The sequence below is a fragment of the Mixophyes fleayi genome, chromosome 6, assembly GCF_038048845.1.
Source record: "Mixophyes fleayi isolate aMixFle1 chromosome 6, aMixFle1.hap1, whole genome shotgun sequence".
In the NCBI taxonomy this organism is placed as follows: domain Eukaryota; kingdom Metazoa; phylum Chordata; class Amphibia; order Anura; family Limnodynastidae; genus Mixophyes; species Mixophyes fleayi.
The window spans coordinates 168723467-168795555 of record NC_134407.1 but is presented as its reverse complement, the minus strand read 5'-3'; the positions used below and the strand labels follow the sequence as shown (position 1 = coordinate 168795555).

At 39.2% G+C, this 72089-nt stretch overlaps 2 protein-coding genes and 1 pseudogene across 2 annotated transcripts in view; all 3 read left to right on the top strand.

Annotated features, from left to right (window-relative positions):
- The window catches only part of LOC142095380 (keratin, type I cytoskeletal 14-like), a 5478-nt gene extending 1606 nt beyond the window's left edge, over positions 1-3872 (top strand). Inside the window, exons 4-7 of the mRNA XM_075178330.1 lie at positions 643-804; positions 1491-1616; positions 1802-2022; positions 3761-3872. Coding sequence (XP_075034431.1) covers positions 643-804; positions 1491-1616; positions 1802-2022; positions 3761-3872 — 621 coding nt within the window. The remainder of the gene's footprint in view (positions 1-642; positions 805-1490; positions 1617-1801; positions 2023-3760) is intronic.
- An 18051-nt stretch (positions 3873-21923) lies between these two features.
- LOC142095379 (keratin, type I cytoskeletal 14-like) lies at positions 21924-45173 on the top strand (annotated as a pseudogene).
- Positions 45174-57276: 12103 nt separating this feature from the next.
- Positions 57277-62929, top strand: LOC142095378 (keratin, type I cytoskeletal 14-like). The gene is made up of 7 exons (XM_075178329.1): positions 57277-57447; positions 57565-57647; positions 57764-57920; positions 59301-59462; positions 60513-60638; positions 61101-61321; positions 62806-62929. Exons 1-7 carry the CDS (start codon positions 57277-57279, stop codon positions 62927-62929), a joined length of 1044 nt encoding a protein of 347 aa, XP_075034430.1.
- Positions 62930-72089: the final 9160 nt, after the last annotated feature.

The window sequence follows — 72089 nt, the reverse complement described above, 5'->3', positions numbered from 1 at the left end:
TATTTTCATTTATACATCAATGTGTGAGACTAGGTTGATCATTAGATGGCAGGAGAGAGTGGGTGTGAGTTTCTCTTAAATGGAATATTGCGGTTCTTCTAATTTGATGTAGATGATTTATTTATCCACTTAACAAGGTTCTCTATTAAAAATGACATGTATGATTGCAGAACATAACACATTATTTTATATAAATTATGTTGTTGAATGTACCAACTACAAGCTGTAGGTAAGGATAGTAAGGGAAGACAAGGACACTTTTATAACAGTATTATGTATGTGGTGTCCAGTTGGATCAAATTATATGATCCTGATTTAGATTATGATTCACTTTCATCATCTGCTATATTTTCCATGCACATTATTCCTGCCTTTAAAATTTTAACAAACCAGTTGTTGGTGTCTGATTTTATAACAACTGCCCTGTTAGACATTTAAAGACAGGCATGCTGTAAGTATCTGAGTTTATATATTTTTCCACTTGTGATATTAAATAAATCTGCAAATTAAAAACTCTTCATTCAGAAATCTAACATTAATTAGAAATTGTGCAATAATTCTCCTTTAATTTTCTTGAATTTTCATATGCCACTTCAAAAGAAGCATAATTAAGCATCTTCTTTACAATTTTTTAATTCTCAGGAAGTAAACTCTCTGCGAGCTCAGCTGGGCGCCAGAATCAATGTAGAAGTAGATGTTGCTCCATCTGTAGATCTGAATAGAACATTGGCTGAGATCCGAGAGCAATATGAGAGCATGATGGAGAGGAACCTAAGAGAGGTGGAGACAATGTTCCGCCAAAGGGTAAGTTGTTTACTCTGTGAGTGAAACTGAATAAGCTTCGTATTTATGTATGGAAGAAACAATGCAACAGTAAGTAATTAACAAATACTGCCCACTAACTATTGTCATTATTTTATTCATTGCAAAACAATTAACAAACATTAGGAAAATTGTAATAAATTTACATAGCTCAAACTCTCAATGTCTGACTTCCATAAAAAGGCAATAAGTTATGTGCTACTTATCAAATTATCTCTTTTATTCCAAGAGCTTAATAAATATTTATCACAAAGTCTCCTTTCATCATCAATAGTAAAACACAAACATGACATAAAGTCCCACATAACATACATTGTACATTCACTCAAATCAGTGTAGTACGATTCCCTGCTTAGTAACCATCTCAACAATTAGACATTTGCGATAAACTGGGAAAATAAATTCAAATATTATAATGTTGGGCACGAAAACAGTTGAGTCACACAACAACCACTAGAAGATACAAAATATGTGACGATCTCTAACCTCAAATATTAGTTTTTTTGCGGCTTATGCTTACTATATAGTGGTCCTTACATGATATCACATGTTGGAAGGTGACAAGTACTTGATTGCAGTTTTCGTCTTAAAAAAATATACTCCATCCTTAATATGCATAAAAGTTGTCCTGATTCCAGATCACTATATGGTCATTTTTATCCTTGTAGACTGAAGAACTGAACCGTGAGGTCGCATCTGGCTCTGAACAACTGCAGTCTGTGCAAACAGAAGTCATTGATCTGAGACGCAGCATCCAAACATTGGAGATTGAGCTACAGAGCCAGATGAGCATGGCAAGTCTTTATTCTATATAATCATGAGATGCACAAGTAAAAGATGAATATGCTGCCAGTTCTATGATTTATAATGTAATAGTGATATTTCTGTAACTCATGCTAGAACAAACAGTTCAAATTTTTTTTTTTTAGCTTTTATAAAAAAAAAAATTCTCAGTAAAATTTGTTTGGTCTTGATCTAGAAATCTGCTCTAGAGGGCACCTTAGAAGAGACAGAAGCTACATTTGGGTCCCAACTTGCCCAGTTACAAAATGTAATCAACAACATGGAGTCTCAGCTGGCACAGATCCGATCTGATCTAGAACGCCAAAATCATGCGTACAAAATCCTCATGGACCAGAAGAACCACCTAGAGATGGAGATCGCCACTTACAAACGACTCCTGGATGGTCATGACATACAGTATGTATTATATAGGAAACCAATAGATGTGGTTGAAAATAAATAAATGTTAAATTTTTCTACTGATTACCAGTGATAATTCTACAATAGAAAAAAATAGAAAATACACAGACATTAAATAATATTAATATAGCCAAATCATAATTTTTTTTGTCAGTTTGGGCAAATTATGAACCACCTCTTGGGTAAACAATGTAATATTTTGACAACTGTACTGACAACAATATTGACTTTTTTTGTGTTTTTGCTAATAGATATTTTGTTTCTTGTATATATATATTTTCTATTTTAATAAAACATGTTTATTTTATATATATTTTATTACACTTTTCAGTGCATCTGGACACCATTTCTCAGTAGGTAAGGATGGTAAGTAAAACAATTTTGATAAGTATAATATTTTACCATCAGGTACTAATTTACTAACCACAGAATAAGCTAATAATAAACTTATAAATAGATTTTACATTTTCTTCTAAAAGACAGCTTTTATTCAAGATTAATTGATTTCTTATATAAGTTATATGAGTAAGGGGACTTATTTATAAACATCTAAACTTTAAAATGTATTTTCACACATAAAATGCAACAGGTTGATACAAAAATACAAATTTTAAGCTCCACCTCTTCCGAGGATGTTGAAAATCAAATCCTGTTGTGAGAACTCTCAGAATAAAATGTTTATTTAATATTATAATTCATGTTTTAACTATAATTTACTCATATGGATAAAATCTCCCCCTAATACCCAGTACCCCGACATCCTCTAGCATGACACTGGCTTTTCCTTATTTCACCACTAGACTTACACATTTTATGTTACCAATTCTAGGATCTCATCATGCACTGAAGACTCATCATGTCACAAGCCATGTACATCACAGCAAATGCTAATGGTTAATTGTCACTCCTGGAGAAACTCTGTGGAAGACAGAACTCTTCATCTGTGATGTATTTCTGCTGCTTTCTCCTATGCAGTCTTCCTGAAGCTTTGTCATGTTTGCAAAATGTCTTAATGACTTGGCACATTATAGGTAGACTGTGTGCCATTCTCAGTAGAAGCCAATAATATTAAGCATAGTTCTATCTAGTCGGTTATAGTAAATATGTGTCCAAGATGAACTAAGTAGTTTTTTTCATAATTCTCTACTTGTGTTAAAAAGTGATTATTTTATCTATATATGCTGTATTAAATCTTTTTAGAGTTGTTAGAAATTGTGGGTCTTGTGCATGAATTGTTGAAGGATCTTATATGAATGTAAACATTTTGGGCCTGAGTCATTAAGGAGAGCAAAGCATGGAAAATGAGTAACTTTGAATCTGGGCAAAACCATGTTGCATTGGAGGGGGAGGTAAATTTAAAATGTAGGCACATATTTATAGTTGGGGTAGGATATGTCCTAGTTCAACTTTAAAAGTATTTGTGTGCTAGATGAAAAAACAGCCAGTAAGTATCTTATGTGAAAAATAATAAATTAATTTGCACCCCTACCATTGTAACATGGTTTGTCCCGGAGAACATTTACTACTTTTTCTTGCCTTACTTTCCTTAATGACTCAGGCCCTTTAAATTTAACTACCAGTTTAATTTTACCAGTGGATTAAAATTTGCTGTCATCAACATACAGTATGGTTAGCAATAGATTTGCTTTTCTCGAGAAGCAAACCTTAAACCATGCTTTGTACTATGCTGAAAACCTGTAGCCACGTGGTCTGCTCCACACATTCATTATTCCAGGGGCTTTGTGAAACAGTCTGGCCAAGAACCAGGGCGATGTAATGCTCAGGAAGTGTGTGGACAGAAGGCCCAACCAGAAGCTGCAGTTAGGGAGATTGTGGCTTCATATTAGCCCTCCTGCTCACACACCCCTTCCACAGTATAAAGTGACAAAACATTCTCCACAGTTAGGTGGTAATGCAAGTATAACAATCTAGCAATAAATAAAACAATTATGTATACTCATATCTATCTATCTATCTATCTATCTATCTATCTATGAGAGCTAGCTTACACACCGATCAGCTACAACATTAAAATCACTGACAAGTTAAGTGAATAACATTGACTATATTGTTGCAATGTCACCAGCCAAGGGGTGGGATATATTAGACAGCAAGTCAGTTCTTGTTGATGTGTTGGAAGCAGCGAAACTGGTCAAGCATAAGGAACTGAGTGACTTTGACAAGGACGAAATTGTGATGGCTAGACGACTGAGTCAGAGCATTTCCAAAATAGCAGGTCTTATGGAGTGTTCCCAGTATGCAGTGGTTAATACCTACAAAAAGTGGTCCAAGGAAGGACAACCGGTGAACTGGGTTATTGGCACCCAAGGCCCACTGATGCGCATCTGGAGTAAAGGCTATCCCATCTGGTCCAATCCTACAGAAGAGCTACAGTACCACAAATTGCTGAAAAAGTTAATGCGTCTAAGATAGTAAGGTGTCAGAACACACAGTGCATCTCATCTTGCTGCTTATCGGGCTGCGTAGACGCACACCAGTCAAAGTGCCTATGCTGATCACTGTCAACTGCTAAAGGTGCCTACAAAGAGCACGTGAGCACCAGAACTGGACTATGAAGCAATGGAAGAAAGTTGTCTGGTGTGAAGATTCACGTAGATGGCCAGGTATGTATGCATCATTTACTTAGGGAAGAGATGGCACTAAGATGCACTATGGGAAGAAGGCCAGATGGTGGAGGAAATGTGATGCTCTGGGCAATATTCTGCTATTACTTGGACACATACCATCTAAATAAACATTGGTGCAGACCAAGTACACCCCTTCATGGCAACAGTAGTCCCTGAAGCAGGCTTCCCTTTCAGTAGGATAATGCACATTGCCATACTGTAAAAGATGTTCAGGAGTGGTTTGAGGAACATGACAAAGAGTTCAAGGTGTTGACCTAGCCTCCAAATTCCGCAGATTTCAACCCCAGCGGACATCTTTGAAATGTGCTGGAAAAAAAAGTCAGAGCCGCGGAGGCACAACCTCGAAACTTACAAGAGGATCTGTTGCTAACGTCTTGGTGCCAGATACCACATGACACATCCAGAGGTCTTGTAGAGTCAATGCCTCTATGGGGCAGAGCTGTTTTGGCAGCACAAGGGGTTTTAGTGTTGTGGCTGATCGGTGTATATGATAGATTGATAGACACATATGAGATATTAATTAGCATATACTGTTTTGTTACATACTGTTCTAACTCATATTTAGTATGCTGGTATTGCAAATAATGTGTTATACCTTTGCTGTTTTACATGTTTTGTTTTTAATGTTACAACATATGGTCTATTGCAGTGAGTTTGTAAGTGTATTTGAGATTTCTCCCATGTCACCTATTGTATTTTCATTAAAGTCTTGCCCTCTTTCATGCAAAATAGTTATTGTGTGGAATTAATAGCCAAGGAACATTTCAGTATATTTATAAATGAATTTGATATATTTAAAATAATTATATCATAGGAAATAGAATTTAGAGGTATAGGTTTGCTATAAATAAAGTCCTACAACAAATTAATTAATTTAAAAAGAACATCCGTGAACTGGCTACAAGTTTTGAAGTTATGGTTGAAATGGAGAAGATACCCTTTAAGAAAGTTATTCATGCTAAAATAAACTGATCAATGAGACCTAGCGCCTGTGAGCACAGAGAATGCCAATCCTGAAGAAATGTGCAGTCATTGAATTGGCATAGTACATCCTGCTGTTCCCATGGAACATGCTCATCTGGCTTGACGAGATGCAAGAAGTATGAAGCAGGTGATAGTATCTAATGCTAAGTTGATATCTTGCTTGGAATGGATTGGGGCACCTTGTTATTTCGAAATAAAGCATTTAAGCCTGTATCCCAGCATCAAGGGCACCTCATTGTATGCAGGACCTACACTGATCTATGTGTTTTAAACACCAATAAAATGCAGTTAAAATCAGATGCACTCACTTTCCAGGTACAGGAGCTTGCATCTAACTAGGGCTGGATTGTGAGCCACAACGAAAAGAACCTTAAATAGCACAGATAGACAGCTGCTTAGACAACAGGCAATATTTGAAACAAAATTAGAGAAGAAATACACTCACACTCTGTGTTTCCAATATTATATATGGTACTATCTACAAGGCAATATAAATGCACAATTCTTGATTGCATTTGCTTTCCAAGAACATATTTTTAAGGAATTTTTATTTTTTTATTAATGCAGGTAAGGTCAGTACAGTTTCTCCTGACCCTCCTAAACTGTCCTTTAGACGACTGGAAATATTTCTTAATGAAGTACTATGATGATTACTTAATGACGATATTTGTATATATGTGTCATATCACTATATACAGTGATTAATAACACATACTCACCACCCAATCTAATTTACCTATGACCCAGATAGAGTTTATACTAGAAACCATTAAGTTTGTGCTTGAACACAACTATTTCTGGTATAATGGACAATTCTACAAGCAGATCTGTGGAACTGCAAGTAAATTTGGTCATGGCCTACTGGGAGGAAAATAAGGTCTGGAACAACAATCCTTATGCAAAATGCATCCCAATTTGGTGCAGATACATAGATGATGTGCTGTGTACTTGGAAAGGATCCCAAAATGACTTTACTGCTTTCATTGAGTATATTAAAATAACAAACTTTATCTGGTATTCATGGCCCATGCTAGCAAACAAGCTGTCGAGTTTTTAGATTTAGAGATCTATACCGAAGAGAACACTGTTAAAACAAAGACTTTTATCAAAAAAGTAGACTATAATAAATGTATACCGGCATCAAGTAATCATCATATTACTTGGTTAAGAAGTATTCCCAAAAGACAGTTTTGGAGGGTCAGGAGAAACTGTAATATTAAGACCTAACAAAAAGAGAAAGATTAAAGTGAATAACCAACCTAGACTCCCTCTCATTATACAGTTTAGTAGTAATGTTAAGACATTTACAAATATTATTTTCAAACACTGGTCCTTTCTTCTTAAAGTTAATAAATTATGTGAAATTCTCCCAGCTAAACTACCCATTGTTTATAGAAAAGTGAACAATCTCAGGAATTACCTTGATCCCAGCTTCTTAATCTCCACCAGAATACAGACACCTGAAACTTGGCTAGGAGAAAAAAAAGCAGGTTTCTTCCAATGCAATTGGTGTCTTGCTTGTACAACCACTAAACAGAAAAGCGCCAAACCCACTACTTGTTTCAAATTAAACACACCACAGGAAGGGACTTTAAAATCAAAGAGAGAATCACCAGCGATACACTGGGAGTAGTTTATCTGCTCACATGCCCTTGTGGCCTCCAATATGTGGGGCACATGATCAGGAATTTACACACTAGGGTGGCAGAGCACATTAGGAATACTAGGATTGAATATGAAAAACATAGCGTATACTCCCATTTCGCAAAATATCACGATCCTGCTCTGCTAAAATTCACAGGAATAAAGAAGGATCCAAAACACTGGAAGGGGGGAGACTATATTAAGGGCATCTCACGAAGAGAAGCGAGAGATGGATATATGACCTGGGCACACTGTCACCTATAGAATTAAACTTGAACTTTGACCTGGGAACATTTCTGGAAAATTTTAAAAAAAAGTAAACTCCCACCGTTGAGTACATGCAGGGTCTTCAATGGGTTTCTATCCACTTTATATGATTAGCGCACCTATTTATTGTATTCCGGAATCTTCTATGATATTCAAAGTTGTCCTTCATTACAATTATTTAATTTGTTTCTATTCTTTACTTGTGTACGGTACACATTTGTTATTGCATTCAGGTACTTGATTTATGTACCTCTTTCATTGTAATTCTGAACACACCATCTGCAGCTTCCTCTGTGCAGCTGTATTTGTTTATAATCATATTTAGCTGATGGTAATGTAAGCTAGACGATTTCAGTCTTTATTGGTACAATTACAAAAATGACTGTTGAACACTTGCAAAAACCTTATTTAAGTAAGGTATACCAATATCTGCTAATATCGTGGGTATTTCTTTCCTTACATCTCTCTTAAGTAACATATTAACCACAGCTGTTGGCCGAATGTTCTACCAATCAGTGCCCGTGGGAAACACAAATTAAATAGATATTGTACCTTATCAACTTATCCCTGAGGAAGCTCTTCATTGAGTGAAATGTATTGGTTGTTAAAAAGACTGCCGCATTTCTTATTGGCTTACAATGCTACCGCCATTCAGAAAGAGCCAACCTCTACCAGGAGCGGATCGCTAAAATCTAAACACACAGACTGCATATGTAAGCCTGTATTTTTTAATAATCTCATCAGCATGGAGCATGTGTAGATTCCATACTAACGAAACACAGAGTTAAAGGTCTAATACTGCACTGCTCTGGCTCCTGCAGGGGAGGTAAAGACCGCTGTATTGGAAGGGGGACATTTCAGAACTTTGCGCTTAGAGAGCAGACTAAGACTCTTCAACACCATAACGTAACTTATTACTTGAAGGTAGACGCAGCGCCACGACATGGAAAAACATTGGGAAGAATACTCTGCACCAGTCCCTCAACTTTATATGAGTTTTAAGTGTCTTACTATGAACGTCACCATACATTTGAGTTTTAACTCTGGATCATCTAGGGTACTTCATTGACTTTTTGTACAATTTACCTTACCAAGTCTCAGTATCACTTACACTGCTCATCACATTTCTACAGAGCAGTTTGTAATTTTTAGTATCAATTGCTTATATTGTATTGTTGTATTATTCATTGCTGATTTATTGTTGCTCTTATTACTTCTGGCTGGAAGCTATTTACAGAATGTCAATAACAATGTATGTATATTCTTTGCAGTATGTTCTTAAACTATTACGATTTAGATTACCTAGCAGCTTGAAGATTTCATTTTTTATCAATTTATGCTTTATAGGATTTAAAGTTTTCCTATAACCCCTCCTATTGGCTGCTACCACTTCACTTACCTTAGGGAAGCACAGATAAGGCCCATACCTTTTGTGTTCCTACTGCCATGCAGCTGGTACCGTATATAATATGGGATATACCGATCGCGGACATACTTTTTTTCTGGTTTTGTTATTTTGGAATAAGCCTGCAGTCAATCCCTGTGATCTGAGCATATTACAGCCGTACTTCACCTCAGTTACTTTGCAAAAATGAAAAACCAGTAATTTGGAAGTATGTGAGAGAGATAATAAGCAAAACTCTGTCAACATCTGTAGAGCACTCAACATTTGGAATTAAAGGAGAAGGGATAATGAAACTTATTTTATGAAATGTCTGAATTCTTAGGGGATACTTAAATAAAAAAAATTCTGTGTATGTGTTCAATACCTAGGTATTACCAGATTTGGTTTCACTTGGATGTGATAAAGCACCATATAAAATAATTATCAGGCAGAACTGCTTGTATTCTATCTTCAGGGGTCCTGCTATTCCTTAGACAGTCAACCCTGTTAGCTCTGATAATAGTTACTTCCTCAAGAGCTGTTACTAGAGAAGTTTAATGAATACACTGTTCAATGAAACTTCTTCAGTGTGTCAGCTTTGAAGAAATAACTGTTATCTGGGCAGCAGAATTGAAGAAAGTTTTAAAAACTGCTCAGAATGTTTCATTGGCAGAAATTTGCCTTAAATTTTCCCAGATCTACCCCACCGACACTGAAAAAATAAATTGACTTTCGTCGCCCCAGCTTTTTTCCACATAGAAAAATATGTAAATTCGAATTTGCAAACACTGAACACCATGAAAGAGGAAGCCAAAGCTGAACTTGAACACTGCATCACTGGAACTTCTCACCCCTGGGAAACAGCCTGTACTGTTTAGCCTATCAATATTGTACATGGATAGTATCATTTCAACTAGTTGTTTAGTCTGAATAGAGATAGCAGAAGATGGTGACTGCCTTCTATACATTGATCTCTGATATATCACTGGTATCTTGAATTTTGTTCCACTTACACATAGATGTACAAATAGAAGTACAAGACTGAATATTAATTAAGATTAATTAAGCTGCAGTGTTGAACATTATGGACTCACAGAGGCTTCAAATGTACCATGATTTAAATAACATTTTAGTTAGATGGGGATAATACTTCACTGAAGGCGCATAAAGAAGGATTCAATTTATGATAAGCTTTAAGTAAGACGTGAAAGCAACTAATTATATCAGATTTGATTGTAAACTTTTGTTTGTTAAAACACATTTCTTTCTACTCTTTTATTTCTTATAATCCACATTCCCGTTCCTTATGTTTGAAAGAAAATATTATGTCTATAAGACAATTCTATATGAATAAAAATGAGCACAAAATATATAAGATAATAACACATTTAAATTGTTGTGTTATGTTACTTTTTTCAGCTGCCAGAGCCTGTGCAGTCTGGAGCTACCAGAGAGCCAGATAGACTTGGGGTTTCCTATATTCATCTGCATAGTGTACCACTTCTTTAATAAACTCACATTAATATCGGTTTCTCTACAGAGCCTAAACATTCTGTCGATGACCTTCTCCTCATCACCAGTCACCACCTCACACTCCTGCCTTCAGGTCATGATCCACACTGTTTCCCACATTTTGAAATCCATGCTCCGCTCAACCAGATTTGCCCCCAAACTCAAATCTTTCAAACGCTCCAACAAAACTAACCATATCACATCTTTTTACTCTGCACTATCCTAAGATAATTGACATCTCAAACTCCATCCACCCCTGTTATCTCCATTTGCTACCTCGCCCAGTCTTAAACAACTCCTTTGTCTCTACACCTACCTCTCCCTCTCGCTTTCCTCCAGTCTATTGTCTCTGTTTACTTCCCTAACTCTCTAGAATGTTACCACTGACACGTTTGGCCCTCTCTACCTCCTATCTACTCATCCTCGTTGTAATGTTTCCTTTCATCTTGTTGTATCTTCCTATGGTGCTGCTTTTTCTAATGTCTCTTGTTGATTTTTTCTGATCCTAATGTTTCTCTTGTCCCTTTCTTATCTATATTTTGTTCTGTTTATTTTCTGTTGATTGTATGACACTGTGAATGCTGTGGCACCACAGAAATAAAAGATGATTATTGATGTTGATGGTGAAGATAGTAAATAATTATCTTGTTCAATTCAGTGTGAGAATTATTACAGCTACAGTGCATAGGGAAAGTATTCACAGCGCTTCACTTTTTCCACATTTTGTTATGTTACAGCCTTATTCCAAAATGGAATAAATTTATTTTTTCCCTCAAAATTCTACACACAATAACCCATAATGGCAATGTGAAAAAAGTTTTTGGGAGATTTTTGCAAAGTTATTAAAAATAAAATACTAAGAAATCACATGTACATAAGTATTCACAGCCTTTGCCATGAAGCTCAAAACTGAGCTCAGGTGCATCCTGTTTCTACTGATCATCCTTGAGATGTTCCTACAGCTCAATCGGAGTCCAACTGTGGTAAATTCAGTTGAATGGACATGATTTGCAAAGGCACACAACTATATATATATATATAAGGTCCCACACTTGACAGTGCATGTCAGAGCAAAAACCAAGCATGAAGTCAAAGTAATTGTCTGTAGACCTCCGAGACAGGATTGTCTCAAGGCCCAAATCAAAATTAACTAGGGATGAGCGCACTCGGATTTCTGAAATCCGAGCCCACCCGAACGTTGCGGATCCGAGTCGGATCCGAGACAGATCCGGGTATTGGCGCCAAATTCAAAAGTGAAACTGAGGCTCTGACTCATAATCCCGTTGTCGGATCTCGCGATACTCGGATCCTATAAATTCCCCGCTAGTCGCCGCCATCTTCACTCGGGCATTGATCAGGGTAGAGGGAGGGTGTGTTAGGTGGTCCTCTGTGCTGTTTAGTTCTGTGCTGTTTAGTTCTGTGCTGTTTAGTTCTGTGCTGTTTAGTGCTGTGCTGTGTTCTGCAGTATCAGTCCAGTGGTGCTGTGTGCTGTGCTCTGTCCTTCTGAGGTCAGTGGTGCTGCTGGGTCCTGTGCTGTGTTCTGTTCAGTCCAGTGGTGCTGTGTCCTGTGCTCTGTGCTTCTAAGGGCATAGTTATTTCCCCAATATTCCCCTGTGTTTAAAAAAATAAAAAAAAGTTTTTTTAAAAAATACCAAAAACTACTTTAATATTTTTTAATTACCACAAAATTTGCACAACCAATCCTGCAGTATAAGCCCATTGGTACTGCAATATTACCAAGTTCACACATTCAGCAGTAAAAGTCCAGTGGTACTGCAATATTACAAAGTTTACACATTCTGCAGTATCAGTCCAGTGGTGCTGTGTCCTGTGCTCTGTCCTGCTGAGTTCCGTAGTGCTGCTGGGTCCTGTGCCGTGTCCTGTTCAGTCCAGTGGTGCTGTGTCCTGTGCTCTGTGCTTCTAAGGGCATAGTTATTTCCCCATTATTCCCAAGTTTTTAAAAAATAAAAAAAAAGTAAAAAAAAAAAAAAAATTTAAAAAAAAAAAAAAAATATAATAATTATAACCAAATTTGCAAAACCAATCCAGCAGTATAAGTCCATTGGTACTGCAATATTACCAAGTTCACACATTCTGCAGTATCAGTCCAGTGGTGCTGTGTCCTGTGCTCTGTCCTGCTGAGTTCCGTAGTGCTGCTGGGTCCTGTGCCGTGTCCTGTTCAGTCCAGTGGTGCTGTGTCCTGTGCTCTGTGCTTCTAAGGGCATAGTTATTTCCCCACTATTCCCAAGTTTTTTAAAAATAAAAAAAAAGTAAAAAAAAATTAAAAAAAAAAAAAATATATAATAATTATAACCAAATTTGCAAAACCAATCCAGCATTATAAGTCCATTGGTACTGCAATATTACCAAGTTCACACATTCTGCAGTATCAGTCCAGTGGTGCTGTGTCCTGTGCTCTGTCCTGCTGAGTTCCGTAGTGCTGCTGTGTCCTGTGCCGTGTCCTGTTCAGTCCAGTGGTGCTGTGTCCTGTGCTCTGTGCTTCTAAGGGCATAGTTATTTCCCCACTATTCCCAAGTTTTTTAAAAATAAGAAAAAAGTAAAAAAAAATAAAAAATTTAAAAAAATAAATAAATATAATAATTATAACCAAATTTGCAAAACCAATCCAGCAGTATAAGTCCATTGGTACTGCAATATTACCAAGTTCACACATTCTGCAGTATCTTGTGCTACATATAATGGAGACCAAAAATTTGGAGGATAAAGTAGGGAAAGATCAAGACCCACTTCCTCCTAATGCTGAAGCTGCTGCCACTAGTCATGACATAGACGATGAAATGCCATCAACGTCGTCTTCCAAGCCCGATGCCCAATCTCGTAGTACCGGGCATGTTAAATCCAAAAAGCCCAAGTTAAGAAAAAGTAGCAAAAAGAGAAACTTAAAATCATCTGAGGAGAAACGTAAAGTTGCCAATATGCCATTTACGACACGGAGTGGCAAGGAACGGCTTAGGCCCTGGCCCGTGTTCATGACTAGTGGTTCAGCTTCACCCACGGATCTTAGCCCTCCTCCTCCTCCCCCCCCCTACAAAAAATTGAAGAGAGTTATGCTGTCAGCAACAAAACAGCAAACAACTCTGCCTTCTAAAGAGAAATTATCACAAATCCCCAAGGCGAGTCCAAGGGTGTTGGTGGTTGTCAAGCCTGACCTTCCCATCACTGTACGGGAAGAGGTGGCTCGGAAGGAGGCTATTGATATGTAGCTGGCGCTGTGGAGGAACTTGATGATGAGGATGGTGATGTGGTTATTGTAAATGAGGCACCAGGGGGGGAAACAGCTGATGTCCATGGGATGAAAAAGCCCATCGTCATGCCTGGTCAGAAGACCAAAAAATGCACCTCTTCGGTCTGGAGTTATTTTTATCCAAATCCAGACAACCAATGTATGGCAATATGTAGCTTATGTAAAGCTCAAATAAGCAGGGGTAAGGATCTTGCCCACCTAGGAACATCCTCCCTTATACGTCACCTGAATAACCTTCATAGTTCAGTGGTTAGTTCAGGAACTGGGGCTAGGACCCTCATCGGTACAGGGACACCTAAATCCCGTGGTCCAGTTGGATACACACCAGCAACACCCTCCTCGTCAACTTCCTCCACAATCTCCATCAGATTCAGTCCTGCAGCCCAAGTCAGCAGCCAGACTGAGTCCTCCTCAATACGGGATTCATCCGAGGAATCCTGCAGCGGTACGCCTACTACTGCCACTGCTGCTGTTGCTGCTGTTAGTCGGTCATCTTCCCAGAGGGGAAGTCGTAAGACCGCTAAGTCTTTCACCAAACAATTGACCGTCCAACAGTCGTTTGCCATGACCACCAAATACGATAGTAGTCACCCTATTGCAAAGCGTATAACTGCGGCTGTAACTGCAATGTTGGTGTTAGACGTGCGCCCGGTGTCCGCCATCAGTGGAGTGGGATTTAGAGGGTTGATGGAGGTATTGTGTCCCCGGTACCAAATCCCCTCGAGATTCCACTTCACTAGGCAGGCGATACCAAAAATGTACAGAGAAGTACGATCAAGTGTCCTCAGTGCTCTTAAAAATGCGGTTGTACCCACTGTCCACTTAACCACGGACATGTGGACAAGTGGTTCTGGGCAAACGAAGGACTATATGACTGTGACAGCCCACTGGGTAGATGCATCCCCTTCCGCAGCAACAGCAACAGCTGCATCAGTAGCAGCATCTACAAAATGGCTGCTCATGCAAAGGCAGGCAACATTGTGCATTACAGGCTTTAATAAGAGGCACAACGCTGACAACATATTAGAGAAAATGAGGGAAATTATCTCCCAGTGGCTTACCCCACTTAGACTCTCATGGGGATTTGTGGTGTCAGACAATGCCAGTAACATTGTGCGGGCATTAAATATGGGCAATTTCCAGCACGTCCCATGTTTTGCCCACACCATTAATTTGGTGGTGCAGCATTACCTCAAGAGTGACAGGGGTGTGCAGGAGATGCTTGCGGTGGCCCGCAAAATTGCTGGACACTTTCGGCATTCAGCCAGTGCCTACCGCAGACTAGAGGCACATCAAAAAAGCTTGAACCTGCCCTGCCATCACCTCAAACAAGAGGTTGTGACGCGCTGGAACTCCACCCTCTATATGCTGCAGAGGATGGAGGAGCAGCAAAAGGCCATTCAGGCCTACACAGCCACCTACGACATAGGCAAAGGAGTGGGGATGCGCCTCAGTCAAGCGCAGTGGAGACTGATTTCCGTGTTGTGCAAGGTTCTGCAGCCATTTGAACTTGCCACACGAGAAGTCAGTTCCGACACTGCCAGCTTGAGTCAGGTCATTCCCCTGATCAGGCTGTTGCAGAAGCAGCTGGAGAAAGTGAGGGAGGAGCTGGTAAGCCATTGCGATTACAGCAAGCATGTAGCTCTTGTGGATGTAGCCCTTCGTACGCTTTGCCAGGATCCGAGGGTGGTCACTCTTTTAAAGTCAGAGGAATACATTCTGGCCACCGTGCTCGATCCTCGGTTTAAAGCGTATGTTGTGTCTCTGTTTCCGGCGGACACAAGTCTACAGCGGTGCAAAGACCTGCTGGTCAGGAGATTGTCCTCTGAAGAGGACCGTGACATGCCAACAGCTCCACCCTCATTTTCTTCCACATCTATGGCTGCGAGGAAAAAGCTCAGTTTTCCCAAAAGAGGCACTGGCGGGGATGCTGATAACATCTGGTCCGGACTGAAGGACCTGCCAACCATTGCAGACATGTCTACTCTCGCTGCATTGGATGCTGTGACAATAGAAAAAATTGTGGATGATTACTTTGCTGACACCATCCAAGTAGACATGTCAGACAGTCCATATTGTTACTGGCAGGAAAAAAAGGCAGTTTGGAAGCCCCTGTACAAACTGGCTCTATTTTACCTGAGTTGTCCCCCCTCCAGTGTGTACTCGGAAAGAGTTTTTAGTGCAGCGGGGAACCTGGTCAGTGAGCGGCGAAGGAGGTTGCTTCCTCACAACGTTGAAAAAATGATGTTTATAAAAATGAATAATCAATTCCTCAATGAAGTACAGCACTGCCCTCCAGATACTACAGAGGGACCTGTGGTTGTGGAGTCCAGCGGGGACGAATTGATAATGTGTTATGAGGAGGAAGTACACACTGTAGGGGGAGAGGAATCAGAGGTTGAGGATGAGGACGACATCTTGCCTCAGTAGAGCCTGTTTAGTCTGTACAGGGAGAGATGAATAGCTTTTTTGGTGTGGGGGCCCAAACAAACCAATCATTTCAGTCAAAGTTGTTTGGTAGGCCCTGTCGCTGAAATGATTGGTTTGTTAAAGTGTGCATGTCCTATTTCAACAACATACCTCTCAACTGCAGCTCATCCCTCCTCTGCGGGGATAATGTCTCCTGTGCTCTGACACGTCACTCTGTGTACTCTCAGCCTCAGGATCTGACACTACAGCTACCATGCCTCTTGTAGCAGCCCTCACTCCAGGGCCTCTTCCATGTGCAGTGTCCCCCTCTCTCTTGGGTTCACTATAGTGGCATGGAGTTCTCCCCCTCATCCAGGGCACACATTCCTTGCCCTGGCTCAGTCACCACGCTCAGACTTCCAGGCAATGCTGGGGGAGCCTGGGAGCTTCCACCCCAGGTCCCCAGCTACAACTCTCCTCTCCTGTGTCTTCTCTCTCTTTCTGACACTTTAAAGATCGTGCCTTTAAATGAAAAAGTCAGTCTTCATTGCACGACTATGTGCAAGTGCAACAGGGACATTTTTTTGGGTTTACAAAGTCAAACAATAACACTTCGACCCTGTCTGTCTGGGGTCTCTCAATGACGAATTGTCTGTAGCATGTTTGGAGGAGGTATTGTGGCCCCGGTACCAAATTGTGTACCGGGGCCACCACACTACGCAGTCAAGATACTTGTTTGGTGGAATTCAGACCAGTTGAGGGTTTTATTATTATATTGTGTGGACCACTCTATCTATACCACACTACAACTCTATACCACTCTATTTCCTACTTTAATTCTATTTAATTCTATTTCCTACTTTAATTCTATTACTAATTAATTACCATAAAGAGGAACAAAATAAACCAATTTTACCAAAAGTATAATATGACTTAGACTTACAAACACTACACTTTAAAGATCGTGCCTTTAAATGAAAAAGTCAGTCTTCATTGCACGACTATGTGCAACAGGGACATTTTTTTGGGTTTACAAAGTCAAACAATAACACTTCGACCCTGTCTGTCTGGGGTCTCTCAATGACGAATTGTCTGTAGCATGTTTGGAGGAGGTATTGTGGCCCCGGTACCAAATTGTGTACCGGGGCCACCACACTACGCAGTCAAGATACTTGTTTGGTGGAGTTCAGACCAGTTGAGGGTTTTATTATTATATTGTGTGGACCACTCTATCTATACCACACTACAACTCTATACCACTCTATTTCCTACTTTAATTCTATTTAATTCTATTTCCTACTTTAATTCTATTACTAATTAATTACCATAAAGAGGAACAAAATAAACCAATTTTACCAAAAGTATAATATGACTTAGACTTACAAACACTACACTTTAAAGATCGTGCCTTTAAATGAAAAAGTCAGTCTTCATTGCACGACTATGTGCAACAGGGACTTTTTTTGGGTTTACAAAGTCAAACAATAACACTTCGACCCTGTCTGTCTGGGGTCTCTCAATGACGAATTGTCTGTAGCATGTTTGGAGGAGGTATTGTGGCCCCGGTATCAAATTGGGTACCGGGGCCACCCCACTACGCAGTCCAGATACTTGTTTGGTGGAATTCAGACACGTGGAGGGTTTTTTAATTATATTGTGGCCTCGGTACCAAATTGTGTACCGGGGCCACCACACTACGCAGTCAAGATAGATAGATGCGTATTGCGTATCATAGATAAAGTACATTCAGTGGTGTGGGGCAAATTGAAAAATATTCCAAATGCACTGACATTATCAAAAACAAGAGGTTGTCACACGCTAAAACTCCAACATGTATATGATGGAGAGGATGGAGGAGCAGCCGTATGTGTAGTGTAATGCAGATCTGTTGAAGGTTTTTTATATATTTTATTGTGGTGCCCAGTGCCCACTCCTCTAGGCAGTCCAGGTACAATTATTGGTGCGAATCATAAAAGTTCAGGGTTTTTAATATATTGTGGTGACCCACTCCTCTACGCAGTCCAGGTACAATTATTGGTGCGAATCATAAAAGTTCAGGGTTTTTAAGATATTGTGGTGACCCACTCCTCTACGCAGTCCAGGTACAATTATTGGTGCGAATCATAAAAGTTCAGGGTTTTTAAGATATTGTGGTGACCCACTCCTCTACGCAGTCCAGGTACAATTATTGGTGCGAATCATAAAAGTTCAGGGTTTTTAATATATTGTGGTGACCCACTCCTCTACGCAGTCCAGGTACAATTATTGGTGCGAATCATAAAAGTTCAGGGTTTTTAAGATATTGTGGTGACCCACTCCTCTACGCAGTCCAGGTACAATTATTGGTGCGAATCATAAAAGTTCAGGGTTTTTAATATATTGTGGTGACCCACTCCTCTACGCAGTCCAGGTACAATTATTGGTGCGAATCATAAAAGTTCAGGGTTTTTAATATATTGTGGTGACCCACTCCTCTACGCAGTCCAGGTACAATTATTGGTGCGAATCATAAAAGTTCAGGGTTTTTAAGATATTGTGGTGACCCACTCCTCTACGCAGTCCAGGTACAATTATTGGTGCGAATCATAAAAGTTCAGGGTTTTTAAGATATTGTGGTGACCCACTCCTCTACGCAGTCCAGGTACAATTATTGGTGCGAATCATAAAAGTTCAGGGTTTTTAATATATTGTGGTGACCCACTCCTCTACGCAGTCCAGGTACAATTATTGGTGCGAATCATAAAAGTTCAGGGTTTTTAAGATATTGTGGTGACCCACTCCTCTACGCAGTCCAGGTACAATTATTGGTGCGAATCATAAAAGTTCAGGGTTTTTAAGATATTGTGGTGACCCACTCCTCTACGCAGTCCAGGTACAATTATTGGTGCGAATCATAAAAGTTCAGGGTTTTTAAGATATTGTGGTGACCCACTCCTCTACGCAGTCCAGGTACAATTATTGGTGCGAATCATAAAAGTTCAGGGTTTTTAATATATATTGTGGTGACCCACTCCTCTACGCAGTCCAGAAAGATACCTTGTTGCAACGTTTTGGACTAATAACTATATTGTGAGGTGTTCACAATACACTGTAAATTAGTGGAAATGCTTGTTATTGAATGTTATTGAGGTTAATAATAGCCTAGGAGTGAAAATAAGCCCAAAAACTTGATTTTTAAACTTTTTATGTTTTTTTCCCAAAAAATCCGAATCCAATACCTTAAATCCGAACCGAGACCTTTCGTCAAGTGTTTTGCGAGACAAATCCGAACCTCAAAAATAACGAAAATCCGGATCCAAAACACAAAACACGAGACCTCAAAAGTCGCCGGTGCACATCCCTAAAATTAACATATATATGTGAATGTATATATATATATATATATGTGTGTGTGTGTGTATATACATACAAGGCACAAATCAAAATTAATATATATATATATATATATACACACACATATATACACACACACACATTTTTTGGAAAAGCCAAAGTGACAGTGGAGGGGCACTGAAGAAAGGATCAAGTCCAGGAAGTTAAAAAAACATCTTATTATATGTGTGCTTTCATTTAAAATTAAAATAATTAGAAAAGAAGAAACGCAACACATTTGGAAAGTAACAAAATTGTTCACCCCATCCCAAGTAATAAACCATATAGCGGCCATTAAGAACCATGGTCTCCCCAAAGTCACCACCCCATATGACCTAGAGGTCCAATGCTCCCATGTGGACATTGGCATAACTCAGAGTGAATCTGGTTCTGTGGCTGTTTCCATCACATGTAAATAATAAGTAGTATGTAAAAGTAAATATTTGTGAGTTAAGGTCTCCAACTTGTACTAGACAATTGTCTGATTTCATCTATCATGTACAATATGAGTATACAAGGATTGCACACCAAGGGTGAGAAAACCATAGTGTTCCTACCAAACAACACCCTTAACAACACTGAGGAGATGGTTAGAATCACGTATAAAAGATTTCAAAGAGGCCAACCAAAATCGTAGAAAATAATCAACATATAAGGGAAAGTTGGAAGTGAAGAAACCAACCCCCATAATAATAAGATGCACAGGAGGTACAGACAAACTTTTATGCAATTTTGGTAGGTGATAAAATATAGGAATGATTGGAAAGTAAACAATTAAGTACCTCCCTAGAGATTAACCCATTAGTCAGGGCACCATCACGATCGTTGAGCTGTTGTTGAAAGGACAAGATAAGACTATTAGTAATTTTTTTGCAAAAATAGATACCACTTAATAGTCTAATGACCTACAATTTCTAATAAGCTACATTGTGAATCACTTCCACCTCCTATGTCAGCTTTGATGATAATGGATTCGTATAATTTTAGATCTCTTAGTGGTAAATGTATCAAGCTGTGAGTTTTCCGGGCTATAGTAGCTAATCAGATTCTAGTTATCATTTTGTAGAATGTACTAAATAAATGATAACTAGAATCTGAATGGTTGCTATAGGCAACATCTTCACTATTCAAACCCCCAGGAAACTCACAGCTCGATACATTTACCTCTTAGTGTCTGTTTTTCCATTTTGAATAGATTAGTATAAATCTTAGGTGTTTTCTGATATACATTTGCAAATTCATCTAATGTCAGCTTATAAATACAATCAATATACGAACTTCTGACTGCATCGGAAAAAAAAAGCTGAATTGCCTCTAAAAATAGTTTAATTTTTAGGTTTAGGTTTATATATGTACCAGTGATAAACATTTGCTACATTTTTTATTCTGAGTAGTCCCTTATTCTATTTAACTTGTATGGACAGTTTAAAATTATATGTGCAGTTATTATTGAAACATGAAATAAATTGTAATGGTTTATTAGTTACAGTGATTCATGGATACTTCTCTTTCAGATTGTTCAGACTATACTGTTTATATACTGTATATCTTTATTAAATTTTTATTCATTTAATATATCTATAAGCATCAAGCACTGTGTTTTTTGTGTTGTCGTCTTTTCTAATCTAGAATGCAGAGACTTTTAGCTTTCAGTGAGCATCACACAGTAGGACTAGCATTTATATTATATTACTTGCATCATATAGTATTAATTAGATCAAGCTCTTGAATACTTTTTTGGAAGCATACACTCTATTACTTTTACTACCGGTGTTATATTGTCAGCGTGGGGAGAGTCCAATTCTCAATGTGTTGAGTAGCAATAAATTATTTATTATCACTTTTTTATCTGATGCTTTCCAAGCAGCTCACAAATATTTAATGGTTAATCCTAAAACAAAGCATGTCAACTACAGATAATCAACAGTCTAGACACCTGTGAACACCAGCAATAACAATTAATTTTCTGCAACACTCCCAGCCTTCCCTATATAAGGAAAGGAATGGATGGAGAACAAAGTGAAAAACATATGTTAAGAGAAACACAATTTGTATCTTCATCTTCTGTAACTCCTAATATTCAGTCATCATGAGCCACAGCATTCGTTCTTACACTGGATCAAACCATCCAAGCTGTCATGTTGGTGGACATTTGTCTAGGATCTCAAGTCACGCCTATGGTATCCATCATAGAGGGTCCCACAAGGTCCATCATGGTGGTTCCAATATTTCTCAACGTGGAGGTACCCATATCTCTAAACATGGAGGATGTCATATTTCTCCCCATAGAGGGTCTCATATTTTCCACCAAACAGGCTCCCATATTTCTCATCGTGGTGGTTCCAACAAAGTCCATTATGGAGGTTCCCATATATCCCACGATGGAGGGTCCCATATGTCACATCATGGAAAAACCCATAAAGTCCATCATGGAAGCCACTGCAGAGCTCCAAGTGTGCATGGAGGGTCAGGAGGCAAAGGAATCTCCATCTCTAATCATTCATCTTTCAGTCATGCAACAACTTATGGTGATCACCATAGTCATGGATACAGTCTCCGCACTCATGGTCTGTTCAGTGGTAATGAGAAGGAAACCATGCAGCATCTGAATGATCGCTTATCATCTTACTTAGATAAGGTTCACTCTCTAGAGCAAGAAAATAGCCAGCTGGAGAGGAATATCCGTGAGTGGTATGAGAGGAATCAACCCAGCGCTACACCAGATTTCAGCTGCTATTTCAGAACCATTCAGGAGCTTCAAAGTCAAGTAAAAAGATTGTATTTTTTGCAATAGTCTACAGAAGTGACATATTGATTAATGGGCAGTGATTTAATATGGTGTATGTGTTTATTGTGAACTGAGTAGCAGTTGTCTATCTTCCACAGATCTCTGCAACCACTGTGGAAAATGCCCGGATTGAATTACAGATTGACAATGCTCTCCTGGCATCAGATGACTTCAGAAATAAGTATGTAGACTATTTAATACCATGAAGTCACCAACAGAAGTCTATTGAAGCCATAATAAATGTTATTTGATTGTTCTGTTTACCTGTAAGGTATAATATGGAACGCCAGCTAGGCAACATTGTTGAGGGCGAAGTGAATGGCTTACATATACTCCTGGAAGAACTGAATCGGGAAAGATGTTACCTGGAGATTCAGGTTCAAAACCTCCAGACAGAACTGCAGCAAATGAAGAGGAACCATGAGGAGGTAAAACTGTAACTATTATTTAATAAATTATAAAAAAAAGTATTTTATTGTAAAAAGTCTCTTTCAAACACAGATAGCAAAAACAACAGAGGTAAAGAAAACAACAAATGTGTTATTATGCAGAGGTCAATGGGACAGTCCTGAAATAGTTTGCAGACCAAAAATTAAATTACACCATTGTAAACACACATCAAGTGTTGTTTTGTGCCCTCATATGCATGACAGGAACAATTTAAAAATTATGTTAACATAGCAAAAAAGTATTTGTCTAATGAACCCTCACTCCCATGCAGGGCCGGATTAACCATAGGGCTAACTGGGCTACAGCCCAGGGGCCTCGGGCATCCAGGGGGCCGTTGAAAGTGCTCAGCAGCATTATTGATTGGTCGGGGGCCCGATCAATGCTGCTGAGCACTTTCACTGCGGTCTTTCCCCGGCGCACTGTAGTCTCCTTACTGAGGAGATCTCGTGAGTCTCACTCTCACGAGATCTCCTCAGTATAGAGCGTACAGCGCACCGGGGAAGGACTGCAATGCCAGGAGAAGGAGGTAAGTGCCTTGGGGGCAGCTCGGATCATGGGGGGGCCCTCACAGGGGGAATGGAGGGCCCCTTAGCCCAGGGGCCTCCATTCCATTAATCCGGCCCTATATGGTCCTAGTTTAGATTCTGATTCACATTCATCATCTGCTATATTTTGCACACACATTATTGTTGTGTTTAACTAACCAGCTGTTGGTGTCTATTTTATAATAACTGGCATTTTATACATTTAAAGACAGGTATTCTGTAAGTATCTTCATTATCATTATCATCAACATTTATTTACATAGTGGCAGCAAATTCCATAGCGCTTTACAATTGAAAATACACAGTAATAAAACAATATTGGGTAGTACATAGTAAGTATCTGAGTTCCACTTGTGACATTAAATAAATATGCAAATTAAAAACTCTGCATTCGGAAATTTAACATTAGTTAGAAATTGTGCAATAGTTCTAATTTAATCTTCTCCAAAATTTCCATATGCCACTTCAAAAGTAGCATAATTAGAGCATCTACTTTACAATTTCTTCATTCCCAGGAAGTAAACTCTCTGCGAGCTCAGCTGGGCGCCAGAATCAATGTAGAAGTAGATGCTGCTCCATCTGTAGATCTGAATAGAACATTGTCTGAGATCTGAGCGCAATATGAGGGCATGATGGAGAGGAACCTACGAGAGGTGGAGACAATGTTCTACCAAAGGGTACGTTATTTATTCTGTGAGTAAAACTGAAAAAGCTTAGTAAACTTTCCACTGTTATAGTCAATGGCATCTATCTGTTTATGTATGGCAGGCATAATGTAAGTGATTAATGAATACTGCCCAATCATTGATGTCATTATTTTTTTCTTTGCAAAACAATTATTAAACATTAGGAGAATCGGAATATATTTACAAAGCTTGAACGCTCAATGCCTGACTTCCATAAAAGGGCAATTCACTACAAAACGTTCTGAGCTACCTATCAAAATATCACTTTTATTCCAAGAGTTTAATACACATTTATCACTAAGTCCCAAAAGTAGAATCTGAATTATGATTAAAATAGGTAGTGACACACAATGCCCTTTCATCATCTATAGAAAAACACAATCCTAACATAAAGAAAGTTCCACATAACATACTGTATACTCACTCAACTCAACGTAGTTCAGTTTCATTCTTCATAACAATTTTAACAATTAGATATGGTGATAAACTAGGAAAATTAATTCTAATATTGAAAATTTGGCCACAAAACCAGTTGTGTCACACCACAGCCACTGGAAGATCCAAAATACGTACATATCTTTAACCTCACTTATTAGTTTTTTGTGGCTTATGTTGGAAGGTAATTAAGTAATTTTACTGTTTATTCTTCTCTAGTGGATGAGGGTCATTATAAAAAATGAGGTGTCTATTAAATATAAATACCTCACCATGAATTTCTCTTTTCAAAAAATACTTCTCCTCGGTTTCTGCCATTTCTTAACAGTTCCTACAGTGCAGTCATGGGTAAAATGGAGCAAGTTTATTTTAGAGTTGTGTTGCCCTCCAAACCACAGTGTATATGTGTGATTTGCTTACACATCTTTCTAATAGTGCAATTAGTGCAACCAATGCATACAGTGACAAGTACTTGATTGCCGTTTTCATCTTATGTAAATATACTCCATCCGTAATATGCATAAAAGTTGTCCTGATTGCAGATCACTATATTTTTTATTCTATCCTTGTAGACTGAAGAACTGAATCGCGAGGTCACATCTGGCTCTGAGCAACTGCAGTCTGTACAAACAGAAGTCAATGATCTGAGACGCATCATTCAAACATTGGAGATTGAACTACAGAGTCAGATGAGCATGGCAAGTCTTAGCACTAGCTGTCAATTAGATCTATAATCATGAGATGCACAAGTGGAAAAAAGAGTATGCTGCAAGTTCTATGATTTATAATGTAACAGTGATATTTCTGTAAGACATGCTAGAACAAACAGTTCAAATTAAGTTTATTTTTACTTTTCTCAAAAATAATTTTCTCGGAAATATTTGTTTGGTCTTGATCTAGAAATCTTCTCTGGAGGGCACTTTAGCAGAGACAAAAGCTACATTTGGGTCCCAACTTGCCCAGTTACAAAATGTAATCAACAATGTGGAGTCTCAGCTGACACAGATCCGATGTGATCTAGAACGTCAAAATCATGCGTACAAAATCCTCATGGACCAGAAGAACCACCTAGAGATGGAGATCGCCACTTACAAACGACTTCTGGATGGTCATGATATACAGTATGTATTACATAGAAAACCAATAGATGTGGTTGAAAATAAATACATTTTCTTATATTTTTCTTCTTATACAGTGATAATTCTACAATAGAAAAAATAGAAAATACACTAAATGATATTAATAAAGCCAGTTTGGGCAAATGGGCAAATGATGAGACTTAATAATATTACCATAAGCCACTTCTTGGGAAAGCAATATAATATTTTCTCAACTGAAGTGACAACAATATTAACTTTTTGTGTTTTTGTTAAAAGATGTTTTGTTTCTTAAATATGTATTTTCTATTTCGATAAAACATGTTTATTATATATTTTATTACCCTTTTTCAGTGCATCTGGTCAGCATTTTTCAGTAGGAAAACATGGTAAGTAGAACGATTTTGATAAGTAAAATATTTTACCATCAGGACTAATTTACTAACCACAGAATAAGTAGTACATTCAATTTTCCCCAAATGCAGCCTACTACCCAGTCTACCCAGCGATCGCCCCCCCCCCCCTAGCAGACACTTGCTGCCGACGGCTGCACATTATGTGCAGGTCCGTCCAGCCGTGACAGGCAGGGACAGTGTGCTGCCGGGTGCTCTGATTGTGTTTTAAAACACAATCAGAGCAGCCGGGCAGCACACTGTCCCTGCCTGTCACGGCTGGACGGACCTGCACATAGTATGCAGCCGTCGGCAGCCTAAGATGTTAGAAAGGGGCAGGGCCTAAATCGCCCCGGGTACACCAGTTTTCTAGATCCGCCCCTGCTTCCAAGGATGTGGAAAACCAAATCCTATTGAGTGTTCTTACAGTATAAAATATTTATTAAATATTATCATTATGTTTTAACTATAATCTTAGTCATATTATCCACATACCCATATCTTACCCACATACCCAGTACCCCTGTATCTTCTAGCATTACATTGTTTATTTCTCTTTCCCCACTAGACTTACACATTTTATCTTACCATTTCTAGGATCTCATCATGTACTGAAAGCTCATCATGTTACAAGCCATGTACATCATAGCAAATGCTAATGGCTTATTGTCTCTTCTGAATAAACTCTGTGGAAGACAGAGCTCTTCATCCTTGATGTATTTCTGCTGCTATCTCCTGTGCAGTCTTCCTGGAGCTCTGTCATGCTTGCAAAACTTCTTAACAACTTGGCACATTATAGGTAGACTGTGTGCTATTCTCAGTAGAAGCCAATAATATTAAGCATAGTTCTATCTAGTCGATTATAGTAAATATGTGTCCAAGATGAACTAAAGGTTTTTTTCATAATTCTCTATTTGTGTTAAAAAAGGGATTATTTCATCTACATATGTTGTATTAAAACTTATCAGAATTCTTAGGAACTGTGGGTCTTGTGCATGAATTGTATGAAGGCTGTTATTTGAATAGAATCATTTTAATTTAACTACCAATTTAATTTTACCATTGGATTCAAATTTGCTATCATCAACATACAGAATAATTAACAATTGATTTGCTTTTCTCGAGAAGCAAACCTTGAACAGTGCTTTGTACTATGCTGACAAATTGGTATATCTATGCAATATTTAGAAAATCAATTATGAATATGTTGCAAGGTATTCCTCACTACTGTTTCTTGAGATGCACAAGAGTGACTAATATATATGAATTGATTGTATGCTTAAAGCCACATTAATGCACATATTTAATTGTTACTAACCTATTCTTTCCAATACCTGTAGCCAGCATGGTCTGCTCCACACCGTCATTTTTCCAGGGGCTCGATGATTTGTGAAATGGTCTGGCCAAGAACCCCAACTGTATAATACAGAGGAAGTGTGTGGACAGGAGGCCCATTCAGAAGCTGAAGTCAAGGAGATTATGGCGTCAGATTGGTCTTCCTGCTCACACACTCCCTCCACAAGTGGCAAACTGAAATATTTTCCATGGTTAGGTGGTAATGCAGCTTTAAGTAGAACAATCTAGCAATAAATTAAATAATTATGCAGACTATTATATATATGAATATCGCTTACACACCGATCAGCCAAACCATAAAACCACTGACAAGTGAAGTGAATAATATTGACTATATCATTACAATGTCATCAGTCAAGGGGTAGAATATATTAGAAAGCAAATGAACAGTAAGTTCTTGAAGTTGATGTGCTGGAAGCAGGGAAAATGGGCATCTGAGTGAGTTTGCCATGGGCCAAATTGTGATGGCTAGCCAACTGGGTCAAAGCATCTCCAAAACGGTAGATCTTATGGGGTGTTCCCAGTATGCAGTGTTTAATACCTGCCAAAGGTGGTCCAAGGAAGGACAACCAGTGAATTGGCAACAGGTTCAGGGGGGCCCAAGGCTCATTGATGCACATGGGAAAACAAAAGTTTGCCCATCTGGTCCAATCCCACAGAAGAGCTACTATAGCACAAATTCCTGAAAAAGTTTATGGTGGCTATGATAGAAAGGTGACAGAACACAGTGCATTGTAGCTTGCTGGTTATGGGGCTGTGTAGCCGCAGACCTGTTACAGTACCCATGCCGACCCCTGTCCACCGCTGAAAGTGCCTACAAAAGGCACGTGAGCACCAGTACTGGACTATGAAGCAATGACAATGAAGGTGGCCTGGTCTGATGAATCACATAAACTGCCAAGTAGGTGTGCGTTGTTTACTTGTGGAAGTGATGGCACCAGTTTTCACTATGGGAAGACGGCAAGCTGGTGGAGGCTCTGGGTAATGTTTGTTGAGAAATCATTGGCCCTGGCATTCATGTGATTGTTACTTTGACACATATCACCTACCTAAACATTGATGCAGACCAAGTACACCCCCCTTCATGTCAACAGTATTCCCTGATGGCAGTGGCCTCTTTCAGCAGGATAATGCACCATGCCACACTGAAAAAAATGTTTAGGTGTGGTTTGAGGAACATGACAAAGTTTTCAAGGTGTTGACTTGGCCTCCAAATTCCCCAGATCTCAATCCGAACAGGAATCTGTGAGATGTGTTGGAAAAACAAGTCTGAGACATTGAGGACCCACTTCACAACTTAAAGGACTTAAACAGGACTTAAAGGATCTGCTGATACCGTCTTGGTTCCATATAACACAGGACATGTTCAGAGGTCCATGCATCTACGGGTCAGAGCTGTTGTGGTGGTGCGTGGGGGATCTACACAATATTAGGCAGGTTGTTTTAATGTTGTGGCTGATCGGTGTATATGATAGATAAATAGATATGAGATATTACGTAGCATATACTGTTTTGTCCAATACTGTTATAATTCAGATTAGTACGCTGGTATTGAAAATAATGTCTTATACCATTGCTGTTTCACATGTTTTGCTTTTAATGTTACAACATATAATCTATTGCAGTAAGTTTGTAAGTGTAATTGAGATTTTTCCCATGTCATCTATTGTATTTTCATTAAAGTCTTGGTCTCTTTCATGCAAATAGTTATCATGTGAAATTAATAACCAAGGAACATTTCAGAATATTTATACATTAATTTATTGTATAAAACATTCATATAATAGGAAATAGGGTATAGGTGTGCTATAAAAAAGTGCCTAAAACAAATTAATTAATTAAAAAAGTGTTGAAGTTGTGGCTGAAATAGATAAGATACCTTAAAGAAAGTTATTCATGCTAAAAAAACTGATCAATGAGACCCAGTGCCTGTGAGCCCAGAGAATACCAATCCCAAAGAAATGTGCACTCATTGAATTGGCATAGTACATCCTGTTGTTCCCATGGAACATGCTCATCTGGCTTGGTGGGAAGTAAGAAGTATGAAGCAGGTGGTAGTATTTGATGCTAAGTTGATATCTTGCTGGGAAAGGATTGGAGTAGCTTGTTATTTTGGAATAAGACAGCTGTCAATCCCTGTGATCTGAACATATTACAGATGAGCAATACTTCACCTCAGTTACTTTACAAACCTGAAAAATCTGTAACTTGGAAGTGTGTGAGAGAGATAATAAACTCACCTCTGTCAATATCCGTAGAGACCTCAACATAAAGAACTAAAGGAGAGGGGTTTATTAAACTTATTATATTATGAAATGTCTCAATTGTAGGGGAATACTTAAAATTATTTTTTCATTTGTGTGTGTTCAATAGCTATGTATTACCAGATTTAGTTTCGCTTGGATGTGATAAAGCACCATACGAAATAATTATCGACAGAGATGTTATATTTGACAGGTGAACCCAGCGCCTCTATCAGGTAGAACTGCCTGCATCCTATCATCAGGGGCCCTGCAATTCCTTAGAACGAAAACCCTACTAGGACTGGTAATAGTTATTTCTTCAAGAGCTGTTAAAAGAGAAATTTTATGGATACACTGTTCAGTGCAACGTTTCAATAATAAAGCTAGATGAGGCATGATAGCTGGTCAATCAGAACCGTTAACACACTACATGGTGTATTAATTCAAACATCTCCAGTGTGTTAGCCTAGAAGAAATGACTGTTATCTGAGTAGCAGAATTGAAGAAAGTTTTATATACTGCCCAGAATGTTTCATTGGCAGAAATAAGCCTTAAACTTTCCCAGTTGTACCTCACCAACAATTAAAAATTAAATGGACCTACGTTGTCCCAGATTTTTTTTCACATAGAAAAATATATAAATTCAAATTTGCAAACACTGCACACCATGAAATGGGAAGCCAAAGCTGAAATCGAACACTGCATCACTGGAACTTCTCATCCTTGGGAAACAGCTTGTTCTGATAGTAAATTCATAGTTGCCATGCTTGATGTGGCCTTGGGCAATCTATATGCAATATATGCAGTTGCAACATTTAAAGACACACCATTCGTGCAGGGCTCCCAGGTAGCCTAAAGTAGTCTATAGTACCAATATTGTTTTGGTGGCTGACGCAGACACAAACACTGTCCAGGCAGCTGGATGCCTGCATGTCGCTTATTGGCCTTAGAATTAGTGAGTCTTTATTTCAACAAAAAGAAGAAGAAGTAGAAAAAGAAGTCACAGACATTTTCATAGGAGTATGATAACATGGACAATGAAACAAAGTCTCCCTTTGGAGTTAAATAGGCAGAAAATAAACCTCGGCATAACTTTACCATCCATAAGATTTAAAGACATGGAAGAAAGCTAGAGGAGAAGCTCTGCTTCCTGGTGGTACCAAACTAAGTTGCAACACATATTTCTAAAAGTGGTTTAAATGCAAATAAATACATCCCACCAAAACAACACTGTCGCTCTAGAGAATATAATCTCTTCATGTATGCTGATTCCATCAAAATCTATGAAAGACCCAGAACTCTTAAAAAGAAGTGAACATGAAGCCTTAGTTCCAGCTGACCAGTATCAAACTGGTCATAAGAAACAAAATTGTCTTTGCTGCCACACGACAGCCTATCCTGAATTGGGTAGTCAGTACCAGTGGTGTTTGAGGAGAAGGTGACGATAGGTTTTGTCCCTCTTATCTGGCTATTCTTACATGCATAACATCTGTTACAGTAGAAAAAGCCTTTTTTGCTCTCTCCTAACCAGCTGATAATACCACTGGTACTGACTAAACAATTCAGGATAGGCTGTGTGTGATAGCAAAGGGGTCATTTACTTATTGGAATGCCCGTGTGGAAAACAAAACATGGGCAGAACAGCTAGAAATCTACATGTGCGCATTTGTGAACACCAACGAAATAAAAAAGAAAGGATTCGATGCGCACAGTGTCTCTGACCATTTTGCCAAACACCATAATAGTGACCCCTCATCTTTAAAATTTACAGGGATCTGCAAAGTTGACAGGGAATGGAGAGGGGGGATTTTATCCATCAGATGTCACGTGAAGAAAGCAGGTGGATTTATATTTTGAAAACACTTACGCCACTCGGCTTAAATATAGATGTTGAACTCAACAGCTTTCTATAAGGACCAGTTCTAGTTTTCTATATACCTGTTATATCCTTGCAGTCGATCTCTCCCCTTTTAAGTATATTTCTTTTGGCTATCTTCTTAGTGGCTACATGCACACCATATAAATATTAGGTATCTGTTTTTATTTTGATGTTTCGTATTGTTACTATTTATGTCATTAAAATGGAGGGCTTCCTATCCTCCCCAGCATAATAATTTTTTCTATTCATTATATATAAGGGCTGTCACCCTTGAATACATTGAGAAGTATTATCTCTGCTTATCTACAGCTAGTATACAGGTGATTCAGTGTTGGCAATTAAGTGGAGGATTCCCATCAACTCATCACATCTGTAGCCACTAGTGTGCAATGAATCAGCTGATGACTCTATCCCCATTGGGAACACATATAAGGCTTTACGGTAACCTAAGCATTCAATTATCACTGATGAAGCCCGCGGTCGGGTGAAACGCATTGGTTATGACTACACGCTGCTATACTGCTATACTCAACGGATTGTCTACAGAGACATCATCTCCGTTCACATCTATACTGATACTGACGCAGGGGCGGATCTAGAAATTTTTTCTACCCCGGGCGATATAGGGGGGGTGATTTAAGCCCCGCCCCCTTTCTAACTTCTAAGGCTGTTTAAAACACAATCAGAGCAGCCGGGCAGCACATTATCACTGCCTAACGGACCTGCACAGTGTGCAGCCGCCGGCAGCAAGCCCCTGCTAGGGGGGGGCGATCGCCCTGATCGCCCCCCCCCCTGGATCCGCCACTGTACTGACGGCTTGGAGAAGCTACCGTCACCTATACCATCATTGAAGGAGTCTCTAGGCATGCACATGCGCGACTCAATAAGAAGAATGCGCCCACACATCTGGAGGCTGGAGAAAGTGCGGCCGTGAAAGGAGGAGATGGAAGAGACTAGCGCACACAGCAACAACCCCACGGAAGGGGTAAGTGTCCTGACCCTCTCCCAGCAGCCTGCCACTGTCTCCGTTTTACTGACTGAAAACAGCTTGACAAATCAGCGGGCGTTTGCCTCATATGTTAGACCTATACTGCTTCTGAGAGCTTCTGTGCCTCAGGACCTGTCCTTTGCATATGTGACAGAACTTTTCCCTGGAAACACGTTGTTATTACAGAGGAATTATTGTTACTGAGACTAGTTCCCAATTACACGTGACTTTTTGCACCCTACATCTTGTCATACGTGTTATCATGTTTGGAATTTCTCTTTTTATCCATAAAGACTGGTTAAGCTCAACATCATACGTGGACTGTATGGTCATTTTTTAGATGTGCAATTCACAGTTTAAATCTTGTTTGACATTCTGTTTGAGTCATATACTATCTTCTGACATATTTATGTCTTTTACCTCAGTGAACTGAAGGCTTTTGTATGTTGCATTTGCTTTTCACAACAAAGATGTTCTTATTATTACTCCATTGAGTGTTTCATTTTTATCACATTGTCATTTACAAAGGTGCCTTGGGAGTCTGGAGGTATACCTCTGGCCACTGCAGTTCATATATCCATTTTGGAGGGTTGGGACCACCTCCACCCACCATTCCCATCCTATTGGCAAGCGCTACGGAATTTGCTGGCACTATATAAATAAATGATGATGATGATGATGATGATGATGATATTGACAGCCATTATACATTTTCTGGGAGAAGCGCAGATACTCCCAACCCTTTAGTGGGTGTTGTATACCTTCAGTCCTCAGGCGTGACACTACCAACTTGACCTCAAGTAGCTGTTTCTGTGTTCGGTAGTCCGTCAGGCTGCACTACTAAAGGCAATGAAAATGGTCAACTTCAAAACAAAAGGCCAGTTGATTTCTTCATGGACTGATAGAGGACAAGATGAAGGTAGTCAGTACATGCTTCAAGAAACAAACCAAAAGCTCAAAGCTCCTGAAAGGGCAAAGAATAGTTTGAGAGAAAATGACAATGACGAACCATCATCTCTTATAAACAATTCTGTGGATAAAAGTACTGTGGTGACTAGCGAAAGTTTTAAAATCTGTCCAGAGCTCCGCTACCCATTGTCACGGGCACTAGGAGTCTTTACCCAGGGATCACCAGGTGATAGGCTTACCAGAGCAGTATAGGTGGTAATATGGTACTCTGGTAGCAGGGTGATCACGGAACAGGAAATAGCAGATGATGAGATGCTCAGGAAAGTCTATGACTAGCAGCACTGGCAATATGGAGGTAGTAATACACGAGGAACTGTATGGACAAAGGACATGTGAAGGTAGTCAGTGGTCTGCGGTAGCAAGTTGTACCACTGCTATAGTGAGGAGGAATGTCCAACAGAAACGAGGAGGTGATGAGAGTCAGCGGTCTGCGGATAGCAAGTTGTACCGCTGTCAGAGTGAAGGAATGGAATCCAAGTGGAGGTATCCGGGGAGTCAGTGGTCTGCGTTAGCAAGTTGTACCACTGCTATGTGAGAGGATACTGGAACAGGTGAAACTGTAAACAGGAGTCAGTGGTCTGCCACTAGCAAGTTGTACTACTGAATATATATGTGAGGAGGTGCACGGGGAGAGACTGCAACACAATATATACACGGGCACCTTGACTTTGATCCACAGTAATATGCACAATATAAATGTATAAATGACTGAACAACACTGCCAATATAGAAAGTCTCTTGAAGTAATCCGGCATAAGATAACACAGTCAATGATGGCAATAGACTCAGCGGATAGTACACTCCAGAGGAGAACCAACACAGTCCAGCAAGGTATGCAATACACAGCACAGTCAATGGGAAGTATGCATACCGTGGTTCAGGAGAAGGCAGTCAGACAGGAGTGCAGAGATACCTGAAGGGCAGGAGGCCAGCAGGATACAAGTCCCTGGATGGGTGAAGCAGGGGTCTAGCAGGTGCAGCGCACAGGTAGGTAGACCAGCAGGGAACACAGGAAGGCGTGGAGAGCGGATCAGCAGTAGATGGATGAGTAGCGCTGAGAAGTAACAGCAGCGGGTCTCTGCGGGAACACGGAGGTAACCAATAGCAACCAGCAGGTGCAGTAACGATGGGACACCGGAGCAGAGTTGAACTGGAACAGATGATCACGGAGAGTAGCGGGTAGCAATAGTGGCAGCAGACTCAAGGAAACACGGTAGAGTAGACAAGGACTGAAGACTGAAGCGCACAGAGGCAGCGGATAGGAATCAGCTAAACAGTCACGATGAAACACAGACGAGTTGCAGGTTGAAGACTGTAGTGCACGGAGGCAGCGGATAGGAATCAGCCAAACAGTCACGATGATGAAACACAGACGAGTAGCAGGTTGAAGCCTGTAGTGCACGGAGGCAGCGGATAGGAATCAGCTGGCAGTCACAATCATGAACAGGTGAGTGGATGTGGTTGAAGCCTGTAATGCACGGAGGCAGCGGATAGGCATCAGCTAACAGTCCCAATGATACCTGGTAGAGTTGAAGTGATTAGAAGACTGTAGTGCACGGAGGCAGCGGATAGGAATCAGCTCACAGTCACGATGATACAGTAGATGGTAGAAGTGGTATGGGAACCACAGTAGCAGAAGTGGTTTGGAAACCACAGAGGTAGAAGTGGTTTGGAAACCACAGAATCAGCAGGGCTGAATAAACAGGAAACACAGGAACACCTTCAGAGACTCATGGGGAATGAGACTCCAAGATCAGGCAACGTGGTGTTGACCACAGGTGCTTAATATAGGGAGGTTGCCTGATCTGCCAATTAAGTTAAAGGAACATACACTGGAGGTATAGAAAGGGCTGCGCATGCGCAGTCCCTCAGGATGGAGGACGGCCACGGTTCCTAAATGTCCGGGAAGAAGCACTCACAGTCCGGTGAGTGACAGTACCCCCCCTTTTAAAGGTGGGCACAGAACGCCTGGAACCGGGCTTGTCCGGATTTTTGGAATAAAACTTCTTCAGAAGGGCAGGAGCATTAAGATCTTCAGCTTTGATCCATGAACGCTCTTCAGGACCAAAGCCCTTCCAATGAACGAGGAAACGGAGGACTCCTCGCGAAATTTTTGCATCCAATACCTCAGTAATCTCGAAATCCTCCTCCTGATGAACTTGAACTGGCTGCGGTGCTGAGGAAGGAGTCGAGAAACGGTTGATGATGAGAGGTTTGAGCAAGGACACATGGAAGGCATTGGAGATCCGAAGATTCTTAGGAAGAAGAAGTTTAACACATACTGGATTGATAACTTGAATGATCCTATATGGACCAATAAAACGAGGGGCGAATTTCATAGATGGAACCTTCAAACGAATATTTTTGGTAGATAACCAGACACGATCTCCAATTTTTAGTGGTGGAATAGCCCGCCTCTTCTTATCTGCGAAAGACTTATATTTGTTAGATGTCTTCTTTAAACAGGTTTTGACCTGAGACCAGATATTTTTGAAGGTCTGACAAGCAGTCTCCACAGCAGGAACTTGGGTGGGCGGGAGGGCAGGAAATTCCGGAAAAGACGGATGGTGACCGTAGACCACAAAGAATGGAGTTTTGGATGATGACTCATGGTACATGTTGTTATGGGCGAATTCAGCCCAAGGGAGCAATTCTACCCAGTTGTCTTGGTTGGCTGAAGAGAACATCCTAATAAAAGTCTCAAGATCTTGATTGACTCGTTCCGTTTGTCCGTTAGATTGCGGATGGTAAGACGATGAGAGTGCTAATCGTATGCCCAAGGTTTTACAAAGGGCCCGCCAGAATCTGGAAACGAATTGTACTCCTCTATCTGACACAATCTCAGACGGACATCCATGGATGCGGAAGATTTCTTTAATGAAATGTTCAGCCAGAGTAGACGAGGAAGGTAAACCGGACAGAGGGACGAAATGAGCCATCTTCGAAAATCTGTCTACCACTACCCAAATAGTATTGTGATTCTTACTTGGTGGCAAATCAGTAACGAAATCCATACTAATATGGGTCCAAGGCTTGGACGGAATGGGTAGTGGTCGCAGCAACCCTGCTGGAGTTCTGCGGGAGGATTTGAACTGAGAACATAAATCACAGGAAGCAATAAACTCTTTGACGTCTCTCCTCATTGAAGGCCACCAGTAACTACGAGAGAGAATCTCAAAGGTCTTATGTTCACCGGCGTGTCCAGAAAAACGAGAGGCATGAAACCACGAAAGGATTTTCCTCCTCAGAGTAGGAGGCACGAGGGTCTTCCCAAATGGTAGCATTTTGGTGGATGAAGCAGCCAGAGAAATACATTTGGGGTCTAGAATAGCATGGTTGGGAACCTCTTCTACATCAGAGGACGTCACAAAAGCTCGAGATAGAGCGTCAGCTTTCTTGTTCTTAGCAGCTGGTTTGAAGGTTATAATTAATTCAAAACGGGAAAAGAAAAGAGACCATCTTGCTTGACGAGGGTTCAAGCATTGAGCAGATTGCAAATATGACAAGTTCTTATGATCCGTGAAGATCGTCACCGGATGGCGAGCTCCTTCCAACAAGTATCTCCATTCCTCTAATGCAGCTTTGATGGCCAGCAACTCCTTGTCCCCGATAGTATAGTTTTTCTCTGCGGGCAGAAGACCCCGAGAGTAGAAGGCACAAGGATGTAATTTTTGTTGCTCCGAGCGTTGGGAGAGAATAGCTCCTAAGCCCACATTAGAGGCATCTACTTCTAGGAAGAAGGGGAGTGTCACATCAGGTTGTCGCAGAATGGGAGCAGACGAGAAGGACTCTTTGAGGATTTGAAAGGCTTGGAGAGCCTCAGATGACCATTGCTTAGTATTAGCCCCTTTCCGAGTTAAGGCCACAATGGGAGATGCAATGGATGAGAAGTCTTGAATGAAGCGTCTATAGTAATTGGCAAAACCTAAAAAACGCTGGATGGCACGAAGAGTAGTTGGCTGAGGCCAATGTAGTACAGCATTTACTTTGTCTGGATCCATCTTCAGGCCAACTCCGGAAACTATATACCCCAAGAATGGAATCTGGGGTAACTCGAATGAACATTTTTCCAATTTACAGAACAACGAGTTTTTCCGTAGTCTGGAGAGGACCTCTGCCACATGTTGGTGATGAGAAGGCAGGTCCTGTGAGAAGATCAATATGTCGTCCAGGTAGACAACGACACATACATATAATAAGTCCCGAAAGATCTCATTGATGAAACCCTGGAAAACCGCGGGGGCATTACACAGCCCGAAGGGCATTACTAAATATTCGTAATGCCCATCTCTGGTGTTAAACGCGGTCTTCCATTCGTCACCGGAACGGATTCTAATTAAATTGTAGGCACCACGAAGATCCAACTTAGTAAATATCCGAGCTCCCTTGATGCGATCAAATAGCTCAGTGATCAGCGGAATGGGATACCGATTCTTGATAGTAATGGCGTTGAGTCCACGAAAATCTATACAAGGGCGTAATGATCCATCCTTCTTTTTGACGAAGAAGAACCCAGCTCCAGCGGGAGAGGTGGAAGGTCGAATGAACCCACGCTGGAGATTCTCCTGTATGTACTCAGATGTGGCTTGAGTTTCAGGTAACGAGAGAGGATAGACCCGACCCCTGGGAGGAGTCTTGCCAGGTAGAAGGTCGATCGGACAATCCCAAGAACGATGAGGAGGAAGACGTTCAGACTGAGCTTTATCAAACACATCGGCAAATGAAGCATACTGAGGAGGGAGTCCCGGGGAGGAAGATGAGATGGAAGATTGCTGTACTTTAAGAGGAATAACTTGAGAGAGACAACGATGGTGACATTCAGGCCCCCAAGACGTAACTTGAGGGGTGCGCCAGTCAATCTGGGGAGAGTGACATTGAAGCCATGGAAGGCCTAAGACAATCGGACTTGTCGTAACAGGAAGAATTAAAAACGAAATTTCTTCATGGTGTAGTACACCAATCTGAAGGGTTACTGGAGACGTACTCTGGGTGATGAGACCATTGATGAGACGTGATCCATCTATAGCCGTCACAGTAATGGGTGTTTTTAAAGTGATCACTGGTAGGGACCATTGATTCACTAGTGATTTAGAAATGAAATTTCCTGCTGCTCCGGAATCAATCAATGCCTGTGACTCAAAGGATTTGGTAGCAAAGGAAATCGTAACATCGAAAGCGCAGACTTTAGATTTCATAGACAATGGAGAGGACTCCAGGGACCCTAACTTCACCTCTCCAGAACTAGTTAGGGCCTGGCATTTCCCGATTTCTTAGGGCAAGAACTGAGCATATGTGTGGAATCAGCACAATAGATACAGAGTCTATTCTTTACTCTTCGTTTCCTCTCTTCTAAAGATAATTTGGAACGTCCTATCTCCATGGGAATCACAGAAGGTGAAACTGGACGAAATTGAGGGTTTAAACGAAGAGGTGCTTTAGCAGAAGTTGTTTTCTCAGATTCTCTTTCACGAAATCTCATGTCTACACGATGGCAAAGAGAGATCAAATCTTCTAGTGACGAAGGAAGCTCTTGGGTAGTCAGTGCATCTTTAATTTTATCGGAGAGCCCCTGCCAGAAGGCGGCAACTAATGCTTCAGTGTTCCACTGAAGTTCAGAGGCTAAGATCCTAAATTGAATGACATACTGTCCTACTGTATGGGAGCCTTGTCGCAAACGAAGAATGCTGGAAGCAGCGGAGGTCACACGACCTGGTTCATCGAACACACTTCGGAACGTGGAAATGAATTTGGCACTATCTTGTAGAATTGGATCGTTTCTTTCCCACAGAGGGGAGGCCCAAGCCAGGGCTTGTCCAGAAAACAATGAGATAAGATAGGCCACTCTGGAACGATGGGTAGAAAAATTTTGAGGTTGGAGTTCAAAATGGACTGAACATTGGTTAAGGAAACCTCTACAAGTTTTGGGGTCCCCGTCATATTTTGACGGAGTAGGCAGGTGAAGCGTAGGAGCTGTAGACACCTGGGATGGCACTGGGGAAATGGAGGAAAGCACAGGAGCTTCAATACTAGCTGTAACAGTCTGTCCAGATGTTCCTTGGGAGGTTAACGATTGGTAACATTGAAGTAACAGCTGTTGGCGAGCATCCTGTTGCTCCACACGGCTGACCAGATGCTGCAGCATCTCTTTAGCAGTAGGTTCCGTATCTGGGTCTGTCATGGCCTGATCTTACTGTCACGGGCACTAGGAGTCTTTACCCAGGGATCACCAGGTGATAGGCTTACCAGAGCAGTATAGGTGGTAATATGGTACTCTGGTAGCAGGGTGATCACGGAACAGGAAATAGCAGATGATGAGATGCTCAGGAAAGTCTATGACTAGCAGCACTGGCAATATGGAGGTAGTAATACACGAGGAACTGTATGGACAAAGGACATGTGAAGGTAGTCAGTGGTCTGCGGTAGCAAGTTGTACCACTGCTATAGTGAGGAGGAATGTCCAACAGAAACGAGGAGGTGATGAGAGTCAGCGGTCTGCGGATAGCAAGTTGTACCGCTGTCAGAGTGAAGGAATGGAATCCAAGTGGAGGTATCCGGGGAGTCAGTGGTCTGCGTTAGCAAGTTGTACCACTGCTATGTGAGAGGATACTGGAACAGGTGAAACTGTAAACAGGAGTCAGTGGTCTGCCACTAGCAAGTTGTACTACTGAATATATATGTGAGGAGGTGCACGGGGAGAGACTGCAACACAATATATACACGGGCACCTTGACTTTGATCCACAGTAATATGCACAATATAAATGTATAAATGACTGAACAACACTGCCAATATAGAAAGTCTCTTGAAGTAATCCGGCATAAGATAACACAGTCAATGATGGCAATAGACTCAGCGGATAGTACACTCCAGAGGAGAACCAACACAGTCCAGCAAGGTATGCAATACACAGCACAGTCAATGGGAAGTATGCATACCGTGGTTCAGGAGAAGGCAGTCAGACAGGAGTGCAGAGATACCTGAAGGGCAGGAGGCCAGCAGGATACAAGTCCCTGGATGGGTGAAGCAGGGGTCTAGCAGGTGCAGCGCACAGGTAGGTAGACCAGCAGGGAACACAGGAAGGCGTGGAGAGCGGATCAGCAGTAGATGGATGAGTAGCGCTGAGAAGTAACAGCAGCGGGTCTCTGCGGGAACACGGAGGTAACCAATAGCAACCAGCAGGTGCAGTAACGATGGGACACCGGAGCAGAGTTGAACTGGAACAGATGATCACGGAGAGTAGCGGGTAGCAATAGTGGCAGCAGACTCAAGGAAACACGGTAGAGTAGACAAGGACTGAAGACTGAAGCGCACAGAGGCAGCGGATAGGAATCAGCTAAACAGTCACGATGAAACACAGACGAGTTGCAGGTTGAAGACTGTAGTGCACGGAGGCAGCGGATAGGAATCAGCCAAACAGTCACGATGATGAAACACAGACGAGTAGCAGGTTGAAGCCTGTAGTGCACGGAGGCAGCGGATAGGAATCAGCTGGCAGTCACAATCATGAACAGGTGAGTGGATGTGGTTGAAGCCTGTAATGCACGGAGGCAGCGGATAGGCATCAGCTAACAGTCCCAATGATACCTGGTAGAGTTGAAGTGATTAGAAGACTGTAGTGCACGGAGGCAGCGGATAGGAATCAGCTCACAGTCACGATGATACAGTAGATGGTAGAAGTGGTATGGGAACCACAGTAGCAGAAGTGGTTTGGAAACCACAGAGGTAGAAGTGGTTTGGAAACCACAGAATCAGCAGGGCTGAATAAACAGGAAACACAGGAACACCTTCAGAGACTCATGGGGAATGAGACTCCAAGATCAGGCAACGTGGTGTTGACCACAGGTGCTTAATATAGGGAGGTTGCCTGATCTGCCAATTAAGTTAAAGGAACATACACTGGAGGTATAGAAAGGGCTGCGCATGCGCAGTCCCTCAGGATGGAGGACGGCCACGGTTCCTAAATGTCCGGGAAGAAGCACTCACAGTCCGGTGAGTGACACCCATGTTAATTGCAACAGAGATTCTCCTCACATTTGTAAAGGTAAGGAATGTAATGCTGAAGTATACCATATCAGTAGAAATTGACATAAAGATATGATGAGTCAGATGACCCCATTTAAAGTTGAAAACGATGCCCCAGCTGAAATAAATGCTGGAAGCAGTCAAACAAAATCAGAAAAAAGGATTGCAGATTCTCCATTGTCCCTTAAGAAGGTAAATTGTAAGAAAGCTGAAGAGAAATCCATATTGAAGAAATCACTTGAAAAGAAAATACTGAAAGAGATCCTGGACAATCTAATCTGACCATCAGAACTGGTAGCATCTTAACTTGCAATGGATTAGTTGCAGCAATAGGCCCAAATTTAACTGATCTGTCAAATCTCTAAAGGCATTGTAACCTTATCAGGAAATGTATGAATATTCAATTGGTAATAATTATATACGCTAACTTGAACTTTGAAACTGAGTCAATAGGAACGGTCAACAAGAAGGTTGGTATGTAAGTTTAGTATGTCCATGTCACGATCTTCCTGATTCCCATTCCAACAATGTCGGGCACCGCCACTTTTGGATCTCGGCTGAGATCACATGAGCATGACTGGGGGTAGTTAATTAAAATATATCCCAATATATATATCCCAATATAAAAGCTGCAGCAGTGTCAGACCAACAAGTGTACTCATTTGTCTGACTTCCTTTACATGTGCATTCTGCTTGGATCATTTTCCCTGTGATCTCTCCATCTGGCTTTAACCATTCAAGCTGACAATCCGTGTACAAGTTTCTGGCTCAGTTTGACTCTCCTCTCTGCCTCCTGATTTCTACTACACTGACAGTCTGTGTACCAGTTCCTGGCTCCATTTGATTTCCCTATCTGCCACCTGATTGTGTACTGCACTGACCACCTATGTACCAGTTCCCAGCTCACCTGACTTCATTACCATCTCCTGTGTCAGAATGCCTGTTCATCTGTCCTTGTCTAGGCTCCACCTTTCTCCTCATATCCCCATTACCGCCGTGTTACATCTAGTGGCAGGCCAGGGGACTGTGTTCTGAAAACTTAGCTGAGACTAAGTCCATCTCCGCACCCTTGGTCGACCAATCTAGATTAGCACTTGGAACTCCTGTGGTCCGTTACAGACCGTGGCAACTAGAAATCTGAGGAAGAGTTAGAAAATAATTTTTACATCAAAGGGGAGGGATGTGATGGACTTAGACACTGCCAATGTAAATTGTCTGTGTCAGAGCATTTTCTGATGTCTTTTTTGTCCTACTTATTAAAGGACACTCTTACAGAAAGTGTTTTTGGACTTGCAAATTTTGTTTCTCCTTCTCTGGTTCTATTACTGTGTGGTAAATATACCTCGGACATTACCGATGTGTGCAGGTTCCAAGTTCTCTGAGGATATTGGCTCTCTTTAAGGAATTATGTTAGGAAAAAATAAAAATATATGTTTAGGGGCTAGACTGCAGATACTTTCACTTCTCCTGCCGCTATTCCGAATGAGAATTCATGAGAATGATCGCTGATTCTGACTTAGGTTAGACAGGAACACCTGAGTTGTAGCTCTTCTATGAGCACCATTGAAGGTAACAGACATTGTCTGCAAAAACCAGCACAGTGTACTGAAAGTGTTATCTTCCTTCTCTATTTATGGATTTGCCCAGACTACACTGTCTCATTTGAGCAGGGTCAGAATGATTCCCACCATTAGAGGATCCATGGAATAGATTCACAGCTTGAACTGGAAAATCAGATGACACTGAACAATACATTGCTTATATTGTTGTTTATTGCACCAAAATTTCACGGGCAATGTATCTTCACACTGAAGCTCTGATTGTGGATACATAAACATGGGTGGTACTGAATGTTGAGGAAATGCTGTAGGTCTGGAAACAGATGTTTGCAGGGAATGAAGGCAAGACTGTATTACTAGTAGCTGAGAGTGGATAGCCCAATAAACTGCAATAGCAATGGGTCTGGTGCTGCTGTGGTAGCTCCGTTTTTGCCCTACAATTTTGTTTAGGTACAGAAATGAGAATAATAGTCTGACAAGTCAGTATCAGGAGTGAATAGCAGAAATTAAATGAAAAAACAGAATCAACATCAGGTAATAGTCCAAGACCAGAGACACTGAAATCTGAAAGATAGGAATATGGCACTCAAGAACCATTGAACCAATGAAAACAGTCTCAGCAGTCATGATCTGTTCAGTGGCAATGAGAAGGAAACCATGCAGCATCTGAATGATCGTATGGCATCCTACTTAGATAAGGTTCACTCTCTAGAGCAAGAAAATAGCCAGCTGGAGAGGAATATCCATGAGTGGTATGAGAGAAATCAACCCAGTGCTTCACCAGATTTCAGCTGCTACTTCAGAACCATTAAGGAACTTCAAAACCAGATAAAATTATTGTATTATATGCAAAGGTCTACAGAAGAGACATGTTGGTTAATTTAAAGTGATGTAATATGTTGTACGTGTTTATGTGTCTCTTCTAATCAGCTACATCAAATACCTTTACCTACAGCCATTTGCATTTAGCTTTAGCACCAGGCTGTGAGACTTAGGGGATCATCAAACTGCAAGGTGGGTGTGAATTGCTCTTGAATCACACAGGTCCCACACATGGGAACATTGTGCTATGCTAGCTGAGTTGAGAGTCATTTGCCCACATAGCAATTTCCATCACTTTTAAAAATTAAATATTTGAGTAGAAATATAACACACTATTCAAAATGCAAAGTTAGTTGGAGAATGTAACAACAACTGGCTGTAGGCAAGGAAAGTGAAGGAAGGTAAGGAAACGTTTAGAACAATCTGACACACTTTGTGGGAAAGCCTGAGATTTTTTACACACTGAGTTCAATTGGATGAATGATTTTAGCTGAACAATTTGCTGATATATATATATATATATATATATATATATATATATATATATATTTATTTATTTATTTATTTTTTAATTTAGTAAATAATCACAAATTTACACCTCTATTATTTTGTGTTCATAAATCTATTTTTTTAATAGTAATAGTGTAGTAATAGTTTTTTTAATGCAATAGTTCTTCATCCTTCTTCTAATGTCTACATGCCACTTGTAACTTCAGTGAGCTACTTTACAATCAGCGAGCTCAGCTGGGCGCCAGAATCAGTGTAGAAGTAGATGCGGCTCCATCTGTAGATCTGAATAGAACATTGGCTGAGATGCGAGAGCAATATGAGAGCATAATGGAGAGGAACCTCTGGCTACTAAAATGACGTCATTTCTAGTCCATTAGAAATGACGTAATTTTAGTACCCAGAGGTCTCCCTGACAGCCGGCAACGCACCGGAGACACCGCTGGCTGAAAATAAGTTAAGTAAACATTTGTTATGTATTTTTTATTAATTAAAATCATTTTTTTTTACTTTGCCATTTTTTTTTTTTTCAGTATGAATGGTGAGACCCGGGAATTACCTGGGTTGCACCATTCATACTGCAGGCGAGCGGGGTCCAACCCGGGAATTACCCCTCGCAAAATCCCAGGTCTAAGTCCCGGGATTTTAGACCTGGGATTTTGTGGTTGGACTATTCATACTGCACCAAGACCCAGGTTTTTCAGCGTGCCTCTGCAAAAACCCGGGTTTTTGGTGCAGTATGAATGGGGTATTACAAAGTTTAATCAACAGCGTGGAGTCTCAGCTGACACAGATTCGATCTGATCTAGAACATCAAAATCATGAGTACAAAATCCTCATGGACCAGAAGACCCACCTGGAGATAGAGATCGCCACTTACAAACGACTTCTGGATGGTCATGATATTCAGATTGTATTTACGTAGAAAGCTATGAATATTTTTGGTAGTTTTCTTCTAAATATACAGTTCTCATTCTACAACAGTAATCATATTATTAATACTTAAATATGTATTTCAGAAATATATATACACAATACAATACTATCAGTACAGTTAATCTGTACTTTTTTAGTTTAGACAAATGATGAGAATGAACCTTATTATCATCAATGATTTCTTGGGTAAACAATTAAATATCTAGTAAAGTGCTGTAAGAAGAAGAAGCCTTTTAGCAATCACCACGGTCTTTTCTGGTTTTGTGGTTATAGATGTTTTCATAAAACAAGTTTATTTTTCACTTAATATTTTTTTTCAGTACATCCGGTCACCATTTCTCAATAGACAAAGATGGTAAGTAAAACAATGGTGATAAGTATAATGTTTTACAGATACTTCGACTCATTTACTGGCAGCAGAATATGTATATGGACAGTACATTTGATTTTTCACAAATGCGACCACTTGTCTGACGTGTTTACTTCCCAGTTTAGCAAGTGCTATCTGATCATTTACAGGATTGTGGGCTCTGGTGGAAATATAGATGTTGTTGCTTCATATTCCTAGCGAGTATCATCTTCATGTCACTCCCTAATAAATTTAAAGTTTTACTTTTTTCTCTTAAAACACTGCTTATTCAAAATTAAATGATTTCTTAAATAAGTCACGAGTATAAAGGGCCATCTAGACCATCTCATTTCATGTGTCACATTCATACTTTGTTTCATACTTTTATTACAATGCTAACTGTGTCTATAAAGAAGTACTTTCTCACATAAAATGTACTGGGTTGATAATAAAAATTCATTCCATTCAAAATATAGGTCAACTCTCCATAACTTCCGAGGATGTGGAAAATTCCTATTGCCAGAGGAAAAAGTCTCTGTGACTACCAGTTAATTGGGGAATGTCTCATAAATGTGTACACTTTACCCATTAAAGCTTATTTAAATATCTCACCCAAACACAAAATCTTGTTTTTTTCATGTTGGTGTAATACAAGGCACATGCAAGTGCTCCTAACCAGCATTAAATAAGAAATGTTCCAATTCTCCTAGTTCCAAACATTAAAAGGAGCAGAAATTTGCACCTCCACAGTTGCCAACATCTTGGCCAGCTCAGCCATGCACCCTGTATAAAGTGGCATTTTCAAGCAAATTGCACATTTTTAAAGCTTTGTTAATGAGCTGTAACTTGTGTAAGTACTTGCAATAAATAATCATTTGGAGTTATTATATGCAGCCAAGTCACCTTCTGGAGCATCAAATCATTACCCTTTTCAATACTCTGTTATCATAGCAAACTTACTGCAAAACATCCAATGATAAAATAGACTGTATTTATTAAACCATAACTTTTCATGACTGTTACTGAATGTACATCTTGTAATAATGTGCATAATATATGTTTATAACATCACAAAGTGTTGTACAAAATCACACTACCCTTAAAGTTACCAGTGGATCCACCAGTGGCTCCAAGTTAAGATGGATTTTCCCACATTTTTTGTAAAAATAAATAATGGGAAAAGTTGACTTTATTTAACCTTAAAGATTCTAACACATTTCATAACAATCTCTATTTAGTATGTTATAGTGAGTGTACTTACAGAGTGAAAGGTTTATCTTGAGTATAATATTAAATATTTTAACTACATTTGTACTTATAGGGTAAGAATTTCCCCTGCATATACAGTATCCCTACATACTCAAGCATGACAATGTGTATACCGTATTTTCTCTCTAGACTTTAATGCCTTACACATCTTATCTTCCATCTCCAGTACCTCATCATGCACTGAAAACTCATCATGTCACAAGCCATGCACATCGCAGCACATGCTAATGATTACATGTTTATTTTGAATGTATTTCATTTTTAAATTATTCTTGCCATCATATGGTTAATATATACCTTACATATAAGGTATCTCGACATACTCAAGCATGACACTGTGTGCATTATATCACCGCTACACTTTAATACTTTTCCCATCTTATCTTCCATTTCCAGGATTTCATCATGCACTGAAGACTCATCATGTGAGAAGTCTTGATATCAGCACATGCTAATGATCAATCGTATCTTCTAGAGAAACTCTGTGGAAGATAGAACTCTTCATTCTCCAGGATCATACATGATGTATTTCTCCAGCTATCCCCTATGCAGCTTTCCTGGAAAGTAATCTGTTATAGCAAATATGTTTTCAAAAATGAACTGAAGTGTTTGTATATATAATTCTATATATTTCTGTGTGTTAAAAATGGTATTTCTAGAGAATAGTTAACATAAAAATGTTGATTAGAGACAGTCTCAGGAACTGTGGTCCTTCTTCCTGTTAAATATAAATATGTAATATCAATTTAAACATTCTATCTACTATATTAATCCAGTAATTTATTGGCTTAAAGTTTGCCATCACCAACATATAATTAATTGCAAAATTGGTTGTTTTTTCTGAAGAAGTAAACCATTAACAGCACTATGTACTATACTGAAGATCTGGTATATTGGTGTGATAAAAAACTTTGCATAACTTGACTAGTATTTTTAAATATACTAATTGGCATATTCTGTCTTGTCACATAATATTGTTACTAAGTTTCATGTCATCTATTGTACTTTCATTAAAGTTTTGTCCTCTTTCATGCAAACTGTTATCTTAGTGAACAAGAAACACTGCATTTTTAATTATCTAGGAATTTAAATGGAAGCATTTTATATACTGCATAGGGAAAGTGAATATAGAAAGTGTATTGAAGGACTGAAACATTTCCAGTTTGTATGCATCTATTTGCTATAAACATACATAAAAACAAACCTTCTGGAACTGGTAAAAAAAACATTGTATCTGTGGCTGAAACGGAGCAGACATCTTACAGAGAGATACTCATGGTAAAACATTTACACATGAGACACAGAGCATATGACTGCATATGACTGCAGAAAATACCATGCCGAAAGCAACGTACATCCATTATATTGGCATAAAGCATCCTGCTGTTATCTTGCAACCTGTTCACCTGATTAAGTGGGAAGTAAGGGGGATCTGGACATATTACAGATGGGCTCTGCTTGTAAAATGTAAAAGAGGTATCTTGGAAGTGTGTGTTAGAGATACTAAGCTCATGTCTGTCTGTCCAGTACTCAGTGTTTGGAAGACAAGCATCATCTGATTTTTCAATGCAGAATCTATTCTAGAGACCTCAATACAATAAAGAAAGCATTCTTGTACTTACTAGTCAAAACACTATGCATACTAGTTACAACTATTCCATTACTTCCCTGTTGTTAAGGCAATTATAAAAGGAAGATCCCCAATTCTCTGGTGGTTTTCCAAGCTCTTAAAGATCTCTGGTGGCTTTATAATGCAGATGCCCTAATATCTGGTGGCTTTACAGTACAAGCCTATGATCTCTGGTGGCTTTATAACTCCTCCAATCCTTGTCGGCTGCATAGTGCAAATGTTTGAAAGGCCAAAATGAATTGCTTACTACTCCTGTTGTCCCCTGCTATCTCTTAGAGTGCTGGAGAAGAAGTTTGGTTGTATTGGTATGCCAATAGACAGTTCCCAACACACTTAATTACAGCCATCCACCAATCAGTGTGCTAGGAGTGGTATATGTTTCATTTCACAGTTGAACCCCACTACCCCTAACTGTCAGAACGACATTCCCTGCAATTTGGGAGAAAATCACCCCTACCAGTGCTGTGTATGTTTACTTCTCCAGGACTAACACCATATAGGTCTGGACTGAATCAATGTAATGTGTGAACAATAAAACTGAGTGGATGAGGCAGGAAAGCAGCTGACTGTATTAATATACCAACTGGTGTATTCATTCAAACTATTGCATGGTGCCAGTCTTAGAGAATTATTATCAGTATTCCTACTCCTAACATTTTATAGAGAACTTTATGTCTGTAAGACTCTAAGGGAGAGATTTACTAAGGGACACTTTCCAACCCACCATACATCGGATGCTGTTTTGACATCTAAAATACAGGATTTATCATCCTGCAAAACCTCATCTGACATGTGGCGGTTTGAAAACCCCTTAACTTCATTTGATTTGTGAAACATTCATTTTAAATTTGTTGTTGTCCTGGTGATGTGCACTGTACCCAGCTTCACAGGCCAGGTGGGTGTCACCCCATCAGATTCAGTTTTTCAAATATATTTAAATAAGTAGAGATAAAAATGTCTCCTCCCTAACATTACCTAACAGTCCATCCTAATCAGCATCTGGCTCCTCTAGAAGAGCTGAGCAAGACAAAAATATCGGCCCACTCACCTAGAGCGTAATGGCCCAATGCTGACTAGCAAAGGGACCCCCTTATGAAATTTTAAAATATGCCCTCATAATGTGCCAGTGTAAGTCAAAATTGGGCAGGGGATAATTATTTATCCCCTGTCCCCAAGGACTGAACAATAGGCTTAGTGAACTGGGGATTTAGAATTAATGCAAAAGTACTTCTATTTATTTATTTATATTTTACATTTCTCTTTTCCTTTTTGATAGATGATATAGCTCAAATAGTATGTGTTTAAAGTTATCTCACCTGTCAAAACCATACATTTTTTTTTTTTAATGTTGCCCAGTGGTTTGCCATGCAGTTTGACAAATATTCACTTAATATATGGGCTGAAAGTTCTCCACTTCATAATTGTGGTTTGAGACCTTGGAGCTTTGATTCATGCAATTTGATGTGCAGTTTTGCCTGTAGTAAATTTCAGGGTTAACAACTAACACATAAATCATTTCTATAGTTTGGTGAAATCATATTTCCCCTAGGACTCATTTACAAACAGAATATTTGCAGGTATGAAGCACATTTAGTTTTCTGTAAATCCACTTATTTGCTCACCTTGTGAATACAACGGGGTTGGATGGCACCATATAAGTAGTGTAAGATAGGATTCCACCGGCCCGGTAGTATGATAGAGAGGCAAAGGTTCCCGAGTAGTGTTGGAATGAAACAAGGGACACAGGGTTAAAACTGCATAAGCTCATGAGTTTATTCTTTTTGCCTGCAGTAGATAAGTAGCAGTAGTGTAGGGAAGTAATACTAAAAATACTTTAATATACAATGTGATTCAACATGTCACAAAATAAATAACAATTTAAGAATCTTGTTTCAACAATATCATCAATATGCAAATATAAATCACTACAATACATAGGTAAATTAATAAATATATCTCACTTTGAGGTTAGACAGTGCTTTAGTGAAATGAGTTTCACTGGATAAATCCTTTGGTAGATAACTGGTTGCTAAAGAGTAAATTAGACAATAACAAGTGATAATGCTTCAGATAATCTGGACAAATAAATCCCAATAGACTTTTAGTGCAATTATACTTATCACACAAAAATCAGTAAAGATGCTTCAAGGATTCATCCAACTTTATCAGGTTAGATGCTTTAGAAGAAATGATTGTAGACTATGGTCACTTTACAATAAAGAGAACCCCTGGGGTAAATTGTAATCCGCAGGTTAAAGCAAAGATTCAACTGGACACAAATAGCTTAATTACTTATAAAGGATGGAATCAGTAATCAACTTGACACATACATGACTCCTGAGCTCTCTGCAGGAAACACTAATTCTGCACAATAAATGATTTCCACCGTAAGGAACACAACCTTTATTTAGTAATCAGTCTGCTGGATAAGCAGTCTCTCCCAGTAACTGCAGAGCTAAACAACTTGGAATTCTCTTCTCAGCAAGCATTTTAGTCAGTTTCACAATAGATTCAAGTTTCTGATGCAATATAGATAAACTCTTGTGATAGATGATTTTTCTGATGAAGTAATGATGTCCCTTGCACTCTGCATCCGCTTGCAAATAAACTTTAAATACAGCAGATTTGGCTTGAATAAACTTTTCCTTCAGACAGCACCGATCAGTGGTTTTAATAACACAGCTTGATGTCTCACTTTAATAACTTGAACATAGCAAAGCAAAATCAACCACACACTTATCTGGCTTTATAAAGTTTTGCTGACATCTGATGGACAGTGGCAAGCTGGGTCTTATCACACCAAAAATACTTCCTTCTGGGGCGGCTTTTAAATCTGGAACTTTAACTGCAAAAATTCCACAGGACAACAGTCCAACAACAACACTTAATGGCTCTTTGTGGGAAAATCCTTCATTACCCCAGGCAGCTGTCACACAGTGCAACTCACAGCAAGCAGCAACAACCCACTAGCTGCCATCAGTAATTTTTTGGCTGATCTCCTTCTTCCCAATAATCTCCTTGTCGTGAACGCCCAGCCTGTCCCAGATACAGAAATCTGAACAGCTGGCTGTGACGGAAGTCGCCAATGAATACACATTTTGTGCCACTATGAAGGAATTGCTATGGCGTCTTTGCGTTCACCAAAACTACTTATTAATGTTTCACACTTAAATCACATATACATGTAGCATGAGCCTCACTTGGCTTCGTAAGTTCAAAAAGAATCACAGAGAAAATGCTAGATTAAATTTATTTAATCCGAAAAATGTTTCCAAGGCTTAATTACAAAACAGTTAATAACAAGACATACAAAATAAGTTGCACAAATAAGTTTCAGAAATAAAAAAAGGTAATAAAACCAGAGTCACTGACTTACTAGATTTAAGACTTGGCATGAGAGAAGTACACTTTGAGAAGGATAGCACATTTCAACCTAGATATTGTAGGTATCCTCTTTAGATGTTCACACTTTTACTAGGTAGGGCAGCTGATTTAATCCTTCACATAGCTCTCACCCCCACCTTTGGAGGTTTGCTCTCATCAATCAGGACAGATTGATTCCCAGAATGACACAGGGCTTTCGATGTGAGCTATCTCTCCCTGAGATTTGTCTGGCATCTCAGAGGGCATGACTCTCATCTCTGCTCGTTCTGCCCGGCTGACCAGGTCCACATCCTCTGTATAGACAAACTCCTCAGAGATGCTTATCTGTCCCTGGGCCTGGCTAAATTCAAAAGACTCTTTGTCAGTTGCACAGGTCACTTAAGTCAGTCAGCAAAGCACACTTTGACAGGTTACATACAATATATACATTGTCATACATGAATATTATGAGAAAATAACAATAATACAAAATTGTGACACTCCTTCTAGTACATTCTGGTGCCAAAATGACAGTTGTCCATTGGCTTTTTGCAGCTTGCTGCAATGACAAACTGTCTCTGCAAGCTTCTAGTGCAGTCTGGGGCTCTAGTGAGCAGCCTTCGGCTGTAGCTCGGAGTTTGTCCGCCCTAAAAGCAAATCAATATGCAATTACCTTCCCAGAGGCCCTTTGGGAGATGTAGTTTTCTGAATAAGTACATGCAGTAATATACCTTTGATTTGCATGGTATTACATGCTTTTTTGTAAGTGCCACTGTGCAATATGGTAACATGCAAATTTCTTCACTTCATTTAATCTTTTTCATTTTTCCCCAAAAAATACTGATAATTCTAGTTCACCTATGTTAATGCCTACAAAGTCTTTTAAGTTTGGAATTAAAGGAAGAAGGATAATGAATCTATCGCTGGCATTCCTGATGAATTAATTATTTGGGAATATTTTAAGAAAATGTTTTCTTATGTGTACAGTGACTACAGAGCAATGGATTTGAGTGTGCTTGGGTGTGAACAAGCACCAAATTCACAGATGAACCCCAATCCCCATAACTGTCATAAGTGCATGTGTCTCATACAGTTTCGGGACCCCACAATTCAGCAGAAACTCTACTAATATTTATTTCTCTAGGACTGACAGCCAAGAGAACTTGAATAATTCAGTGTAATGTATTTAGATGAAATCTAATCAGTACTTCTCTAATGAAATCTCTGATATTGAAGAATCATGTCAGATGAATCTAAACAACTCAAACTATATTATTGGACTGGGGTTGGACCTTATTATCCCTTTGGAGACATTGATTCAATTAAGAAGTTTTTTCCGTGCACAGAGACCTGATCAGTGGTGAGAATCGAACGCAGTGAATACTGTTATAATGTTCTGATATTGTTGCTCAGACAATTCATTAAAAAAAACACTAATTCATATCACTACAAAGGTTTGCAGTACATCAACTGTGTCCCAAAGAAAGATAGTGACATTGGTTTTTTGAGAAATATACAATAAAAACTCTCCTAATTCTGGATCAAATACTGTATATATTTAGACATTCCTGGTGAATAACTAGCATTTAACATCATAGAAAACGATAAAATAAAGATAAAAATCTTACTAATAAAAAATTTACTTTTTATGCTTTGTTATTTTACTTTTTTGATCTATGAGATTTTATGTGTATATTATTTGAGTTATAAATTATGAATTTAATTGTAAGCATAAATATAGATTTTACTTGCATTTGTTATTATAAGTAATAATAGAAAATGATAGTGTAAGCAATATAAGAAACCACTCAGTATGCAGATGATTAGCAATAGATGGAGGGGCTGCCACAAGGTCCCTTGATTTCATGTTGCTCACTTTATGGAGGCAGAACATGGGTGGAAACAATGCATCCTAGCAAAAGGTCAATATGATGCCACACTCCAAAAACATACTGGTAGGTTAATTGGATGCTATCAAATTGACCTTAATCTGTCTGTCTGTGTGTGTGTCTATGTTAGGGAATTTAGACTGTATGCTCCAATGGGGCAGGGACTGATGTCAGTGAGTTCTCTATACAGCACTGCAGAATTACTGGCGCTATATAAATAAATGATGATGATGATGATGTTCCTAGTAAAGGAAGTGTACTGGCAGGGGTAAGGTATTATTGATCCCACAATGCAAGTTTAATCACTAAAGGTGGGTTTTTATGAAATGTTAAAACACTTGAAATAGATCAGGCTTATACTAATGGGTAAGAATTTAGACTAAATAGTGTTACAGGGTGGATGCAAAGCTTAAAAGTAAACATAAAGAAACAAACACAACAGGACAATAAATAGATATAATGGATTTGGTAATATGTTATGTATAGACAGATATGTAGGGCCATTCAATAAATGTACATACCAAAAACACACTATGGGACTCATATAGAGTTGGACACGTTTGTGCCCGAACGTAAGCAGGAAAAGTCACATGCGTGAAAGAGCACATTTACGTGCATATGTTCAGTTGGACGTATCTCAAGATGTGTCCAGATGTATTAACATAAGTACCAGGTGTACGTCAGGAGAAAAACAAACAGTAAGTTTATACCCCACTAAAATGTAGAGAATATATAGGGATAGCGTAGAGATGTGGCTTGATATTGTTATTAGTAAATGCTAAGTTGCATTATCCTATTTGGACACAATATAATATAATGAAGTGCCATATAAACAAGAGAAAATGGTATTTGACATAATAATGATGATGACAATCAGCATCACTCAGCTATCTACTTTTGATTGACTGATTGCAGATTGACTCCTTCTAGCTGAGTACTTAATTCATTAGTGTGGCTGTTATACTATACAAGTTAACCCGTGCATGATACTCATGCATTCTAGTCAAATCAAGCTACTTAAGGTCTTAAAAAGGTTCTTGTCATGCGTTTGGGCCTAGCCCAGGCCTCCTCAGGGGAAAAGCGTTACTTCCCGACGCAAGCGGCCTTTTTAATGTGTGTTCATGAGGTAAAATTACCTCACGAAAATGAGTTTGACCCCTCAACTCGTAAATTTAGCCTTTACTACCCCTCCCACGGGGGGAAGGGGGGATGATGGAAGTTAAATGACTTGACTATTCTAATTTTTTTGTCAAATAATGTCAGTATACCAAATTTCAGGTCAATTGGATGAGCCCTTTCTGAGAAAATAGTTTTTTTCCACACGCACACACACTAACGCGCGCCTCTACATATGTGTGTTCATGAGGTAAAATTACCTCACGAAAATGAGTTTGAGCCCTACCAAATTTCAGCCCTTTTTGAATTTTTTTTCCCACACACACTAAGAATTTAGTAGGTCAGTGTATAACTCCGCCCAGCAGGTGGCGCTGCAACTTGGTTTTTTTTTTCCACACACAGACAGACAGACGCCACTAACCATTTATATATTAGATTAAATCACAGCGATCTATCTGCACTACTTAATATACATCTCCATTTGGAATGAGGCTGAAATAATGGTGCAAATACGCACTGATGATGATGATGATGGCGGTGATCGGCAGCTACCTCTGATTAAATAATAATAGTTTGTTGTGGTGTAGGTGTTTTGCAGGAATGGGTTAAGTATATGTGTATATTTCTTTGTGTATCCAGTAGGAGAGGCATTTAGTTATTATCATTTAGACACAGTCAGCATATTCAAATCTTATTATACTATGATATAATATTGCTTTTGTTAAATTGTGTAGTGTCAATCACTGATCTAATTATTCATAATGTTTATATTGTTTTTAAACTGCCTAATTTTCCAGTTTTCCAGTATTCTAATAAAAAAATATAACAAACATAACGTGAATCTGACAGTGTTTAATACACAATACATTATTAATTCACAATTAAATCATAATTACTGAAGGAAACTTCAGTGGATTATTATAATAAGTGCTAAATTAGAAGGGGAATTATATATAATAAAGGCTATAGTTAGGTGGGTCCATGCTTTCCACATTCTATCTCAGTAGTTTCATTATAACCAACATTTGGGAGAGAGACAATGGGCTAGATTTACTAAGCTGCGGGTTTGAAAAAAGTGGGGATGTTGCCTATAGCAACCAATCAGATTCTAGTTATCATTTATTTAGTACCTTCTACAAAATGACAGCTAGAATCTGATTGGTTGCCATAGGCAACATCCCCACTTTCTCAAACCCGCAGCTTAGTAAATCTAGCCCAATGTGTATTTTAATGAACTAAAATGCTTTGCTGGTTGGTTATGCACGAAAAATAATTGAGGTGGGCATTCAAGTTTTATAATTACTAAAGTTAAGAACCTACACTTTACCCTTTTAAATAATATAAAAAAAAACAGGTTTAGGGATTTTTGTGTTCATTAACATTGTAAATACCAATACTATGGAAACTTAAAGTCTAAGCATAACCAACTGGCAAAAAATCTAACTACTCTTTATCCAAACTGGATACACAATTCTACCAAACTCTTTAGTTATATTATACTTCCTACAGGCCTCTCAGAGCACAGTGTATCTGGAAGTTCCTATTCTGGCCTTGGAAACTCTCTTTCAATATGGTCTGCATACAGCTCCACTCATCACTGTGTCTTAGTCAAGAAAGTCAAGTCCATCAACATTTAGTCATCATAACATGATATTATGACATCAGCATCTTGAACAATTTTTTGTGTGCATGGATGCATCTATTAATTTGACTTCCAAGGTTATATTGTCAGGGTGGAGTGAGTACAATTTTCTAACGCGGCAAGCAGCAATAAATTAATTATGTTTAAGCACCTGTAAAACCATCTGATGCTTTAAAAGAAACTCACAAAATATTTAATGCAAAATGCTAAAAAAAAGCATATAAACTACAGATACACAACAAGCCAAACACATGTGAACACCAGCAATAGCAATTAATTTTCTGCAACACTCCCAGTATTCCCTATATAAAGAACAGAATAGACGGAGGACACAAATTGAAGAACACTCAGAAGCTGGATACAGTTTTAAGTTTTATCTTCTGTAAATCCTGATATTTAGTCATCATGAGCCACAGCCGTCATTCTTCCACTGGATCACAACATTCGAGCTGTCAAGTCAGTGCTCATTTACCTAGGATCTCAAGTCATGGTGTCCATTTTGGAGGATCCAACAAGATCCATCATGGAGGGTCCCAAAAGATCCATCATGGAGGTTCCCATATTACTCACCATGGAGGATCCAAAAAAGTACACTATGGAGGTTCCCATATATCTCACCATAAAGGGTTCAACATGTCACACCATGGAGTTTCCCATAAACTCCATCATGGAAGCCATTACAGAGCCCCAAGTGTACATGGGGGGTCAGGAGGCAAAAGAATCTCCATCTCCAATCATGCTTCCTGTGATCATACAAGCACTCATGGTGGTCATCATAGTCATAGAAGTAGTTTTAGCAGTCATGGTCTTTTCAATGTCAATGAGAAGGAAACCATGCAGCATTTGAATCATCGCTTGTCATCCTACTTAGATAAGGTTCGCTCTCTAGAGCAAGAAAATTCCCAACTGGAGAGGAATATCCGTGAGTGGTATGAGAGAAATCAGCCAAGTGCATTCCCTGATTTCAGTGGCTACTTCAGAACTATTCAGGAGCTTCAAAGCCAGGTAAAAGGATTGGATCAAATGATCTACATGGTCTACAAAAGAAATATATTGACTAATATATGTAATATACTGTATGTCGTTATTGTGAACTGTTTAACTGTTGTCTATATTCCACAGATTTCTGCAACCACTATGGAAAATGCCCGGCTTGAACTACAGATAGAAAATGCACGCCTGGCTGCAGATGACTTCAGAAACAAGTAGGTGTTTAACATCATGATGTCCCCAACAGAAGCCTATGAAAAAAGCATTCATATTTCACATCAAAAGTGGAATTCATATTAAATGTTATTTTGGTATTCTGCTTTACTATAAGGTATGATATGGAACGCCAACTAACTAACAGCGTTGAGACTGATGTGAATGGCTTGCGTATACTCCTGGAAGAACTGAATCGGGAAAGATGTGACCTAGAGATTCAGGTTCAAAATCTTCAGCAAGAACTGCAGGAAATGAAGAGGAACCATGACGAGGTAAATTTGTTATAATATTTGTTAAATTACAAACAAAACGTGTTTTACTGCCTGAAGTCTCTCTGAAACATAAAAAGCAAAAACAAAAGAGGAAAAATTAAACTACAACTCTCAAGTTTTTGTGTAGAGGTCTAGAGCGGTATTGAAATATTATTCCTTGATATTTATACAATTTTAACATTCCGTGCTGTCTTTTGCACACCCAAATAAATTTACACCATCATAAACACCCATCAAATGTTAAATTGTATTCTCATATGTACATGGCCATTAAAAGGATACCATGAAAAAAAAATGAACCTCTCACCGCCCAACTATTCCAGCATGTTAAAAATGCTCACTTGTATGATCTCACACTCAACCAACAACTGAATAGAATGCCTTTATCTACAAAAAATTATATCTTATGACTGCAGGAGCCAGCGTGTTTCATTTCCTCATGAATTAAAGAGGCTCCAATCATTGGAACACTGTGACTGTACTAGTTACGTGTAGGGGAGTATTTTACTCACATAACAATTTTCATTAAAGGTCTATTTTTACAATATATAAACCATTGCAGACAATTTGACATTATTATAATAAAACTGAAGTACATAGAGCCCTAATGCTCTATGTGTTTTTGGAGCAGAGTTGCATTAAATATACTACAGTTTTGCTCCAAATCAGAGAAAAGCTGATCTCCACCATGTTACAAGTGATGGCAGATTTCAGCGCATGAAGGAGGGGAGTGGTGAGACAGACAACACGTTAAGGATTAATATCATTACTGTGCATGCACAACCTATCTCTAACCACTTCTCCCACTGATGGCCGAGCAAAGCAGCTCTACAGAGTGGAGTATTTAGAAAAGAGCGAGAATGCTCTGTTTTTTTCTCTATAATTGTTTTAATACATAGAGCCCAAAATGTGCTGGGGAATGTAACTGAAAGCCGTAGACAAGGAAAATAAAAGAAGACAAGGGAATTTATAACACTCTGATACATTTTATGGTAAAGGTTCATATTTTTCCACATGCTGGATTCAGTTGGCTCCATTTGCAGTATTCTGCTTTGGATTCTGATTTCCTTACAACATCTTTTGAAATTTATACTCCTAATTTTTCAATTTAGAATGTTGACCAACCAACTGATGTGGTCTGATTTTATAAACAGGATTAGAATAAGAGATAGTCACAAAAGCAAGTTTATATTTATTACCACTTGTGATATTAAATAATTACTGAAATCAAAAATACTTTATTTTTCATTTTTAAATATATAATTAATTGTAAAACTGTGTGATAGTTCTTCTTTAATCTTCAACTACTGCCCATATGTCAATTGTAACTTCAATTGTAGCAGTATAATTAGAGCACTTTTACAATTTCTTAATTCTCAGGAAGTAAACTCTCTGCGAGCTCAGCTGGGCGCCAGAATCAGTGTAGAAGTAGATGCTGCTCCATCTGTAGATCTGAATAGAACATTGGCTGAGATCCGAGAGCAGTATGAGGGCATGATGGAGAGGAACCTACGAGAGGTGGAGACAATGTTCCGCCAAAGGGTAAGTTGTTTACTCTATGAGTGATACTGAATTAGCTTATTACATTTTCTTCAGATATAGCCTATGACATTTACATGTTTATGTATGCAAGACATAATGTAGCAGAAACCAATTAATGTATCCTATCCAATAAATGCTGTTACTTAGTTCTGGGCAAACAATTAAGCAATGTTAGGAGACTCAGAATAAATTTACATAGCTACAGCTCTCATTGAAATATTTCCAGAAATGTGCTATTCACTACAAAAAGTTATGTGCTAGTTGTCAAAACACTTATTCTCAGGGTTAGTACATTAGATTATTTCCACAGTTATACATATTTATCACTAAGGATCAACAATACAATCGGAATTATATTTAAGATAGGAAGTGACATACAGCTGTGTATTGGCACCAAACTGTAGTAAACACAAAAATAATATGAAGAAGAAAGAGAAAGTTCCACAAAACATACTGTGTACCACTAGTGTGCTACTTGATTTGCATAGTGTGGTTAGTAAATTTTCCACTTCTACATGAATATCTCAACATTTAGACATAAATATATAGAAAAATAAAGTAGATAAGAAAATATTGTGACATTGTGTCACAAAAGCAGTTAAGTCATACAACAGCCACTAGAAGAACAATAATATGTGAAGAGCTCTAATATCACATACTAGTTTGTAGCAGTTTATTTATACTATATACTGTTTTTAGAAGATTTAGAGCATTTCTGTAAATGCAGAAGCCATATTATTGTTTATTGCTCTGTATTATGGCACATACAGGTTGTGGAAGGAGCATAGCTTCCAACATTTAGAATCTCAAAAGCGGGACAAAATAGCCCACCCCTGCCCTGTCCAATCTCTGCACAGACAGACCCAGTCCTCACCCACATATGTCCCAATTTGTTCAAAACCCCACCAACTGTCCCATTACACCACTCCCATTTTGTGGTTAGACGTAAGCACCACAACAAATCACCCAAGCGAGAACCAATTTTTGTCTCATACAAATGAATCTGCTTTCCTGTCTCCAAATCACTAGTCATGTTTTCCATCCATGTAGAGTGAAGAACTGAATCGCGAGGTCGCATCTGGCTCTGAGCAACTGCAGTCTGTGCAAACCGAAGTCATTGATCTGAGACGCAGCATCCAAACATTGGAGATTGAGCTACAGAACCAGATGAGCATGGCAAGTCTTAATTCTAGCAGTCAATTATATCTATAATCATGAGATGCACAAGTGAAAATATGAATATTCTGCATATACTGTCATATATACTTTGTTAACACACAGGCTAGGACATTGTTGGCTAACTTGTGACACTCCAGGTGTTGTAAAGCTACAAGCCCTGGGACTTGTACTTTCACAACACCTGGAATGTTACAGGTTAGCCAACACTGGGCTAGGACTACAAAGAAAAAGAATGAATCATTCAAATCATTTTTTTTTTTTATCTTGTGTTTTTAGGATGAATATTCTGAAAATAATGTAATTTATAAAGTTAAATAATTACAGCACAATACTTTGGTAACACACAGGCTAGGATTACAAAGAAAAAGGATGAATTATTCAAATTAAATATTTTTTTTTATCTTGTGTTTTTATTCAGTCACATTTTTTTTCAATAATATTTGTTTTATATTGATCTAGAAATCTGCTCTGGAGGGTACTTTAGCAGAGACAGAAGCTACATTTGGGTCTCAATTGGCCCAATTACAAAGTTTAATCAACAACGTGGAGTCTCAGCTAACACAGATCCGATCTGATCTAGAACGTCAAAACCATGAGTACAAAATCCTCATGGACCAGAAGACCCACCTGGAGATGGAGATCGCCACTTACAAACGCCTTCTGGATGGTCATGATATACAGTATGTATTTAAGTAGAAAATCAGGAAATAAAATTTTTGAATATAAATAAAAATATGAATCTTTTTCTCAGTTTCCTCTAAGTAGACAGTGCTCATTCTATAAAGAAATTTATATCAGTAGTAGATTAAAAATATGCATAATAATAATTTCAATTACAGTAATTCAGAAAAATATTATTATTTGTTTATAAATGTCCTATTTCTGAAATGTTTATCTTACATTCAATTTATTATACACTTTTTTTTACTTTTTCAGGACATCCGGAGAGCATTTTTCAGTAGCCAAAGGTAAATAGAGCAAATTTGAAAAATATAGTGACCCAGACTCATTTACTAACACACTAGCCTTCTCTAGATTATTTTACTAATTTTGCAAAAATGCAGCTATTTGTGCAACAAGCACATTAAGAAGTGGCACACCCCTTCCTGGAATTGTCCTCATGAAAATGCTCTGTTTGACCATTTGCAGGACTATGGGTTCTGGTGGGAATATGTACAGAATGCTGTTATTTCATAGTCCATTCTAGTAACTCCTCAGTACCACCCTATTGGTACATTTCAAAGTTTACATTTTTCATCTAAAAGTCTGATTATTCAAGATCTTTGATGCTTTAAACAAGTCATGAGTGTAAGCGTACATCTAGACCATCTCCATTTCAGGTTTCACATTAAAGAATTTTTGCCACTAGAAAAAATAAATCTCTCTGACTACCGATTAACTTGGAATTATTTACTGTTGAAGTTAATTTAAAGACCTTAAACCCCAACCCAAACCTAATCTATTCATGTTGATGCAATACAATGAATATTAATACAGCTAAACAGAATTAAATAAGAAATGCTCCAATTCATCCAGCTACTAACATTAAAAAGGAGCAACATTCGACACCTCTGCAGTTGCTGTCAACTTTACCAGCTAAGCCTTGAGTAAACTCAATGACCGCATTTTAGTGAAAATAGATGCATTTCATAACAAATTGGCATTTGCTCTGCAGGACCACTTTTCCAGATTTTTTTTTATTGAGGCTTAGTACATGTTAATGCCTAAATTAAATAAACAAAATCATTTATATCTGACCAACATACAGCCCAGGCACCTTCAAGAGTCTCAAATTAGCAAACATTTTGCAGACTCTATTGTCATAATATAACCACTACCAGTTACCAGGTGATACTCCAGTGACCCCAAACTTAGATGGACTCTCCCCTATTTCTTTATGAAATAAATCATGGGAAAAACTGAATTTTTAATCTTAAAAAACAAAATATCCCACAATCTTATCTTTTTAGTATATTATAATAAATGTGCTTAGAGAATAATATGTTTATTTTGAATATATTTTCTTTTTGAATTATTCTTGCTATCATATGGTTAATATATACGCTACAGATAGAGTATTTCAACATACTCATGCATGACACTGTGTGCCATATATAACACCACTAGACTTTAATACCTTTCATATCTTGTCTTCCATTTGCAGGATCTCATCATGCACTGAAAACTCATCATGTGAGAAGTCATGTTTATCACAGCACATGCTAATGATTAATTGTATGTTCAGGAGAAACTATGTGGAAGACAGAACTCTCCATTCTCCAGAATGACCACTGATGTATTTCTCCAGCTATCCCTTATACAGTCTTCCTGCAAAACTTGTAATTGACATGGGACATGATTGAGATACACTGAACACCATACTCAGTAGACAACGTTAACATTACTTGTAGTTTGCACTAGTCAGTAGTAAATATTTGTTTAAATCTTAACTGAGGAGGTTTTTTAAATTCTGGAGATATATGTATTTCTAGAGTTTATAAATATGTTGGATTACAGATTAACTAGATTCTTAGGAACTGCAGTATTTGTTCACTTGCAAAGTGCATGGCAGATCCAACATCAATGTGAAAAATGTATTTTATCCACCAGTTTAATAACTGCAATGGATTGAAATTTGTTGTCATCAGCATCAGCATACAATATACTGTGCAATTGAGTTGCTTTTCTATTATTATGAATCGTATGAACAGCACTGCATACTCATCATAGAATTTACCTAGAGGTCCATCTATAGAGAATATATATATATAGAGAGAATATGACATACTATTTAGATGCACAAACTGTTATTACTCAGTTTAGCACACAGTATGATGTTATTGCTGAATATATAGGGGCTGTTTCATTAAGAAACGTTAAGTGAAAAATTGAGCAAGTAGTCTCCTGGACAAAACCATGTTACAATGCAAGGGGTGCAATTAGTTTTCTAATTTGCACATAAGATTAATAGTCTGTTTTTTCATGTAGCACACAAATATTAACTTTAAATGTCAGTGTACAAATATCAAGTACTTGTGTGAAACATGAAAAAAAGACAGTATTGAACTTATGTGCAATATTGAAAACTAATTTGCACCTCTTGCATTGTAACATGGTTTTGTCCAGGACACTACTTACTCAATTTTTTACTTAACTTTCATTAAGGAATCACACCCATTATGTCTTATGCTAGTGTTATTTGACACATTTTAATATTACGGTAATATCATGTAATCTACTGAAGTGTTTGTAAGTGAATTTGGTTCATGTTCTTCCTCATGTCATCTATTTTATTTTCATTAAAGTCTTGTCCTCTTTCATGCAAATGGTTATCATGTGGAATTAATAGCAAAGAAACAGTGTATTTATCAAGGAATTTGAAAAAAATGAGCATTTTATATCCTGTATAGGGAGAGGGGTTTTAGCTTTGGGCAATGGGAATACTTGTTAGTGTATAGTATGTCTAAATGTCTGGAATCTGAGTAGGACATGCACCTTGAAGTGTCTAGATGTGTTGTAAAAATGGCGAAGACAACTCAACACTTATTCTTGGTAAAAGGAAAATATCCTTGAGTAGTGAGTCAGTGCACACAGAGACTACGCCTTGTAAAGCAAGAGTCAAGAGTATATATATATATATATATATATATATATATATATATATATATATATATATATATGCAGCAAGGTGGTGGCTAAGTGGTTAGCACTTCTGCCTTACAGCACTGGGGTCATAAGCTTCGATTCCCGACCAGGGCCTTATCTGTGAGGAGTTTGTATGTTTTCCCTGTGTTTGCATGGGTCTTCTCTGGGTGCTCTGGTTTACTCCCACACTCCAAAAACATACTGGTATGTTAATTGGCGGCTAAAAAATTGACCCTAGTCAGTGTGTGTGTGTTAGAGAATTTAGACTGTAAGCCCCAATGGGGCGGGGACTGATGTGAGTGAATTCTTTGTATAGCGCTGCCGAATTAGTGGCGCTATATCAATAAATGGTGATGATAATGATAGATATATCTATATATCCATATCTATATATATATATATATATATATATATATATATATATATATATATATATATCCTTCTCTCCTTCCTTCTGTTTTAATTTTAATATTACGGTAATATCATGTAATCTACTGAAGTGTTTGTGTGAATTTGGTTCATGTCCTCCTCTCCTTCTGTTCTCCACCACCTTAACTCTGCTCTCCAGCTCCTTGTCTCTTCTGTGAGGTCCTCCTGCCCTTCTACCCCTCTCTCTACCCTGCTGGGGGCTCTCACCTCTCATCTAGCTGTTCATTGAGCTTCTGAGTTACTGTGCTCTTGTGAACTGTGCCGCGCTGTCTTACCCTGTATCGTGTTTCTGTCTGTCTCTGTACGGCGCTACGGATACCTAGTGGCGCCCTATAAATAAAAATTAATTATAATTATATATATATATATATATATATATATATATATATATATATATATATATATATACACACACACACATTTATGGGAAAGAGCACCCTTCTGTTGAAACACACGCAAACAACTTCTGGCTTTTTACTTAGAAGTTAATGTCAGGATGGTAAAGGTATTTGACATCAAACAGATTCCACACAGCTTTTTGAGACCCCAACCACTAGGAAGACAAAGACCAGCCAGCTTCCCCAGCATTGGTCTCACTGCTCAGTGAAACAGACAGGCTTTTATACATGACACTCTGTTTGCTCTGACTTCAGGCACACTCTTGTCAGTCTGCTGTGGGAAAAGACATTTCAAGCAAAGTAATCTAAACCAAACTTTACACTATTGTTTGGCACACATATGTCTTCAACCTGTTTATTTTTAATCTAAGTGCATTACTGCACTAATGTTTTACTCTGCTTGCATGCTTTCTCTGCATATTGCCAGCTAAATGCCTTCCTTTGTTACAATACATATACATATTAGAAATGAGCTGTTTGGATTCCCTTAAATCTGATGAACTCAGATGTTGGGGATCTGAGTAAAAGCGAGATGTGACTCTGTTTTTCCTGCCTCTGCCTGGATCTGAAAGTGAAGCAAAACTTATTTTCTGCCCATTTTTTCCCAAAACACACCCCAGAAACATAAGTCCTTCCTCCTTTTCTTCAGTGCCATTTTAGAACAGACAGCATGTAGGGAGGAGGTTAGCTGTGGGGGTCTGCTCTGTAAATAGCATTCAGGGTGACATAGAGGGATATAGAAATCAGTAAAATCTGGTCATATTGTAAAGCAGGTCTCTAGAGAACAGTCAGCTAGAATAGTTTGCTGATCAATTGCTTTTAATTTCTTAAATACACTTTACATACACTAGCAGCTACTGGTTGTTGTTAATGCATTGCATATATAATAGTACTAGACAGTACACAGACTGAGTTCGATAGATCTCATTCTGAACTAACGGGTATATATTTATTTCTTTGAGAAAAACAATGTGCTTTTGCTGTCAGACTACTAACAGCAAAATCCCCCCCCCCAGAAAAAAAACAGACTTTTTTCTTTTAAACTTGAAAGTTTTTCTAGTGAATAGTAATTTTTTCACTAGGGCCGTGACAACTGAAATAATTTAGAGAAAAACTGGGTGTTTGCATGCGAAATTCAGCAGCAGTTGCACATCCCTAAAAACTCTATATAGTCTAATCTTTTCTATTTTTCAATACTTTGATATTTTGTGAGGGTCAGTCAGAGAAATCTATATTTAAAAAAGGGAGTTTTTGCTTGAAGTTTTTTCCCGGGTATTTTCGACATTCAGTGGCCACATGTAGAACATTGCAGCAGCTGTAAAAAAAAATGTCATCTGCCATCCCACCACCTGAAACAAGCCCATTGAATAGATTAATTAACAAAAATTGGTGTAAGGTACAAGAGTTAACAATGTTGAAATGCTGCACGCACACTGCATTTGAAACTTTATAAAGGCATTAAGGAGAGTGAAGAGGCAGTAACAATTGTCATTAGAAGGATAGAGGCATCAGTAGAGAATTACACAAATAGATACCCAATTGCAAAGAGCTACCTTATTTGCTTCCGCTACATAAATAAATGAGGCTGCTGACATATAAATGTGGCCGGCACCCCTACTACAACAATTACAAGATCAGCCACGCAATACATTGCCAGAGTTTTCATCGATTGTCAACAGGCCCGGTAGTATCAGAGGCAAAGGTCCCCTGGTAGTGTTGGAATAAAACAAGGGACACAGGACTAAAACTGCATAAACTCATGTGTTTATTCTCTTTGCCGGTAGAGTAAGGTTTTACTACAGCAGTAGATAAGTAGCAGTAGTGTAGGGATGTAATACTACAAGAACTTCCATATGTAATGTAATTCAACATGTAGCAAAATAAATAGCAATTTAGGAATTTTGTTTCAACAATATCATCAATTTGCAAATATAGATCACTACAAAACATAGGTAACTGAATAAATATAACACACTTTGAGGTTAGACACTAGAGGCTCAGTAAAATGGATTTAACCGGATAAATGCTTTGGTAGGCAACTGGCTGCTAACAGGTTAATTAGGCAATAACAAGTGCTACTGCAGTAGATGATCTAGACAAATAGACTTTTAGTGCAATTATACAGATTATACAAAAATCAGTACATATGCTTCAAGGATTAATGCAACTTTATCAGTTTAGAGGCTTTAGAAAAATGACTGTAGACTAGGGTCACTTTACAATAAACAGAACCCCTGCGGTAAATTGTAATCCACAGGTTAAAGCAAAGCAAAGATTCAACTGGACACAAATAGCTTATTTACTTGTAAAGGATGGAATCAGAAATCAACTTGGCACATACATGACTCCTGAGTTCTCGGCAAGAAACAGAAATTCTACACAATAAACGATTTTCACCATAAGGAACACAACCTTTACATAGTAATCCACCTGCTGGATAAGCAGATCTCTCCATAGTAACTGTAGAGTTAAACAACTTGCAAATCTTTTCTCAGCAACCATTTTACAATAGAATATAGCTTCTGATGCAATATAGACAAACTCTTGTGATAAATTATTTTTCTCTATGTCATTATTTTTCTCTATGTCACTTGCACACTGCGTCTGCTTGCAGATAAACTTTAAATACAGAAGATTTGGCTTGAATAAACTCTTCCTTCAGACAGAACCATAACCTGCCAACAGCAATATCACAGTCCCGATCAGCGGTTTTAATAACACAGCTTGATGTCTCACTTTGGTAACTTGAACATAGCAAAGCATAAAAAAAACATACAATTATCTGTCTTTGTTGAGTTTTGCTGACGTCTGATGGGTAGTGGCAAGCTGGGTCTTTTCCTTTACTCCAAAAATGCTTCTTTCTGGGATGACTTTTAAATCTTAAACTTTAGCTACAAATGTGGCTCTGGAAAGCAGTCCAACAAAAACACTCAAATGCCCAGTTTTCTGATTCCCCTGATGAGCCCCGCCATCCCACACAAGCACCCCTTACCACCCTTACTGAGGGGGAGGCAGCCACCATGTCTCCTGGTCCCGGAGCGCGGCGCAGGACAACAGCTTCCGGCCGCCGCGCACATACGAGATACTGCGCATGCGCTGCGGTCTAGGTCTCCGTCTCGGGCAGAGGCGCTGCCTGTCTATGAATCCTCCCTCTCGCCCCGTGCAAGCACTGCTGAACCACCAATGATTTCGGTGGCGACCGTCCCCATCGGCTCCGCTGGTAAACAGGCACAGATGGGGAGAGAGGCAGAGTGGCAGGCACCTGGGCAACATGGCTGCTTCCCCTCCCACTGTCAGCAGGGGCCCCTCTTCCTCCATTCTCCAGTATCCCCCGCTGCAGGGTTGTATTACCTTTACACCTAACTATTTAGTACATGGCCAATTTCACAATGAACTAAATGAATAAATGCATAAAATAACAAAACAAAAAAAAATAGAAACTTTCTCTATCATTTACACATATATAAGCAGTTTCCCCTCTCCTCCCCCACCCACATCATATATAGTGATATTTAATTAGGAGTCACAAGTTCACATGTATAATACATGCCTACATTAACCCCCCCCAGGCATCAATGGGTGCGACCACATTTCCCCATCTGCACCCCAATCACCTCTACACCCCATCCCCCCCTCCTGTCTTCCCTCTCCTTTCACTCCCTGTTGCTCTGTACGTGCATCTCCTCACCCCATACACACACATGCACTTTCAGTGCAGTATCATACTGCTGCCACCCACCCCTCTCGTACCCATCCACTCCTCCCCCTTCCACTACCCATCCAAAGGAAAACTTTCAGACAGTGGACTTTCCCAGCAGATCAAGTGGAACGGTAGAAGGTGCACTTCAACGACATTCTGAGGGACATTCGGTACAACATGAACCCCAGGGAGAGGGGACCACCATTGCGCACCCAGTATGATTATCATAATGCATATCCTCACAACACGATGTTCACATAATGTAGTTCCAGATTTTCATACATTTCCCCGGGCATGCTTAGCCTGTTGAGGCCACTACAGGCACGTAGTGGTTTGTTAGTCTTTCCGCAATGCAGCGGCCTGCCCATTTTATATGACATTGGCCTACATAGACGCAGGGACCATGGCAGGCTGGGCATACATCGCTATCTCCATACGAGAAGCAACATTTTACATTGAAGGTGGTTGGATGGTGATAGTATCATGAGCACTTTTGACTACGCTACATGTTCATCCCAATTCAAGCAGGAACAGTTGTAAATGACGAGACTCGGTTAGTAATTAGTTTTGAATTCCTACACGAGTGCTTGCCTCACATGGATCAACATTAAGTTTTACCTCCACTACAGATAGCTAGTTAACTACCTTTTGGCTAGTAGCAATTTGGTGTTCGATTTGAGCTGCTATTTCACACCCGACATATACATATGCACCCCCCTTTTCATTTTCTCTATTGACGTTAATCTGTATCGTCAGTAAACATATAGTAAGGCTCACGCTCTCTAAATGTTTCTTGCAGACAAGATAAATGCATGTAAATCTTTCAATCATATCATATGTTTTAAAAAATAATAGTTATGACAACAGCAGCAGATGCATTAGTTTAAATAGCTCACAATACGAGGCCGGGCCAGCTTTTCATACACACCCGCCTGTCAGGACCCGTTGATAATAAGGCATAATTAGTATACATGATTATGCCTATTTCTCAGGCAGTTATGTGGAGTTTCAGGTTTAACACAGACTCCATCGTCCAGCGAGTGTATTTATATGTTTCCCTTTACGTGCGCTACATCCCATGTTCCTCGTTGGCGCAGGCTAATTTCACCAATGGTTTCGGTTGCTATCTATTTGCGGTTGGGGTAACATATTATTACATTTTATAGACAGATCTATATCCAGGAGATCGTTCCAGAGTACACTCTAGTTGCTCACCACACTTTACCAACTTATATTATTTGCTGCAACACGGAGATTAGTTGGCCCTTACATCGGATTTGATGATAAATTATTCGAGATTATACTTTTCTACACTGCTTTTTATTCAAGGAATGTTTACACATACAGCTGTGCATACATTGTAGCAGGGAATGCGTTCCGTGGTACTAATTTGACCCAGCAAATTATACTCTTCCTTTCCTGGTTATATTGGGATTCTATGATAGGTACACATTAAGGGCAAGGGTCACCTGAGGTTACCTCACATAACTTTGTCCTCTGCCCCCCCCCCCCCCTTCTATTACTGCACTGCTTGGTACCACTTGGCGGTTTTGAAGGTACATGGCTTTACAATAACTGTTGAGTGCTAATAATATAGTATGGAGTAAAATAGGAGAGTCTATTGCTCCTGAGAGCGCTGTCCGGATGTTCAGTGTCCGTAGGGTGTAGTGTATTAGTTTACATGGCAGGTCACATACTTTGTGAAGCTTGGGTTTTCCTTACTCGATTTAATTTATTACTAGTAATTTGTTAGCGCTTTTAAAAGCAATTTGAGTGTAGCTTCCATGGCAGCGATAAACCGAAGTACATGGGATTGACATGATTACACAGGTGCTTGGTCAGTTTAGTATCCAAGTTATGTGATTAGCCCCCTTTGGAGGGAAGCTTGGAGGAGTCAAGTCACCAGGCCCCCTCCAATCCTATTTCAGGGTAACACACCATTTTCGTGTTTGGTGTGGTTGTGGTTTTTGTGCTCCATTTTCCATGGCACCCACTCCTTTGAGTTTGGGAGGCTACAGCCGCAGCAGGTTTTTTTTCCCTCAGTGGCTTCATTTAAAAACCCTGGGCTGCTGGAACATCATCTTCAAGTTAAGGCTAAGCAATTATGAAGGCCCATGGTATAAGCTTACCTGTATACGGAGAGGATATACCCAATATATATGGGTACCTAATTGAGGTAGGCCTGAGCACCGGGGGGGAGCTATGCTCAACACACACCATGCATCTCCCCTGTATGAAATTCTCTTATTCAGCACAGCTTTTTCCTTAACTGATTGGGGCCTTCCGAGTTGGTAAGCTAATGTCTCAGTCTCAGCACAGCACATTGTAGGTGTGTTACTACTGGCTATTTGTGTTAACATGTCTACTTCACAGATGACCTGCTAAACCCTTTGTTCTACAACTGATCAATTGGGGCCGATGGATGACATTACCCGTACACGGGGATAATTCGATATGTCCAGCAGTATTATGTACCCACTTTGGGGGATTCCGACCTTAGTCTGAGGCATTTTGTGAGTTGGCAAACAGCCACACGGTACTATCGCTGATTGGCCGCAAATCACTACCCTCTTCAAAGGACCTTTGCTTAGGTTCCTTTAAACAGGACTCTTTGGCCTGCCTTTTACGGGTGTAGCATTGTGAGCCCAGAGAGGGATAGTCACGCTGATGCCAGATTTAGCATCGGCCAATCGTTGATTGGTCCTGGGTCCTGGGTCCTGGGTCCAGTGGTTAGTGCCGGATGGCCATACACTGTTTGGTATTTAACATCGGTTGTGCCGCCTTATGATTTTGCCAATCCATCAGGAGTTAGTGCCCTATTTAAACATAAAAAGCCTTGCAGCACTTGGTTCTAGACCCGGCACTTCTTGGCACCCACTTGTCTAGGATTGGGATGGCTACTGCCACGCCACAGTTAGGTGCTTCCATCGACAATATTAAGTCCTTGGGCGGTGGAAATCTCACACGGAACGATTGGATTCTACTCTTGGGATGTAGTATCTAGAGTTCGATCCCCGATTTCTGTTAGACTTAGACTCTTTGGTTCCACCAGAGTTTGAGGCAAGCCTCTTTTCGATATCGAGGCTTGATTTCCGCAAATGGTTGGGAGGAAAATGTTTGATTTTCAGTAAGAACATTAGCATTAAAGTTTCTTTATATTGTAAGTTGTGAACCAAGCCTCGTTTTAATATTGAGGCTTGGATCGCAGGAGTGTTAATGAAGATATTGTGAGTCAGGCCTCCTCCTGATATCGAGGCTTGAATTCTGAAAGTAACA

Coding starts and splice junctions, on each gene's coding strand:
- LOC142095378 (XM_075178329.1), top strand. CDS start 57,277: ATGCAGCATTTGAATCATCGCTTGTCATCCTACTTAGATAAGGTTCGC. Junction 57,921..59,300: donor TGAAGAGGAACCATGACGAG/GTAAATTTGTTA, acceptor CTTAATTCTCAG/GAAGTAAACTCTCTGCGAGC. Junction 60,639..61,100: donor TACAGAACCAGATGAGCATG/GCAAGTCTTAAT, acceptor ATATTGATCTAG/AAATCTGCTCTGGAGGGTAC.